Here is a 72089-nt window from a genome sequence, read left to right as displayed (position 1 = left end):
AGGTCTCTAGTTAAATAGTGCAGTTCTGTGCTTTCTGGTGCTTAAACAAAGTCCTATGCTTGTGTTAAGGCACTTTTATATCTAGATTTTATATAGTTACATTGCAGAAATCCAAAGGGCAGGATTTTCTGCCCCTGCCCACCACCGGGATCGTCCAGTCCCACCAAAATTCAATGGATTTTTGGCTGGGCCGCCAAATCTCCTGCGATGGGTTCTGCCACAACGGTGCCAATTAATCCCAGCCAAAGTCTATATACCAATTCCCTGCTACCCTATTACCAAAAATGGATTTTACTCTGACAGCAGAATCATAAAATGCAGTATGGGTCTATGATTTAAGAACATACAAAATAGGAGCAGGAGTAGGCCATATGGTCCTTCAAGTCTGCACCGTCATTAAATATGATCATGGAAGATCCTGGGCTTCAACTCCACTTTCCCACCCACTCCCTGTATCTTTTGTTTCCCTGAGAAATCAAAGTCTGTCTAATTAAATATTAATAAATATTAAAAACGTTCAATGATGGTGCATCCACAACACTCTTGGGTAGAGAATTCCAAAGATTCACAACCTTATGAATGAAGAAATTTCTCCTCATCTCAGTCCTAAATGACTGATGCCTTATCCTGAAAATGTACTCCCTTGTTCTAGATTCCCCAGCCAGGGGAAACAATGCCTATATTTTCGCGGAGCCATGGGTATCCAGCGCAGCCCAGGTCCCACAAATTTCTGTTGAGTTCTGCCAAATTTCTCAGAATTAAAGCATTGGAACCACTCTGGAAATTTTGATACCAATCTTTTTTCACAACATTGAAGAACTCCCAATTTTTTTTCAAATAGTGCCATGTATTCTTTTACCTGAGTTAGCAGATGAAGACTTTAGTTTAACGTCTTTTTTGAAAGGCAATCCTACAGCATCAGCCTAGTATAATACTAAGTTGTCTAATGCATTTGCATTCAGTCCTTAATCTACAAAGTAAGTGCAAGATTTGATTCAAATGGAAAATAAATATTTTGAGATAGTTATTTTTGAGTAAGAAAGTAATAGCTCCTTCTCCCATTTTCAGGCAAAATAATAATATTGGCAATAACCAGCTGTAAGTAAATCAGTGACACCACTGCTAATATTGTGGAGTTTCATTGAACTACTGCAAAGTGACAGTCAACAAGTTTTGACATCATATCAGTGCGTGCCCAGGGGAGGAGAAAGTGAGGTTATATAAGAAACTGTGGGGCATGTTGTTTATGTTGTTTTCTTCTCACTGCTCTCATGATTTATTTCTGTCATCCCAGACACCCAAGGGAAAAAGCAACAAACTTGATCTGGTCTATTACTGTTATCTGTCAAATCACCAAGCCTGGAGGCTTCAACTTTTCTGTTTCTGAATGCCTGCTTATTGTTGTCATTATTGCAGAGAACAATTAGCGCAAAATATGACAAAATAATAAGGACGTGTCGTAACACACAGAATTGTCATAGAAAATGAGAGAAAACTTAAAAAGAATCTACTTCCCAGAATATTGGAACAGAAGTGTTAACCAGATCTCAGTACAATAATGCCTGTTACTGAATTACCATCTTATGAGGAACTTTCTTACATCAAGAGGCTTTTACTAGAAACAATGCTGACCATTTCACTACCCCCAGGAATATTACTTCACATGTAGCAGTGTCCAGTGTTCAAATATTATTTCAAGACTTGATTCAAAGTAAGATCATTACTTCTTGAGATCTTTGAAATGATTATTGTTTTGTGAGTTAAAGTAACACTGATTGATTTAACTGCTTTGGTTTTTAACTTTATCCTTGTTAAGTATATTGACAAACCTGATTTGTATTTGATTATCAGTTGGAGAACTGTTTTAACTGTATCTATCAATTACAAGCTAGATTACTTATTCCACAAGAATTTTCTGCTCCCACCAGCAGGAATTGTGGCAGGCAGGGGCACTAAATTTGGCATGATGAAAAAAGTCAGTTTCACACCAGCAAAAATTAGTTTGGAATTTTGTTCTCCTGACTTTGATGGCAGGTTAAAGGTTGGTCGAGTTTCCCACTGATCTATATCGGGAACTGTTATGGCCCAGCAGATGATGTGTGCCAGGCAGATCAAATCCATGAGGGGAGCGTGATCACACAGCCACAATGATTTTGCTATTTTTATTTTATTTAAAGATGCATGCCCTGATTACATTGGTAATAAGTCCACCAAGACTGTAGAGGTTTTTTATAAAACTAAATTTAACGTTTATTAACAAAAGAAAAGATTTCAAGCACATACATAGGGTCTGCAAGTCACTGCTATAATAACTCCTAAAATTCTTAATTAATCTGGCTTTAATTTTTGCAGTTCCTGAACTCATGAGGCAACTTTATATGAACCTCTGAAGCAGCTCTCAGAGATACCTTGCCCAACCACCAAGTTCTTAGAGCCAGAGGCTTCACTGATGATGTTACTCCACAGAGAATGGCCAAGCACTGTAATGAGATGTTTCGCAAGACCCATAGACCTGAGGCAGATGATTGGAAATCTGGGAGGAGGGGCGGCTCATCTGCGACACCTGACTAACCACAGAGCATATCATCAGATAGAAGAGGCATTCACTAGAGGAGAAGTTGACAGTAACAAATTCTATTTACACAAAATCTTTGCAAAATCTTTACAAATTGTGAACACCCATGCCACCTTTGTGCTCTTAGTATTTCTTAATTTCTCTTACCCTACTGCTATGTCTTGGTGTTTCCCCGACATCCACAGCAGAGGTCGAGGCAGCCTGCTGACTGCTTTGCCCTGTTGTCTGTGATGACCTTGGTGGGTGTCCTCTGGAGGGCCAAGGCCAGGAGGGCCTAGGCCTGCTTTGAGTCTCCTGCTGGAGGGCAGGCGCACCCTCCTTGGCCTGTAAAGCTGCAGCTGATGGGGTCACAGGCAGAGGGGATTGGGAGCAGCTGGACAGTCTCCGATTCACCTGTGTGGATGGCTCCAGGGTGTCCAGCTGACTTTCCTCCTCCCCTTGGGGGCCTAAGGGCCCCTGCCTGGCTCCTTGAGGAGAAGGGGTACCTGGAGTGAGGTCGAGGTGCCCCATCCCCCTCTCGCCTAGCCACTGATGGATCCCACCATTCCCAGGGTGATGGCATGCAGGTCCTGGAGCAGATCAGGCACCAAGTTCTGGACCAAGGCCTCCATGCTGGCATGTCGGCGCAATGACATCAGACTGAATGCGGATGGACTCCTCCATCACCTGTTCTAACCTGGTGACGGCCTCTGACCATCCTGCCTTATAAGCTCATGTCTGTCTTTGCAGCTCCAACTTCTCTGTAAGGGCCAAGTCCACAGGCTCATCACCAGACTCGGACTCAGCAGGAGCCTGGCCTCCAGCCGTCCTCCAAGCGCTGGTGAACTTGGATGTTCCTACCTCCGCCTGCTGTGGAACAGAATCTGTGCTGTGTTCATCAGATGGTGATCCTGAGACTGCTCTAAAACTTGGTCCTGCTGAGATGTGCGTTCCTGCACTGGTGGAGAGTGCAGATGAGCACTGTGACAGCTCTATCTCTACTGGATCCTCAGAATCCTCATCCGAGATGGTCTGGGGGCTGGGGCTGATGGGCTGCCCTCTTCTTCTTCCTGCTGATGCCTGTTAAAGAGAGAAGAGATAATGAGTAATTGACTGGTTAATGACCAACATTGCAAAGCACTCACAGTTTCCGAGGAACTGTTAATGGGTCCTCACTGGCTTGGGATACACCGATCTTACCCTCAGCGCATGCACTGTACTGGTCCTCAACAGTCAGCTCTGCTGCTGCTCTTCAAATCTAGTGAGTGGCCTGAGCTCAGACATCCCATCTCCGGTCTGGGATCTCTCTGTGTTAGTGTGGGCAATCTTCTCCTGCATAAAGACAAATGGACAGACTGTGAGCAAGATGGATGCCAAAGGAGATGATAAGCATGCCTGCCTTCTGTGAGTGCTGAATGGACATCTATAAGTGTTGAGGAGGCGAGCTGTACTGGCAGTGAGAAGAGATGAAAATATCACAGTGTGTGTGAGAGAGCCACTCTCACTCTGTGATGACAGTATGTGAGATCCCTGTGGACTGTAACCTTGCAAATGCCTGATGGGCTTGTGAGAGTATAAGAGTGAAGAGAATGTGGACTTACCCTGGCAGAGCGGATGTGATCATTTATCCTCTTCCTGCACTGGGTGATGGTCCTCCTCTGGGGTGCGTTAGCACTGACTGAACGTGCAACCTGCTCTTAAGCCAGTGTGGTGAGGTTGCTGGACCTCCAGCTCCCATCATGGGGGTAAAGTCCAATCCTCCATTGCCTGGAGGAGTGCCCCTAGTGCGGTGTTACTAAACTTCAGAGCAGTGTGCATTGTTCTCTTAGGGGCCATTCTACTAGTCGGCACAACAAATCCTGAGCTGCAGAAAGTGATGTGCGCAGTTTAAAAATGGTGCCTGGAAATGTGAACCGAAGGGATAATGGTGGGGTGGATGAATCCCAATGTCAAGATACAACGTGCATCACATTCATGCATATTTAATGAACTGAAAAGTGGACAATCTGGCACACAGATCCACCATGATGGCTGCCGGGTTCCAAGCCACCTTCCCCGCCTGCCACCTTACTTAGTCTCCGGAGCGGACAATTCCACCCTTAGTGTTGGCAGGTTGTTCAAATGTGGAATATGGAAGGCATTAGAGCCAAGCCTATTCTGTTCTCTTCCAGGATCACACTTTCAAACATGAGTCTTGGGTCTAGTTAGGTGTGGAAAAGCCAGTGGACACCACTATCACCATCCTCCCTGCCCTTGAACAGGAAAAGTGAAGCCAGTTATGACCCTGCCATAATCCCAGAGATCATCTCCTTCAGCACAGAATGAGAAATGAATCTGGGACCTTCTATTATTGCATCAGGCAATGCCTTCATCTATTAAGTTGTTGGGAAGCTGACAAATGTCACCTTTCCAAAAGAGGTTGGAAATCTCCAGAAGGAATTGAATGAACTTTTAAATAAGGGCTTACAACTACACTCTTCTAAACACTGGACACAGTGGGTCATTTGAACTGTGACTTTCCTGTGTCTTGTTCCAAACTCTTACCTAAATTGAGAAATTATTAATTCATAGTGAATATGTGGATGTTATGGATGGCCACGATGTGAAAATGGAAAGTTTTAAGCTTTGGTTGTACGGAAAAATATTTCTTTTCACCGAGGTGAAAGACAAGTGTGGTCTGCACAGTACCATCAAATGTTGTTGGTTGAGGAATAAACTTTGACCAGGACACCAGGGAGAACTGTTCTATTTTTCTTTGAATCCATGGGATCTTTTGCATCCACCTAAAAAAACAGGCTGAACCTTGATTAAGCATCTCATGTGAAATACAACACCTCAAATAGTGCAGCACTCAAGTTTTAGCCTAGATTGTATGCTCAAGAGTAGATGAGTGTATCAGGTAAATAGAAATGTAGTAAAGTTGGAAAATTTGTACTTTGCAGGAGAAAGTGAAGATTACAAGAGGGCAAGAAGGCACATACATTCTTTCTTTGGGCATCAAATCTATTATAGTTGAATGCAGCTAAATTGTTCTTTGGTTTAACACAAGGAGGTGAAGGAATGTGTAGAATAACTATAGAAAATGAACCAAATATGGAGGAATAAAAGATATGCGTGTTTATTCAGACATTAGAGTCATTTGAACTGGCTATTTATACACATAACAAATAAGAAGGAATATTATGGGTTTTTTTTAATGACATTAATATAATCCTGCTGAGTTTCACCACAAAAAGAAAAGACAATTGAATTTTTATCGTTGTTGCATTTCTTACTGTGTTTGCTCTGGAGTATGTTGCCAGTTGTTATGGTGGGTGCTTTCTGCAAGCCTTTGTTAGGGCCAGGGTGTGGGAGAACTGCTGAATTCTCATCCCCTTCCCAACTGTCTATAATCAGTGAATTTTTGAGAGGAAGATGTTTGTGTGTATTTTTAACACCTGAGTGTGTGGGTGATTTGAATAACCGGCAGCAGGCTTTTCTTGGGTTTTACAAGTTATCAAAAAAGAATAGCTTATACTTAACATGGTTGTCTTGCTTTTGTAAGAAGTATGTTGCAGGACTGATGGAAGGTTTTCTTCACACCTGAAGTGCAGTTTAGGTGTGTTCAACACTTAAAGTCATTTGCAGAAGCTTTTTGCAAGATTTTCTCGAAGTGATGGACTTTCTGTAGATCATAAAGTCCATTTCATGTGGCCTCATTACCAGCAGTTTGGTCAGCTGCTTTGTGGATCCAAAATGGCACAAGCTTGAAGATCTTATAATTTACAGCCGTCAGATCTTTCTCAGGCATAGATGTTACTTCTGCTTTTTATTGCTGTAAAAGCAGGCCTTATTAAAGATACCTCTGGAAGATGGCTGCTGTCACATGGTCAGTACAGTGCTCCTTGTTCATTACCAAATATGGTTTCTAAAAGTCAAAACCCACATTCCATCTCTGTGTTGACTCTATGCAGCAGATTGGTTTAATCAAAAAACAGTTAAACTTTATTAGAGACATTTACATTGTCCCCGCAGTACATCACATGACCCATGATTGACAGGAAGGAGTGACAATACATCTAGTTACCACATTCCCTCCTCTTTGGTTGTTTTACAATTACTCTTCACAGAAAAACATTTAAACAATCCAACAACCATATATACAATTTCAGGTAATTATAAATCAAGTCTCTGAGGTGCTGTTCTTATACAGTTAGAGCGACATAGCTCTACCACTGAAGGTTCCTGACAGGATTGACAGGATCTGGAGTTGCACGTGAGGTACATCATTGGAACTAGGCAATTCAGGATTTGGCAATTCTTCTGAAACATCTGGAATGTCTGTTCTAGGTCGATCACACACATCAGAAGTCGATGTTTTAACGTTAATCACAAGTTGATCAATTAATTGTTGGACTGTCTCCCTGGCACGGATGTGATCTATGTGCTTACGGACAATCCTAACTCCCACTTGTACTTGGAAAGACCAGTCTCTGAAACAATGGCTTCCAGAGCTCAGCAGTGTCCACTGCTGAAATCCTGCACGTATACTTGTCACCTACACTATGCGAGCTTTACTGTGTATGTCATGGATAAATTTCTGATTACTTTGATTCTGCACTGCCTTCCTCTCTAAATTCAGAAACACCAAGTGTAAACATGTACGCAGATGTTATTTCATTTAATAACTCTGATGGTGTTGAACCAGTGCTAAAATGTGGCATTGGACAATAACTTAAGAGAAACTAGCAACTTTTTCATACCAGAAAGTTTGTACTGCCCTCTCAGCTGGACCATTTGATGAGGGATGCCAAGGAGCTGACTTTGTATGGCGGATTCCATTCAGATCGATAAATTTCTGAAACTGGGTGCTGATAAAGTCTGTACCATTATCAGATAGGACAATTTCAGGTAGGCCATATACGCCGAAACAGTGATGTAGCTTCTCAATAGTTGCATTTGACTTTGGCGATTTAACTTCGTACACATCCATCCATTTTGAATGTGCATCTACAATTAACAAGAACATAGTACCTAATAAAGGTCCTACATAATTGATATGTAGTCAAACCCAGGATAAACCAGGCCATTCCCACAGATACAGGGGAGCTGAAACAGGTAACTTCTGTTCTTGTTGATAGTGGAGACAATGGTTGACCATGTTTTCAATGTCGCTGTCAATACTTGGTCACATTACATAGCTTCAAGCAAGCATTTTCATCTTTGAAGTGCCTGGATGTGGATGTGGTCTGTACTGTGGATCTCTGTCAAGGGTAGCTCTCTACCATGTGATGGTATGACAACTCTTGATCCCTACAACACAATTCCATGTTTCTGACATGGAATGGTCTCAATTCTTCAGGTTCAAGCGAGTTTGGCTATCCTTGCAAAACAAAGCTTCTGACTTTCAACAATATTTGACCTCTATTCATCCAATTTCTGATCTGTTTTGCATACTCAAGCGAAGAATCTAAGAAATTCAATGATAGCGCTAATCCTTGTGGAACGGGAGTATTTACAATGCTATCTGGTAACGGGAGACGACTGAGCGCATCTGCATTTGCAATGTGTAGGTCAGTACGGTACATAAAAGTATATTCATACGCAGATAATGTCAGGGCCCAGCATTATATTCTTGCTGATGCTATTGCAGAATGGCCTTAACCTCACTGAATAATCCCACTAATGGTTTATGGTCCGACACAATGGTAAAATGTTGTCCATGTAGGTATTGGTGACACTTTTTTACACTGAATACTACAGGTAATCCTTCTTTTTCTAATTGAAAATAGCCCTTTTCGACTTGGGAGAGGGTTCGCGAGACATAGCCAATGGGCCTTTCTGATCTATTTCCATTTTATGTTATAACACAGCTCCTAAACCATAAGGTGAGGCATCACATGTTAACAGCAGCTCTTTTGATGGGTTATAGTGTACCAATAATTTATTTGCTTTCATAAAGGCTTCTTCCTGTTGTGAACCCCATGACCAACAGTGGTTCATTTTTTAGCAGCGAGTGTAATGGTGCCAAAACAGTTGATAGGTTGTGTAAGAATCGACTATAGAAGTTAATCATACCCAGGAAAGACTTACGTTCTGTTGCATTTGATGGTGATGGTGCATCTTTTAGTGCCTGAACTTTATCTCCTACCAGGTGCAAATCCATGGCATCCACTCTGTGACCTAAATAAGTGACTTCTGGCGCTTGAAATGTCCAATTTTCCTTCTTTAACCATATGCCGGCTTCCATGAACCCTCTTAATACCTCCTCCAGATTGGCTGTGTTCAGTCTCTGTTGACCCAGTGATCATCCAAATATACAATCCCTTGTGGAAGTCCTTGCAAAAAACTCGCCATTGTTCTCTGGAAAATAGCGCATGCTGATGAGACTCCCAAGGATAGACGAGTGTACAGAGAGAGATCCTTGTGTGTGTTAATAGTCACGTATTCTCTCGATGTACTATCCAGTTCTAATCATTGGTAGGCATGGCTCATAGCCAATTTCGTATAGGACTTGCCTCCAGCCAGCTTGGCATATAAGTCATCTATCCAAGGAATGGGGTACTTATCTAGTTTTGCTGCCTTATTTACAGTCAATTTATAGTCTCCATAGATGTGTATGGTGTGGTCAGACTTAACCACTGGAACTGGGTAAAGTCCACTCTGAGAATTGGACTGTTTGGACGATGCCTGGATTTTCTAACCTGCCCATTGTGCATCCACCTTTTCTTTCAATGTATAAGGCACAGGCCTGGCCTTAAAGAAATGTGGTATTGCCTGAGGGTCAACATGTATCTTGGTCTACATGCCTTTTAACTTCCCTAATTCATCCTGAAAAGCCATGTTGTACTTCTTTAGAAGTTCTGAGATTCCATCCGATTTTAGGTGAAATGTCCCAGAACAGTCGAGTTTGATCTTCTGTAGCCAATCCCTACCTAAAAGACTTGGCCCCTCTCCTTACACTATTATTACAGACAGTTGGGCTGTCTGTCACTTGTAAGAGACTGGAACAGTAGCAATGCCCTTTACTCGAATAAATTCTCTCATGTAAGTTCTTAATTTAGCAGTTGACCACTCCAAGTTTATTGGCCATCTTCCTTCATTAAGGTACCTGAAAGGCACCATGGTTGAGGCACCAGTGTCCGCTTTCATTGTCAGCAGCTCCTCATTCACTAGTACTGTCACCATAATTGGCTCAGTCTTCACAGCAGTCACATTACATATGGAGTAAATGTCAGGAGCAGCAGCTTCAGCCTTTGCTGTACCTGTTATTTCTGTCATGTTTGCTGTTTTGTAGACTGCTTCAACTTTGTCTGGCATTGCCTAACCATGTGACCTTCTCATGACTGTAATGACATTTTGCCTCTTTGAATTTACAGGTATGTGCTCAGTGGTCACCTCCACATCGATAGCAATTTTGTCTTGAAACTGATGATGAAGTGTTTCTGTTAGGCTTCTTGATATTCCTCACAGTGGCCCTTGAATCGCCGTTTAATTCTGCAGGTCTGGCTTTCATACCACGCTCAGCGGCTGGTTCCCGCCCAACATGATGCAAGGTGCCATTATCCATGTGTTGCAAAGCCTGTGAGACTCTCGCAATACTTTCCGAGTGAGGGAGGTTTCTAGGGCATGTTTAAAATTGGTATCAACCTCGGCAAGCAACCGGCACTGAATTGACTCCACATTCCAATTGGTCCCGCAGCATATCATTTAAAACATCCCCAAAGTCGTAGTATCCTGTTAACTGCTTGGGGTTCACTACATAGATTGCAATGGACTCTCTTCAGTTCTCTTGAACTGAATTTAAAGCGCTGCATTTTCACAGATGGCTTCGGCTGGAAGTGTGTTCTCACTAGGTCCATTAATTCGTGATATGGCAATGAATTGGGCGCGCTCGGGGCAGTCAGGTTACGAATCAAGTTATATGTTTTACTGTCGCATACACTTAAGAGGATCGCTTGCTGCTTTTCTTCAGTGGTTATTTCATTTGCTATAATGTAAAATCCGAGTTGCTCAACGTACAGGCTCTAATCTTCATTATTAGCATCATATGGATCGATTCTTCCATACAGCGGCATGGCTGGTGAGTAGTTTTTTAAAATTCGACTTACAGTAACTGGTAAGGTGCAGAGCCAAAGTTGATTTTATTTTCATTGCCAAATCTGATGACTCTATGGGCAGAATCTTCTGTTCAGCGAGTGGGGGTGGCATCAGGCATGTGTCCCGGCATCACCCCACGTCATTTAGATTTTCAGTTTGGTGGACACGCAGCCGATTTGGCTGCATGCCCAGTGAACTGTCAAAGGCCTAGTAAGGCCATTAAAAAAGTAATCAACATGATTAACGGACCTGCCCATCCAACCTTAAGGTTGACGGGCAGGCCGGGAGCCCAGGCGGGCTTCTAAAAAAACATGAAACCTCATCCACAGGCAGGATGAGGTTTTATGAAGGTATTAAAATTATTATGAAATGTTTAAATATTGACATATGACAGTGGCATATGAGTGGACATATCAGTAATTTTTTTCCCCTCCTTTACTGAACCTTTCAAACCTGAGCTGATCTCCTTGAGGCAGCACTTTGCCTCAGGGAGATCTGGGCATTCTATCATGTGCATGTGCGAAAGAGCATACTCCTGGCTCTTGGAATCACCCCACCGCCATCAACAAACCCCCGCCCCCCCCGCCCCCCGCCCGCACAGGGGCAGGGGTAGTGCTCCCTGGCGAACGTCATGTGGAGCGGGCCTTAATTGGCCCGCCCACATAAAATGGCGGTGCGCCCCCAATTGGGGACGCCAATCGGGAACCTACCCACTCCCACAAAACCCGACGGGGGGACGATCCTGCCCTATGGAGCAGACTGGTTTCATCAAGAAACAATTAAACTTTATTTCAGAGACATTTTCAGTGCTTGCACACTCGAACAGGTCTCTCATCAGAAAAGCCCCACCCCATGGTTGCCCTTGCTAAGAGCTCACTGGTCGAACTCCCTGCAGCACATCACATGACCCATGATTGACAGGAGGGAGTGACTATACATCCAGTTAGCACAATCTCCATTGTTCTTTCTGTGATTAAGTAATTGATTAGCTCATTGACAGACAACAGAACTTCCACTACTTCATCAACAGTGTGATGACTTTCAGGAGATGTGTAGTTAACATTTTTAAGTGAAATATATGTTTGTCTGTCTTTAGGACATAGCAAGACAATGAGTAAATTCCTGGATTAGTTCTTTGAACACACAGACCAGGTCAGCTGATCTTTGATCATCCTGTCGGAGCACATTGTCCATTTTAAAAGATAAAATCAATTCAAAGATTCCACATTGAATAAAGTTCACACTTAAACAGTTATGAATATGACATGCCTTTAATAGACACAACACCTTCAAGAGGAAGCTGGATTAATTCTTGACTGGGGCAGAGATCAGATCATATTGGGGTAAGTGGCTTTACAGATAACATTTGATCCATGAGATTGCCTGGAATGGTTTTGATCACCTGAGGGAGTGAGAAATTTTCCAGGCTGTTTTATTTCTTATTGGCCCTGGGTTTCTTCCCTCTTTTCTCAGATCTTCCAAGAAATTGCATGGCCCTGGAGTTGGGAGGATTAAATATTGACCAGGACACCAGGGAGAACTTCCCTATCTCTCTTTGAATATTACCTTGGGTTAAATGTCTCATGTGAAATACATCACCCCAGACAGTGCAGCACTCCCTCAGTGCTGCACTGGAGTTTTAGCCTAGATTATATGCTCAAAAGTAGATGGTGGCTTAGGTAAATAGAAATGTTGTGAATTATGATGGGATGATCAATCATCATGATGTGGGGCAAGCCTGATGAACCAGGGGGCCTTTTCCTGACATCAATTTCATATATTTATATGAGGAAGAAGAAGGAGGGAGGGACAAAGTGGAGGCTAAAGTTATGAGAAGGATTGTCTAGAAAATAACAAGCTTTTCCCTGCATCCTTTCCGGAGTGTTATTGACATGCTAAAAGAGTTCCTACAGATATGAAAGGAATGGCAAAGTGTTAGGCAAAGTTGAGCTGCTTCAGGAATTGCCTGGCAGAAAAAAGAAATCAAGTTCACGAAGGTAACTTTGCAGTGGAGAAAATGTAAGAGTTTTGATCAAGTCCTAATGATCTACAGGGGGAACAAACTAATCCTTGTACCAATTTCTGGGAGTAGTATTTCACATCTCAAGGACTGAAAGCATCCAACAATGTAGAGTTGTATGGTTTTACCGGCATCTTTGGCAGAAACCGAAAACAATCATTGGGCCATTTTCACATATAATTGAAGGTTGTACTGCAGTCTGCTAAATTGGTTGATGTTCAACAAGGCTTATGCTGGTCTACTCTACTCAGGAATCCACAGTGGTCACAGCTGCTAAACAAGAAAGTATGCTTTTTTTCAAAGTTTGATGTAAAGCCAGGCAAAGCACTCTTGCTCCACAGTCTTACCTTAAATTATTTCCCTGGAAATGGGTGATCTGCTTCATGAGCCCAAGGCCTCATTTCTGATAAGTCTTTGATTGGGACGTGGGCTGTTTGTGCATTGGCTATGTACCAGATAATTGGCCACAATTGACTGTTTAAATTGTTGACACAGGAACAGACATTAAATGTTGGCCATCAAAGACGATAACTGTAAAAATGGAAAGATATTAAATAAAATATTGCTATGAATGTGGAGAAAATTAAGATGCAGCTTGTGTGCTTTGTGGCTTTTTGATCTGAGAGAGGCTGAACAATGCAGATTGAATTCATTTTGGGATAATCAATAAGGTTAGATAATGAACAGAAGATGTTACTGGTATAGAAAGGGTACCGAGTGCAACTGAGCCCCTGAATTGCTGGAATAGGGTCAGATGGCAGGCCATCAACTGCAGCACAGCCAGCCAGCGAGCTAATGAACATGAAAATTACATGGTCCCCAAAAGAAATATTCCACAAGGTTAAAAAATCTTTCCATATTCAGAGAAAGCATAAGGAAACAATAATAAATAGTCCCATTGCATGCCATATGTACCACTCTATAATATGTGCAAATATCTTGTACAGATTGTGTTTTATATATAGCGCATGCAGTTCCTATAATATTGCTGTACACTATGTAATTTCTTCATATAACATAAACATCAATTACTTTCATTGAGACTTGGGTTTGTTTCATTGTGTCCAAGAATCCTTTGTAATATAAACAATTTGAAATATTTCCATGCATCTGCATATTTTTTGTGATTATTTGCACATTGCAAATGTAGCAATGCTGACACAGGATGTTAGAAAATGGATATTTGTAAAATATTACAGGTTTTTCCTATTACAGATATGATGTAACAGAGAAATCATACATGTTTGAAAATAGTTTCCAACTGATGAATATTGTTCTGAACTGAACAACTCTGTGTGCTTGTGTCTGTCTTGAAATAAGACTGATCAGGCAGTAAAATGCATATAGATCTACTGACATTCTTGAAGACTTCTAGTTTAAATATTTATTCAGTGCCCAGTATTCAATTATTTTATATTTTAATTGACAATACGCCATTCCCTGTTTGAAAGGGCAGACGTGTGACCGACTCCCAAAGCTGTTCTGTAACTGGCCACTAGGAGGTATGTGAGTGCTAACTGGAGAGATTTTATCTGTGCTTATTTTGATATGTCAATGATGATAGCATTGGGGGAAAGAAAACATTTTCCTATTCCAACATCAAGCAATCCTAGATCAAGTGTTGCAAATATTAGGGAAAGCTCTCTCTTCTCTGCCCCAAAGATATGCTATTTTCCATTCCCAACCACCTTTGTTGCATATCTCAATGGGTAGAATTTTTCCTATGGCAGATGGGCTGTTCAGGAGCGGAAGCAGGCAGACACAGAGCTGATCGCTGCTCGCGATCGGCTCCTGCCGCCATTTTATTCAGGCGGGCCAACTAAGGCTCGATCAGCATGAACCGCGGCTCCCGCGGACAGCTGGAAGGGGCGGGCGGGACTCCAATGACCGCTGGGTCCAATGCTGACCCGGCGGCCTGTTTAAAAACGACGCAGGCAGCCTTCCAAAGGCTGCCAACGATGTCGCACAGAAGGGTTCCTGAAAGCCCTCTCGGGGAGCAGGCCAGGCAGGAGGGCAGGTTAGGTGGGGCAGCGTGCCCTGAGATTTTCAGATGAGTGCCTCGCTGCCCTCCTCGAGGAGGTGGCAGCGTGGCGCGACATCATAGTGCCTAGGGACTGGAGGAGGAGGCCTCCCCACATGACAAAACGTGTCTGGGAGGAGGTGGCAGAAAGGGTCAGCTCCCACGATGTGGTGAGACGCATTTAGGTTCAGTGTCGCAAGCAGTCCAACAACCTCTTGTAATCAGGAAGGGTGAGTCCCATGTCGGCATGGGTCACTTATCACAGCAGTTAGGTTGGCTTCCAGGGCGAGCCCTGCCCCCACCAACTTGGAATTTTGTTATTGCATTCATTCATTCACGGCATGTGGCCTTCGCTGGGTGGGCCAGCATTTATTGCCCATGTCTAGTTGTCCCTGAGAGGGTGGTGCTGAGCTGGCTTCTGTGTCCGCTGCATGTGGTACACTTACACCAGGTGCTGTTATTGGAGTGAGCTCCAGGACCTGGACTTAGGTACAGTGCTGGAACGCTAAAATATTTCAAAGTCAGGATGCTGACCTACTTGGAGGGGAACTTCCAGTGGCGGGGCAGCCATCTATCTGCTGCTCTTATCCTTCTAGGTGGTAGTGCTCCTTGCTTTGGAAGGTCATACAGTGTGAATGGCAAATGTGATGGAGGCAGCATCTGGACAAGTGGGTCAGCCCTGGCTGCTTGGAGTGAGTGTACAGCGGCTCCAGGGTCACGAATTGGATGAGCCCTGCAATGTTTCACTCAGGTGGGGGCGGCAGGGCTGCAATGGTAATCCAGGTACAGGGTGCACTAATCAATGCTCCTCTCTCCTTTTCAGGAGAAGACCACATACAATAATGCAGAGTGGATGTGGACTGGCAGAGAGCAGGCTCACCTACTCATACTCACCAGATACCAGCAGGAGGCTCTCGAGCTGAAGAGGCGCAATGTGCCCAGGTCTACCGGCAGCGGTGAGGCTGGAGTGCCAGTGGGAGGTAAGACTACCGTGCACTGAGGTCAGTCAGTGCAAACATTGCACTGTTGACTGGATATTGATTTCAGCATCCAATATGCGTTGCCCATTGATTATGGAAGGAGGAGTGCATCCTAATCTGGGGGCCAGGCATGCACATTAATGGTATTACGACTTCAACTAATCAAATGTCCCTGTTCTTCCTTTCAGCCTTTTGGGACCACACCTGGACTCAGGAGGCACAGGAACCACCACTGACCCCTGAGGGCCCAGAAGATATAAATGCACCAGCGTCACATCATCTCAGCCAGGCAGGCACCAGCGTAGATACCAGCACCTCGGGTAGGGATAAGATCGTCGGCTAGTGTCCTGGGGCACAGCGGTGAGGGCGCTTCACAATTACTTGAGGTGCTGGCGGAGGCAGAGAGTGCCCATGATCTCCGTGATGGACGAGTCCATGTGGAGCATGAACAATGCAATGACTCTCATGGCCGAGTGCACTGCCTCCTCCATGGAGAGAGTGGCGAATCTTATGGAGAGGCTCCTCCAGGAGAACAATCAGATCTTCCTGGGGATGCACTCGGACCTGCAAGCCCTCTCAGTGGCACTGACCTCAGGTGGTCACTAACAGTGTGGGAGATGAATTGGGCACCCAGTATTCCAGCTAGGTGCCCATCCATCAATGGTGAACAGGGAGGTCCAAAGTGACCTCACATTGGTGCACGAACTGCCTGTCATCTCTGCGGGCTCTTCTCAGGGCTCTCCAGATGAGAGCAGCAGTTCCTCCGTCCCTCTGCCAGTGATCGTGGTATCCGATGAGGCTGCGGCGACTGGAGAGATGCCAACCATGCCTCTGGCCGCTCCCTCCCAGGTGGGGCCAGCACAGGCTCCACAGGCCAGAGGACACCTGCCAAGGTCATCAAGGCCAACAGGACAGCAGAGTGATCAGGCTGTCTCCAATGCCGGTGCCAGCAATGGGGGAGCACCCAGATGTAGCACCCGCAAACATAAGCGTAAATCACCTTAGGCACACCACGGGCTTATCTCTGGTGGTTTTCTTCTGACCCCCATTTCGGTTGTTTTTTAGTAGGTGCGCCGTTCAACACCTTTTTATGCACTTTCATTTCTGTATGCAAGTATGAAATCATTAAATATTTTAGTTATGTACAAGCCTCTGGGTGCTTCATTACTTCTGCAGGTGTATGGGAACCCATGATGTTATGAGTGAGTTGTTTGTCATTGAGCTTTATTGACAAGTCACATAGTTAATGTTCTTAACCAGGCAGATATTGTTCTCAGGTATCGAGTATAGAGCCTGCAGCCCTGGCATGTGTTGGAGGTCCATTTTTGGTGGGCTAGCCGAGGGATCATTGGATCAAAGCCTCCCGGGTGTCCTTGCCTCCCTGGAGGTTGCTCGGGTCAGTGTCTACCCCTCAGCATTTTTCTGAGCACGTTCGTCCTCGGACTCACTACTGGACTCATCGTCTGCAGCCAGAGCATCTGCGTCTACATCTTCTGCCTCCACTGAGTCCCCCTTTTCCAGTGCCAGATTGTGGAGAGTGCAGCATGCAACCACTATTAGCGACACATGATCTGGGGGGTATTGCAGTGCATCCCCTGATAGTCCAGGCATCAGAAGCACATCTTGAGAAGACCGATGGCTCTCTCCACCACAGCCCTTGTGGTGCCCTGGCTCCTAATGTACCGCTGCTCAGCTTCTGTTCTTGGATGTCAGAGAGGCATCATGAGCCACCTTCTGAGGGGATAGCTCTTGTCACCCAGCAGCCATCCATCAAGTCAGGCTGGAGCACTGAAGAGCCCCGGCACCTGGGAATGTCTAAGGATGTAGGTGTTGTGGGAGCTGCTTGGGTCCCTTGCATAGACTTGTAGAATCAGCATCCTGTGATCACTCACTATCTGCACGTTCATGGAGTGAAAGCCCTTCCTGTTAATGAAGGCACCGGGCTCACCTGCTGGCGCCTTGACGGCCATGTGTGTACAGTCTATTGCACCTTGGACGCGGGGGAAGCCAGCAATGGCCGCTCTGCCTGGCTGGCCTCGTCCCAGCGGTAGTGAATGAAGGTCAATGCACACCTAACCAGAGCATCTGTCACCAGCTTGACACATCAGCTTGTGTGGACAATTGATTGGGAGGCTCTCAAAGATTACCCACTGACCCCTGGAAAGAGCCGGAGGCATAGAAGTTGAGGGCAGCTGTGACCTTCAGCACCAACGCATGAGGTGTCCACCCACACAGTTGAAGCTGATCTGAGGGCCGATCATATGACAGATGGAGGTCACTGTCTTCCTTGAGAGACGGAGCCTCCTTCGGCATTGCACCTCAGACATATTGAGGTAGCTGCATCGCTGTCTGTAACCCTGGCAGCAGGATAGTGGCATCTTCTATGACTGCTTCCACCTTGGACTTCCTGTTGGCCCTGCAGCCCTTGTGCCTGCGCCTGGCCTCTCAAAGGTGGTTCCCCTGGACTCCTCTCCCTTCTGGCCCTCACTTCCACTTCTGAGGAGGTGCTTCCAGTGGAGAGCATCATCCCCATTCCCAGGGTAAGAGAAGGCTGCCTGAAACCAGCAAGGCCCCAAGAATGATGTTTCCTCTAGAGTCCTGACCTGAAGCCTGTTATTCCTGTACAAGCAGCTCTGAAGAGATTTGAAGTTCTCTGTTCACACAGGCAAGTAGCAATAAGTTTCTAAAGTAACTAGTAAACTAACAACTCACATTTGCGAGCCCACTCACCCCTCTTAACCCATCCATGGATGAGGTTTTTAAAAATGTGGCCTACCCATGCGACGCTCTGAAAATCACGTGGTAAGAAAAATTCCTGTCTGTTACTGCCTCAAGGGCCTTAAGTGGCCCATTAATTAATGGTGGGCACATCTCGGAAGTCATAGAGCCCACCCTTCAAAATATCACAATGGCGCGCAGTGACGTTGGGACGCACATCCGATGTCATCACATGTCATTTTGTAAGTCGGCTTGTCAGGCCCGTCCCCGCACGCCAACCGGAAGATTCTGCCCAATGTTGCATCATGCTATATTAAGGGTGGCTTTGTGCTGTGAACCCACATCCATTATGAACACAGTTGAGGCTACCCAAATACAGTTTAGGTAAGACCCTTACAGTAGGAGTTTTTCTCCCTTCACCTTGGGCTGGATTCATTTGTCAGAGTTCTCATAGTAATTTGTTTTGCACAGTATTCCTTTACTAAATTCTTCTCTGGACCAATTATTTTACATTAGATGTGAATATCACCATTATTTACATAGCAGCAAAATAAACCCATCACTGTGCCTGATCTCAAAACTTTTTCTATGTCTGTCCCTCCCCGCTTTCCCCAAAAACACAAATCCGGGTGAATTTCTATTTCATAATTGGCCGAATTTACCCGCTAAGATTATCAACAGAAGGAATTCACCCCACGTTGCCTCTTAACCCATTTGTACTGTTTCCTTCACCTGGTGACTTAATACCTAACTCTGCCATCCTTTTGGATGAAATACTTCTATCTGAATTCTCTGTTTGCTTCTATTTTCTAAATTGTAAATTGTGAACCCCAATTTTTGAACCCTTTGTCTGAAATTTTACTTAATCCCGTTTGCAATTTGGAAAATTTCTATTAGGTCCTCTCAGTGTATCCTATTTTCTATTGCAAATAAATACAAATTCTTACAGCTAATTTTCTTAAGGTTCTTTTATCCATAATCTCCTCTGTTGTAAAACCATCAAATAGTCCTATTTGGCCTATAGGCCCCAGTGATTGAGGAAGGAGATGGTGTGAAACATTGGCAGTGCTATTTGTGGTGAGGGCAGCCATTGCCATCTGGGGGCTTCTCCATGAACCATGGAGTGTCCATAAAGAGGATTCCCCTCTCAAAACCCGCCGGGAGGCTGCCAGGTTTCACCCAGTGGTCTCCCCACCTGGCAATGGGCCCTCCCAGACTCTGGCAAAATGCCCACAGGGGTGGGAAGTGGCCCTCAACTGGCCACTTAAAGTGACATTATTGGTCTCCTGGTGGACAGATGATTTGCCAACATTCCTGCCATTGGCAAAATGGCATGATGGCGGGAAGACACAAGGCAACACCCCCCACCACCCCCCCCCCCCCCCACCCCTTCCACCACCGACACATTCCCACACTATTTTTCCAGCCTTCCTGCCTCACAGCCTGTGATCAAAGGGCTCGGAAAATTTCTACTATAGCCTCAGCTCAACCCCACACACTTAGTAAGCTTCACCTCACTTCTTGAATTCACTACAAGCTATTCAACGATGTCAGGCTTTTTTTTAGGTGGATGTCACTAGCTGGCCAGCATTTATTGCCCATCACTAATTGCCATTGTTCACACAACATTTAAGAGCCAACAACATTGCTGTGGGTCTGGAGTCACATGTAGGCCAGACCAGATAAAGACGGCAAGACATCAGTGAACCAGATGGGTTTTTAGGACAATTGGCAATGGTTTTGTGGTTATCCTCAGACTTCCAATTCCAGATTTTTACTGAGACAGGTTTGAATCCCACCATCTGCCATGGTGGGATTCAAACCTGGGTCCCCAGAGCATTACCCTGGGCCTCTGGAATACCAGTAGCACTCTGCCACCGCCTCCCACTTTTACATCAGACTCATTGGGTGGTATTTAATGGAGGCAATGAGGGTCTCATCTTCAGCTAGAGAGCCAGCAAAAGCCTCACATCACCTCATTTCATGAAGGTACACCTCATTAAGTGTTAATCAGACACTTAGCTGGGCAGCAGTGGGCCTTCCCGGTGATCAAGGACCAGGGGGCAGATGTCCTACCAGCCAATAACTGCCATCCAGTCAGAATCACAGAATCACAAAGTGCAGAAGAGGTCCTTCGGCCCATCAAGTCTGCACTGACACGTGAGAAACACCTGACCTACCTACCTAATCCCATTTACCAGCATTTGGCCCATAGCTTTGAATGTTATGTTGTGCCAAGTGCTCATCCAAGTACTTTTTAAAGGATGTGAGGCAACCCGCCTCCACCACCCTCCCTGGCAGCGCATTCCAGACAGTCATCACCCTCTGGGTGAAAAAGTTTTTCCTCACATCCCCCCTAAACCTCCTGCCCCTCACCTTGAACTTATGTCCCCTTGTGACTGACCCTTCAACTAAGGGGAACAGCTGGTCCCTATCCATCCTGTCCATGCCCCTCATAATCTTGTACACCTGGATCAGGTCACCCCTCAGTCTTCTCTGCTCCAACAAAAACAACTCAAGTCTATCCAGAGATAAAAACAAAAAGCTGCAGATGCTGGAAATCCAAAACAAAAACAGAATTACTTGGAAAAACTCAGCAGGTCTGGCAGCATCGGCGGAGAAGAACAAAGTTGACGTTTCGAGTCCTCATGATCCTTCAACAGAACTGAGTAAAAATAGGAGCGGGGTGAATTTCACCCCTCTCCTATTTTTACTCAGTTCTGTTGAAGGGTCATGAGGACTCGAAACGTCAACTTTGTTCTTCTCCGCCGATGTTGCCAGACCTGCTGAGTTTTTCCAGGTAATTCTGTTTTTGCCAAGTCTGTCCAGCCTCTCTTCATAACTTAAATGTTTCATCCCAGGCAACATCCTGGTGAATCTCCTCTGCACCACCTCCAATGCAATCACATTCTTCCTATAATGTGGCAACCAGAACTGCACACAGTACTCCAGCTGTGGCCTCACCAAGGTTCTATACAACTCCAACATGATCTCCTTACTTTTTTAATCTATGCTTCGATTGATAAAGGCAAGTGTCCCATATGGCTTTTTCACCACCTCACTAACATGCCCCTCCGCCTTCAGAGTTCTATGGACAAACACGCCAATGTCCCTTTGCTCCTCAGAACTTTCTAGTGTCATGCCATTCAATGAATACTTCCTTGTCAAATTACTCCTTCCAAAGTGTATCACCTCACACTTTTCAGGGTTAAATTCCATCTGCCACTTATCTGCTCATTTGACCACCCCATCTATTTCTTCCTGTAGCCCAAGACACTCAACCTCACTGTTAACCACCCGGCCAATCTTTGTGTCATCCACAAACTTACTAATCCTACCCCCCACATTATCATCTATGTCGTTTATATAAATGATGAATAATAGGGGACCCAGCACAGATCCCTGTGGTACGCCGCTGGACACGGGCTTCCAGTCACTAAAGCATCCTTCTGTCATCACCCTCTGTCTCCTACAACTAAGCCAATCTTGAATCCACCTTATCAAATTACCCTGTAACCTATGTGCATTTGCCTTCTTTATAAGTCTCCCATGTGGGACCTTGTCAAAGGCTTTGCTGAAATCCATATAAGCTACATCAACTGCACCACCCTCATCTACAACCTGGTCACCTCCTCAAAAAATTCAATCAAATTTGTTAGGCATGACCTCCTCTGACAAAGCCATGCTGACTATCCCTGATCAAACCTTGCCTCTCCAAGTGGAGATAGATTTTCTCCTTCGGAATTTTCTCCAATAGTTTCACTACCACTGATGTGAGATCCACTGGCCTATAGTTCCCTGGCTTCTCTCCACAACCCTTCTTAAATAGCAGAACCATATTAGCTGTTCTCCAGTCCTCTGGCACCTCCCCTGTGGCCAGAGAGGAATAAAAATTTGGGTTAGAGCCCCTGCGATCTCCTCCCTTGCCTCCCTCAGCAGTCTGGGACACAAAACATCCGGACCTGGAGATTTGTCCACTTTTAAGCCTGCCAACACCTCCAGTACCTTGTCATTCCCTATATCAAGTTGCTTAAGAACCTTGCAGTCTCTCTCACCGAGTTCGATACCTTCGTCCTCATTCTCTTGGGTGAAGACAGATGTGAAGTATTCGTTCAACACTCTACCAATGTCCTCTGGCTCAGTCAGGTCTTCACTGTTTGTCGGCACATCAGGGAGGCTACACACACCCAAGGCCTCAAATCACCATGGACCCAGGACACATGGGAGAGATGGCAGGAGAGGGTTCGTGGATGGCGGGTGTAAGGGACTCAGCAGCTATGACAGGGAGGTGGCTTTCAGTGCACTCCTCCCTTCTTGATGCTGGGACCCTCATTCAGGTACTGAGTGCCTAACAATGAGGGACATCCCCAGGTTCCCACAAGATAAAACACCAGAGTTTGCTTTTTGGGCTCCCCATATGGCAACCCCCACCCACCGCTGAGTGAATACCAGCAGTGGCGTGATGAGGCCCTTAATTGGGCATTAATTGCAGTTGAGCAGGAAAGTCATCCATGGGCCTTCCCACCACAGGCTTAATTGGGGCAGTGGCAGAAGATGGCAGGGTCCCTACCCACCACTCTCTTGCCCAATTACATGGCACCCCACCACCAAATTCACCATGGAGGAGGGCATTAAATTCCATCCCTCGACACATTTTCATCTCTCTTACAGCACCTAACCAGCAGGAGACAAGCAAAGCTGTCATCTTGCTTTCCCCACTCTCCTTCCCTAACCCCAATCCCACCCATGTGCTTTTACCCTTTCACATAGCCAAAAACTGTCACCTGGTAAAGACTGTTGTCAGGAGTGTGAAGTCGAAGAGGAACAAGAGACTGATGATTATGAAACACCCTCACTCGATTTCACAATCACAGCCTTGGCTCAGATTCTGGCATTGCGTCTACTTTAGAGGGTAGCACCGAGCCAGGGTGCAGGGCAATGAGTCATGGGCAATGTTCCCTCTAAACCGGCACATGCCGCACATGTTGGCTTCTTTAAGTTAGTGTACAGCATGAGTGTACAGCCATACATGAAGCTATAAAGGGCGTGCACATTTAAACAAATTGCCACACTTGAAACAAAACATTTGAGGGTATGTTGGTCACAGAGACCAGGGCTGTGGGAAAGGGATAGTGCAGGTGCAACTACACAGAAGGCAATGTTGCACACATGTTCTGCTGAAGAGATCATCGATGGGGCAACATATAGAAAACATTGGTGGCCATGCACATAGAAATTCTTAGTGCATTGGCAGGTCTGCAGAAAGCCTTATGTCACTATCAAGGACCATTGAGGAGTCCAGCTCTAACTTGGCACAGGGCTTTGTCCAGAGCTTGGAGTCCATCCTTTCCATTGTGGAAGTGATGGTAAACTTCATGAAACATTTGCACCACTAACCATGAAGCAACGTCTGGTAGCCGATGTTTCAGTTTCCATTGCAGCACAAGCAGAAACTGCCTGGTGTCCAAGTACTGCATAAGAAGCTCAGGCTGAGGAAGTCTCAGCTGGTAACTGTACAAGCTCAGATTGCTGCCATCACGGCTGTGGATACCAATGCTCAAAGAGGCTTTCGCAGCAGTACAGCAATCAGTGCTCCAGCAGAGCGTGGAGCACAGAGTGGTCATGAGAGCGTGCTTCGTTAACAAAGTGATAAAGTCAGAAATTTGGGGATTTTCTGGTAAGTATTTCTCAAGCTGACATTAGTATAAGATTTAGACTTTGACTTAAAATTTGAAAAACTGTAAAATAAACTATAAGTTGGTTGAGATATCTAGCTAACAGAAACTACCTGTCAGTGGCTGTCAAACCAGCTTGGAAGTGATTGTCTGAATAGGTGTTAATTATTGTAGAAGAAAGCTGAATTAACAGTTGTAACTTGGGCATGAGTGAAATGCTTTATATTTGTTTTTATTCATTCATGAGATGTGGGCATCTCTGGCTAGGGCAGCATTTCTTCCCCATCCCTAATTGCCCTTGAGAAGGTGGTGGTGAGCTGCCTTCTTGAATTGCTGCAGTTCATGTGATGTAGGTGCTGTTAGGGAGGGAGTTCCAAGATTTTCACCCAGTGACAGTGAAGGAACGGCGATATATTTCCAAGTCAGGATGGTGTGTGTTTTCAAGGGAAACTTCCAGGTGGCGGTGTTTCCATGTGTCTGCTGCCCTTGTCCTTCCAGATGGTAGCATTTTGGGTTTGGAAGGTGTTGCCTAAGGAGCCTTGGTGAGTTTCTGCAGTGCATCTTGTGGATGGTACACACTGCTGTCACTGTGCATTGATAGTGGAGGGAGTGAATGTTTGTGGATGGGGTTCCAATCAAGTGGGCTGCTTTGTCCTGGGTGGTGTCAAGCATCTTGGGTGTTGTTGGAGCTGCACTCATCCAGGCAAATGGAGAATACTCCATCACACTCCTGATTTGTGCCTTGTAGTTGGTGAAGAGGCCTTGGGGAGTCAGGAGGTGAGTTACTTGCTGCAGGATTGCTAGCCTCTGACCTGCTCTTTTAGCCACAATACTTATATGGCTAGTCCAGTTCACTTTCTGGTCAGTGGTAACTCCCAGGATGTTGATAGAGGGGATTTCAGCGATGGTAATACCATTGAATGTCAAGGGGTGATGGTTAGATTCTCTCTTGTTGGAGATGGTCATTGCCTGACACTTGTGCGGCACGAATGTTGCTTGGCACTTGTCATCCCATACCTGGATATTGTCCAGGTCTTGCTGCATTTGGACATGGACTGCTTTAGTATTGGAAGATTTGTGAAACATTGTGTAATCATCAGCGAACACCCCCACTTCAGATTTTATGATGGAGGGAAGGTCATTGATGAAGCAACTAAAGATGGTTGGGCTGAGGATACTATCTGGAAGAACTCCTGCAGTGATGTCCTGGAACTGAGATGATTGACCTCCAACAGCCACAACCATCTTATTTTGTGCTAGGTACGACTCCAACCAGCAGAGATGTTTCCCCTGATTTGCATTGAGTGCAGTTTTGCTAGGGCTCCTTGATGCCACACTCAGTCAAATGCTGCCTTGATGTCAAGGACGGTCATTCTCACCTCACATCTGGAGTTCAGCTTTTTTGTCCATGTTTGAACCAAAGCTGTAATGTCAGGAGCTGAGTGATCCTGATGGAAACCAAACCTAGCATCAGGAAGCACGTTGTATCTAAGCAAATGCCACTTGATAGCACTGTTGATGACCCATTCCTTCACTTTATTGATGATCAGGAACTGACTGATGGGGCGGTAATTTGCCAGGGTGGATTTGTCCTTCTTTTTGTGAATGGGACATGCCCGCACAATTTTCCACATTGCCAGGCTGATGCCAATGTTGTAGCTGTACTGGAACAACTTGGCTTGGGGTGCCGCAAATTCGAGGACACAAGTCTTCAGTACTAATGTTGGAATACTGTCAGGGCCCATAGCCTTTGCCTTCAGCTGTTTCGTGATATTGGCTAAAGACTGGCACTTGTGATGCTGGGGACTTACAGAGGAGGCCGATTTGGATTATCCATTCGGCACTTCTGGCTGAAGATTGTTGCAAATGTTTCAGCTTTATCTTCTGCACTGATATGCTGGGCTCGCTGATCATTGAGGATGGGGATATTTGTGGAGCTTCCTCCTCCAGTGAGTTAATTGTGCACCACCATTCACAACTGGATGTGTCAGGACTGCAGAGCTTATATCTGATCTATTGGTTCTGGGATCGCTTATGCTGTTTGGCATGCAAGTAGTCCTGAATTGTAGCTTCAGCAGGTTGGCACCTTATTTTTAGGTATGCCCGGTGCTGCTCCTGGCATACCTCTCTGCACTCTTCATTGAAACAGGGTTGATCCCCTGGCTTGGTGGTAGAGTGGGAGATATGCCAGGCCATGAGGTTACAGATTGTGATTGAGTACAATGCTGCTACTATTGATGGCCCACAGGGCCTCATGGATGTCCAAGCTTGAGTTGCTGGATCTGTTCGAAATCTATCCCACTTGGCACAATGGTAGTGCCACACAACACAATGGAGAATATCCTCAACATGAAGACGGGGCTTCATCTCCACAAGGACTTTGCAGTGGTCACTCCTGCTCATGCTGTCTTGGACAGATGTATCTGCAGTAGGCAGGTTAGTGAGGGTGATGTCAAGTATGTTCTTCTCTCTTGTTGGTTCCCTCACCACTGCCGCAGACCCAGTCTAACAGCTTTGTCCTTTAGGACTTGACCAGCTTAGGCAGTAGTGGTGCTACCGAGCCACTCTTGGTGATGGACATTGAATTCCCCCACCCAGAATATATTCTGCACCCTCAGTGCATCCTCAAAGTGGTGTTCCACATGGAGGAGTACTGATTCATCATCTGAGGGGGGACGGTAGGTGGCAATCATCAGGAGATTTTCTTGCCCAGTTTTGACCTGTTGCCATGGGACTTCTTGGGGTTCAGAGTCAATTTGAGGACTCCCAGGGCAACTCCCTCCTGACTGTATACCATTGTGCCATGACATCTGCTGGATCTATCCTGCTTGCGGAACAGGACATACCCAGGGATGGTGTTGGTGGTGCCTGGGACATTGTGTGCAAGGTACTATTCCGTGAGTATAACTATGTCAGGTTGTTGCTTGGCTAGCCTGTGAGACAGCTTTCCCAATTTTGGCACAAGCAGCCCCCCGCTCCGCCACCCTGATGCTAGTAATGAGGACTTTGCAGGGTTGACAGAGCTGAGTTTGTCATTGTTGCTTCTAGTACCTGGGTCAATGCCGGGCGGTCTGCCCAGGTTCATTTCTGATGGTCTTCGTAAAGGTTGATATAACTGAGTGGCTTGCTAGGCCATTTCAGAGGGCAGTTAAGAATCAACCACATTGCTGTGGGTCTGGAGTCACATGTAGGCCAGACCAGGTAAGGACAGCAGGTAAAGATATTAACGAACCAGATGAGTTTCTACAACAATTGACAATGGTTTCATGGTCATTATTAAACTTTTAGCTCCAGATTTTGCACCATCTGCTGTGGGAAGATTTGAACCTGAGTCCTCAGAGCATTACCCTGAGGCTCTCGATTGCTAGTCCAATGACATTATCACTATGCCACCACCTTTCTTTATATAAGTAAACAGTATTTGCTACTGCATAGTCTGGAACACAGACTTGTTACCAAAGAGTGCGTCATTAACAGAGTGCCAAAATTGGAAATTTTGTGCAAGTGGGAATTTGGATGAGGGTGTTGTTCTTTTATTCTTTTTGTTTTCTTCCAGTAGCTGTATTTCTTTTGTCTCTAAGCTAGAAAGCTATAATTTAAGAGGTCACTTGCAGGTCCCCTAACAGTAGCTACACTGTAGGGTAGACCATACAGGAAGAAATAATGGGAGCATGGAAGAAAGGTACTGCAATAATCATGGGTGATTTTAATCTACAAAAAGATTGCATAAATCAGATTGGCAAAGCTAGCTTAGAAGTTAAGTTCATAGAGTGTATTCAGGACAGTTTCTTAGAGTAGCGTGTTCTAGTGCCAGCCAGGGAACAGGCTATTCTAAACCTGGTAATGTGCAATGAGATAGGATTAATCAATACCCTCATTGTAAAGAAGCATCTAGGTGACAGTGATCATAGCATTACAGAATTTCTCATTCAGTTTGAAGGTGAGAAGTGTGGGTCTAAGACTACTGTTTTAAATCTAAATAGAGGTAATGTTAAGGGTATGAAGGCGGAAGTCGCTAAAGTGAATTAGGGAAATAAGTTAAAAAGTAGGACAGTGTGAAACAGCGGCAGACTTTTAAGGAGATATTTAATAACTCTCAGCAAAGATATGCCCCAGTGAAAGAGAAAGACTCTATGAGAAGGATGCATCATCTGTGTCTAAATAAGGAAGTTAAGGGTAGTATCAAATTGAAAGAAACATTACAGTGCTGGAAGATTAGCGGTAGGTCAGAAGATTGGATAGATTTTAAGAACAAGCAAAGAATGACTGAAAAAAAAAAGATGGAGAAATTCTGGTATAAAAGAAAGCTAGTTAGAAATACACAAACAGATAAATGAGTTTTTTTAAGTATTTAAAAAGGAAAAGAGTAATGAAAGTTAGTGTTGACCCTCTGGACAGTAAGTCTGGGGAATTAATAATGGGGAATAAGGAAATGGCGGAAGCATTCAACAGACGTTTTGGGCTAGAGTTCCATCCTCAAGTGGGAGTCAGGAAAATTCCCAGCTTGACCTGCCTGTCTTGGGAGAAAGTGCTGGAAAGAAGGGATTTTCATTGTGCGGGGTGGATGTGGACTGCAGTCAGGCCAGCCAACCAAGGAAAGAGTTCAGAGACAGCCACAGGGAATGCTGGGTGCCAAGGTGGGCTATTTAAAAGGCCTGCCTCAGTGCTGTGAGACTTTGCCTCAATTATAATGAGAAAATTAAGACCCTCTAGTCTTCATTTCTCACATCCCCTTTCCCCAACATACTCCCCATGCCCCATGATGCCCCATGCCTCCCCCCATGCACCCCTATGGCCCCTCATGCCAAAGGATGCTCCCACCCACCATCCATGCCCCCCATGCTCCCATGCAAAGCTATGGCACTTCCATGCTCATTCACCGACTATACAATGTATGGAAGCAATGAACCCTGTAGTGAGAGTAGGTCATGTAAAAAAAGCTTTAAAGAAAACCAGTCTTTCATTGATGACTTTACATTTTCATTAAAAAACTCCTTTTTACCACAAGCTTGTGAAAATATCATTCATCCAGACACTTTAAAGCATCAATAGTTGAAACTACAAGCACTTGAAACCTACCTTCCTGAAAATCAAAACAGATCTGCAGGAGACAGTTGGGAGCTGAGGAGCACCTATAAATAAAGCCTGGGGGTTGGAGTGCAGCCTACCTTCCTAGAAGTCAGAGTGAACCTGCGGGAGACAGTTGGACATGTGACACTTTCAGCTGCTGTGAGCCAGCAGCGAAAAGAATAACTGTGACATTAAGGAAACTAGTAAGTTGATTCGTAAGTAAGTGCTTAGTGTTAGGGACAATGTGAAGCCAGCTTAGAACATGGAAGTTAAGGTAGATCTATGAGTAAAAAGAACTAAATATTTAAAATTAAAATAAAATAATTAAAATAAACTCCTAAAACACATACTTGTGTTGTTAAGCAATTTATAACTTTTAGTTTTCAGTGGTACTAGCTTTTAATAGGCCCAGTAAATTGTAACTCTTTCGAGTACAAACACGTTTCCATCTGTTCCTATTCAGATGAAGTTACATTGTTTCATAATTTGCCATTGTGAGATTTGAACTCTTGATCTTGGGGTTACAAGCCCAGTACCATAACCACTTGGCTATTAGTATACATAGTAATTATCTAAGTTAATTAAGAAAGTAATTAAATTAAATTAACTAAATAACTAAAGTAACAATGATTGGACAGGTGTCGTGTTGCAGCTGTGGAATGTGGATGATTTTGGGCACCAAGACGATCCAGGACAAACATGCCTGCAGAAAGTATAAGGCAGTTAGAGGAATTCCAGTTCAGGATTATTGACCTGGAAGCCAAACTGCAGACATTGCGCAACATAAGGGAAGGAGAGGAATACCTGGACACTTTGTTCCAGGAGATGGTCACACCTCTTAGAATATGGTTATCTGTTCTGGTCAGAAGTAAGGGACAGGAGGATGTGAGTGTGAGTGAGGCAGGTAAAGGGACTGAGGAGACAGTAGTGGAGGACCCTCAGACTTTGCATTTGTCAAACAGGTTTGAGCTGTTCACAACCTGTGTGGATGAAAGTGAGGTCTGCAAGGTGGATGAGCAGGCTAGTCATGGAAGCCATTCAAGTAGGGGGAGCAAACAGGAATGTTGCCATAGTGGGGGACAATATTGTGAGGGAGTTTGATGCAGTTCTCTGCAGCAAAGAGCGAGAGTCCAGAAGGCTGTGTTGTCTGCCTGGTGCCAGGGTTCAGGACATCTGCTCAAGGCTAGAGAGGAACTTGCAGTGGGAGGGGGAGGATCCAGTTGTCATGGTCCATGTAGGTACGAAAAACATAGGCAGGACAAGGGCGAAGGTTCTGCATAGTCCATATGAGGAGCTAGGTACCAAATTAAGAAGCAGAACCTCATAGTTAATAATCTCTGAATTATTACCTGAGCCACGTACAAATAGCATAAGGCAAATAAGATTAGCAAGATGAATGCAAGGCTCAAAGATTGGTGTGGGCAAAGTGGGTTCCGATTCGCAGGGCACAGGCATCAGTACTGGGGAAAGTTGGGGCTGTACCATTAGGATAGTCTACACCTGAACCATGCCAGGATGAGTGTTCTTGAGAATCATATAACTCGGGAAGTAGAAATGCTTTTAAACTAAATAGTCGGGAAAGGGATCAAATGTGGGAAAATGTGATATATCAAAGAACAGAGACAAGGTAAGAGAGGAAGGTATTAATATGGGAAATAATAAACAGACCATGACAGGAAGGGACAGAGAGAACAATCCTAAGTGTAAACCAACAAATAAGGGTAGAGGTTACAATAATAATAAAAGAACAAAACTTCAGACTGTGTATCTGAATGCATGCAGCATTCGAAACAAAATAAATGAACTGATAGAGATAAATATTTTTTTTATTCATTTACGAAATATGGGCATCACTGGTTAGGGCAGCATTTATTGCCCATTCCTAATTGCCCTTGAGAAGGTAGTGGTGAGCTATTCTCTTGAACCACTGTAGTCCATGTGCTGTAGGTACAACTCACAGTGCTGCTAGGGAGGGAATTCCAGAATTTTGACCCAGTGACAGTGAAGGAATGACGATATATTTCCAAGTTAGGATGGTGAGTGACTTGGATGCCCACATCTCGTAAATGTAAAAGTCCTGGGGATTTGATCTCCTCAGTCACAAGGGCATTAATGCTTCTTTAGAGATAATGAGTTTGTTGCTGCTCTAAAGGCCAAAAATTTCTTTCTAATGAGTCATAGCCAGTCATGGCTTCAATTAGTTTAAAGCTTTTGTCCAGTTTTAAGGAAAAATATTTTTCTATATTAGCCAGGATGAAATATAAATACTTCATAAAAAATTAGTTTGAGGTCTTAGCACCCCCTGACGTGACATTAACACAATAGAGAGGGAATACCTAAATTCAGGGAAGCTGGATATAGAAATGGTTTGGGTAGAGATAAGGAATGAAAAAGGCAAGAATTTGCTTGTGGGAGTGGTGTACAGGCCCCCTGCCAGTAATCACACAGTAGGACGGGGTATTAAAGAAGAAATAGTGGAGTTTGTCAGAAGGGTACAGTCATTATCATGGGGGATTTTCATCTACACATAGATTGGAATAACCAAATGAGGCAAAGCTAGCATAGATGACGAATTAACAGAACTTTATCGGAATAATTTCTTAGATCAGCACATTCTGGAGCCAACCAGGGAGCAGGCTCTACAAGACCTGGTATTGTGCAATGTGATAGGATTAATTATGTCCAATAGGATGGCCTAGATAAGTAACTTGTGCTTTTACAAATTCACTTTTAGCCAAGTTCATCACCAAGTTAGTAAATAATTCTTCCAGGTGCTGCAAATGCTCCTCCCACGTCTGACTGAAAACAATTACATCATCAATATAAACTGCACAATTGCTTAGATCCACAATTACTTTGTTTGTCCGTCTTTGAAATGTCACAGGTACAGTCTTCATACCAAATTCCATGACTTTAAACTGATATAGTCCACGTAGCATTACAAAAGCTAATATCTCCTTTGCTATCTCCGATAATGGTACCTGCCAATATCCTTTTAGCAAGTCAATGTTTGTGATAAATTCCGATTATCCCGCTTTCTCAATGTAATCTTCCAACTGTGGTATGGAATATGAAACCACTTTTGTCACCGGATTCACCTTTCGATAGTCCACACACAGTCTTTGGGCAGAACTTTCACCCCGTTGGGGTGACATTCAGAAGCGGGCGCGTGCATCCGATCAGCGCCCCCAATCGGAGGGCCACCATTTTAGGTAGGGAGGACAATTAAGGCCTGTCCTGTGTGATGTCCATCAGGGAGTGCTATGCACTCACTGTGCGGGCGGAATGGAGGGGGGATTCTCTAAGCCAAGAGTCCCCAGCTCGCCGACTGGGAAATCCTGCCCTTTGTGTTCCATCTGGTTTCAGTATCAGTACAATAGGAAAACTCCAATTACAGCAACTAGGCTCAATTATATCATTTTGAAGCATGAAATCAATTTATTTTTGTACTTTTAATAGCTTTGCCAGATTTAATCTATAAGATTGTTGCCTTATTGAACATGATATTTCAATACATACATCATGTATAGCTAAATTTGTTCTTCTCAACTTATTCACACAAATAGGTTTGTGTAACTGCAATAGCTTTTCCAAATCACTTTGACACTTGCTTGGAAGGTAATTCAATATTTCATTTAAATTTTCAAGCACTCCCTCATTATCTAATTTGATTAGAGGAAAATCAATTTCAGAGTCCTGCACTTCCACCTCTTTCTCATTATCCACCATCACTAATACCTCTTTTTTGTTCCTCTTCCCTGTCAAAGTACTTTTTAAGCATGTTTACATGACACCCCCTCTGCTTCTTTCGTCTATCTGGGGTATTTATTAAATAATTTACTTCACTCAATTTCTTTTCAATCCTATAAGGCCCACTAAATATTGCATTTAATAAATCACCTAATACTGGTAACAAAATTAGTACTTCCTCCCCAGAAACAAAACTGTGAGTTTTAGCTTTCTTATCTGCTTTTGCTTTCATCATTTGCTGTGATGTCTTTAAATGTTCCCTAGCCAACTCACATGCTCTGTTCAATCTTTCCCTGAAATTTGATATGTAATCTAGGAGAGTAGTTTCTGAATTTTGACCCATCAATTTCTCATGGATCAATTTCAGTGATCCCCTTACCTCATAACAATAAATTTGTTCAAAAGGGCTCAAACCAGTCCATGCATTCGGAGCATCTCGAATAGCAAATAACAAAAATGGAATTCATGTATCCCAATCCTGTGCATAATCCTGACAGTATACTAGTTGTCATAGTTTTTAAAGTTTGATGCCATCTTTCCAAAGCTCCTTGTGACTCTGGATGATAAGCTGTTGACTTAAACTGTTTTATCCCCAAACTGTTCATTACTTCCTTAAACAGCTGTGATATGAAATTTGACCCCTGATCTGATTGTATTTCCTTAGGTAAACCATATCTTGTAAAAATGTAATTAACTCCTCCACAATTTCCTTAGTTGTAATATTTCTTAAAGGCATCGCTTCAGGAAACCTGGTAGACACATCCATTATTGTCAATAAATATTGAATTCCACTTTTAGTCTTAGGGAAGGGTCCTACACAATCAATCATGACCCTGGTAAAAGGTTCTTCATATTGGGATTAAAGGCACTGGCTTAATCATTACTTGTGGTTTTCCTGTTATTTGACATAGAAAACAGGTTCCACAGAATTTGATTACATCCCTATGTAATTCTGGCAAAAAAAAAACCTCTGTATCTTTTCCTGTGTTTTCCTAATTCCTAAGTGTCCCCCCATTGGAATTTCATGAGCAATCCTCAGAATCTCACTTCTATACCCTAATGGGATAACAATCTGATGCACCTCCCTCCAGCTTTCATTCGCCGAGATAGAATCCGATCACTACTTTCTCATCAAAATATCTTCCGGAAGATAATAACATACTGGAACACATTTTGCTTCTGTTTCTGAGTAAGCTTTGTGATGTAACAGTTTTAATTACAAATCATTTTTCTAGTTAATTCCACTAACCTCATTGAGTTAAACACTTCAGCTGAATTGTCCTGTATTCCTTCCTCTTGAACAATGTTATCTAAATTCAGTGCTAGCTAATTGGATTTCAACACCTTCTTCTTGCCTTTGAACTGCCTGCTTATCTTGTTCAAAACAAAACAGAATTACCTGGAAAAACTCAGCAGGTCTGGCAGCATCGGCGGAGAAGAAAAGAGTGAGCCTTTGATCTCATTATAACACAATCAGGAAACAATCCAGGATGTTCTTTCTGTAACACCTCTGTTGAAAACACTTCTACAGGCTGCTCAACTCCCATAGCCATCACCCATATTTGTGATCCAGCTATATCATTACCTAGAATAAATTGAACCCCAGCAATGGGCAATTTTTCCACCACTCCAACTATAATTTCACCTGTCTTACATTTACCTCCCACAACAGAATAGATGAACCCCACTTATTATTACCTTCTCCTGCAATACTCTCTTTGAACAACAAATACCATTATCCCACAACATTAAGGATTGACTAGCCCCTGTGTCTCTTAAAATTTTAACATCTTTACCTACTCCAGCCTGTACACATGGAAAGACTTTCCCTTCACACAGAAAATCTTTAAATATTTCTGCAACCTGCTCCTCAGAATTCTCTTGAGTAAACTGTGAACACATTCCCACTTCTTTATCTTTCACTGATTCTCCCTGTTTCAACTGTACACAACCCACTGGTTTCTCTGGTGCCTGAATCTCAGAACCCATAGTACTTAAACTTCCAGAGCTTTTCTGTACCCCAACAATTCCAACAGATTTTTTCTGCAAAATCCAACACACTGACTTTGTGTGCCCCACTTTATTACAATGAAAACAGCTCAATTTTCGAATGTCACTTACACCTTCAGCACTTTCCTTTTTATTCTGAGAAAAAACTTCCTGGGAACTTCCAGCAACTCCTTCTCTTCCCTAACTACCTACTTTCCTTTCACCTTCCCACTTTTTATCCTTTTCCGATTTGAAAGGGTGACGAGAAAAGGTTTAGCTCTAAGAACTAACTCATAATCATCAGTTATCTCTGGTGCTTGTCTTACAGAATCAGCCCTCTGTTCCTCCACATGAGTTCTCACTACTGAAGGGGTTGAATCTTTAAATTCTTCCAAAAGAATTACTTCCCTAAGAGCTGCATAGGTTGTTTCTATTTTTAACGCTCGCATCCAGTTACTCAAAAATTACTTTGTTTTACTCTTTCAAGTTCAATATAAGTTTGCCCAGGCTGTTTTCTCATATTCCTAAATTTCTACCTGTATGCTTCAGGAACCAACTCATATGCACTAAAAATAGCCTTTTTCACCACATCATAATTTCTGACATTTCTTCTGATAGTGAAGCATATACCTCAAGCACCCTACTTAACAACTTAGACTGCAATAATAACGTCCAGTTTTCCTGTAGCCATTTCATCTGTTTAGCTAGCTTCTCAAATGAAATAAAGTATGCTTCAATATCATTTTCCTCAAACTTTGGAAGATCTTGTACAAATTTAAACATCTCCCCACTGGGTTCTACTCTAGGGATAAATCCGTCCTCACCTACTGGCATCTCTTTTTTAACTGCCAACATTTTCAGTGGGAATTCTCTCTCACTCTGTCTCCTCCTTCTCTATCTTCACAATTTCTAATTCCCTTTTAAAAGCCATTTCTCTGTCCTTTGCTTTTAATTCAAGCTTTTTCATTAGCATCTGAAGTCTCACTACCTCCAGCTGTGACTCACTAGTGTCAGGCTTCACTTCCAACTGTAGATGCTGTGCTATACTTTTAGCTATATCTAATTTTCTAGACCCCTCAAGTAACCCCAATTTTAACTTATCTGCCAAATTTGTTAACTTACTTTTGGTTATTTTCTCCAACCTAACCAGAGCTATCTCTTCTACTCCCAGACAAGTCTCAGCAATTGCCAAAGCCATATTGCAGTCTCACCACTTCTTAAATACCTCACCAACTCCTGAATTCAAAGTGATTCTCGTACTTGTAACCTTAAGATTCACCAATTCCAAACCAATCAAGGAATTAGAAATATTTTTATCCAGGATGAGCCCCCAAGTGTTATGAGACAGCAGTTTGATAAAGCTGAGTTATTTAAAAATCCCAGAGAGAAACTTTAAACAACTGTCATAACCTATATTTTTAAGTGTTATGTTTGTGATGCAACTCTAAATTCAGGAATCAGACCACCAACCCTTGAGAGGTTTTATATTAAACTAAATGAAACATTTTATTAATTTACACAAGTTAAATATATACACATGGCTACAAATTACTACTATCATAACTTTTAACAAATTCCCAAACTAGCCTCCATTAAGGCAACAGCAACCCATAGACTTAACTAGGCACCAGGCAAAGCATTTTCACCTTACGAATTCAGAATGTGGTTCTTTCACTTTGGTTCCTGTGGAGATAGTTGTAGGCTTACAGCTATTTTGATCTTACATTGCCGGTCCACTGCACACACAAAAACTGCTACCGGTTATATCCAGCATATCTCATTGAATGTAAATTCTCAATGTTTCACCAGCCTCTTTGAACTCCACCTCTTCTAACAATAAAACCCCTTTCATAGTACCAATTTTATTAGTATTATAAACATATTGCTTGGTCTCTGCTAGCTAGATGCCAGGTTTCACCCCACTTCCTGAAAGCTTTATTCAAAAAAAAATGCAAATGCAATCAATCTCTCTTATATTTCAAAACTTGTGCACATCAAAGCATCCAGACTAGCTAGCTTTAATCCAATTAAGACACACCCATAGACTAAACCTCTATTTTAAAATAAAAATATTTTCCAATAATATTATATACATTATAGCTTCATGACAGTACATAGATTATTAAAATGTCATAACAGGTACAGAAAATGATTAAAAAGGCTAATGGAATGCTGGCCTTTATATCTGAAGGACTAGAATACAAGAGGGTCAAAAACATGCTTCAGCTATACAAAGCATTAGTTAGACCTCATCTGGAATACTGTGAGCAGTTCTGGACACCACACTTTAGGATGGATAGACTGGCCTTGGAGGGTGTGCACCATAGATTTACCAGACTGGTACCTGGACTCCAAGGTTTAAATTATGAGAAGCAATTACACAAATGAGAGTTGTATTCCCTGGAATTTAGAAAATTAAGGGTGACTTGATCCAAGTTTTCAAGACATTAAGAGAGTCTGATTGTGGAGATAGAGAGAAACTATTCCATCTAGCTGGAGAGTCTAGGCTTAGAGGGCCTTGCTCACATCATGGACACCACATGGTAGTGGTGAGGTAGGGAGGGGGGGAATGAAGGTGTCGAGGATGTGAGGTTGGGAGAGTGGAATGAAGGTGTTATGGGGGAGGTTGGTAGGAGGGGCTAACAGGGGAAAACATTACAACTGGGGAGGTAGGTGTAAGAGGGGTAGGAGGCGAAAGTAAAGGAGTTTGGAGGTGGGAAGGAATCCAGAGAGGGGAAGGATTCAAGGGGGAGGAAGACTTTCCAAGTGTGGGGAAGTAGTCTTGAGGGGATGTCCAGGTGAACGTGCAAGGCAGGGCTCTGATGAGTCCATAACTGCCTCCTGGGGAGCGAACTGAGGGTGGGAATGGTACGAGGGAACAGTGAGAATTGCCAAAGGTGTGCAAAGGGAGGATGGAAGAGTAAGGGTGCAACGATATCAGTAGAAGGGACGGAGAGGGTGGTTAGTGGGCACTCTGAGGCAGACACGGATCTTGAGTGTGGGAAGGAAGGATGTTGGGGAGGTGAGTGTGAATGGTTGTCGGATTTTCGGGAATGAAGGGAACGTGCACGTTCACCCAGACACCCCTGAAAGGAAAGGGTTATGGCTGGTAGGTCATGGAGGGGAGGTGGAAGGTGATTCCAGGGGCTCGACAGTGGTGAGGGAAAGGAAATGGGTGACTGGGGGAGGGGAAAGAACGGAGGAGCACAAAATGAAACTGGAGCACGACCATACTGGCTAAATCGAAAGTGAAACGAGAGTCGTGGTGGGTGAGATCAGGTGCTGCATGGGAGTGTGATCAGTGGGTGGATGGAAATGCAGGTCAGCTCAGATGTTCAACTGAAATTGAACCCCAGCAGGCAGCATTGAAAATGTTCAGGACATCGAGGTGAGTGTGATGTGGGAAAGATCTTCGTGGGAGGACACTTGCACAAGGCTTCAAAAGGCCCTGCCACACACACACTTCTCGCTCTAGAATCACTCATGGGCCGGCTGCGTGCAGCTGAACTGCTAGTGAAGCGGGATGCAGTGGGAGGACTCGCTCCCACTCTCAATTAAGCTGAAAGACATCATTGCACTTTATTCAGTGAAAATGAATATATTTCCAGATTGTAATCTGACAAAATGTGTTCACCCAAGCAACCAACTGTGATTAAAATGTCTTCACTTTTGAGTGCCTTAGACTCCTAGTTGCTGCCCTGACATCCGCAGCAGGGGTGGAGACAGCCTGTGCAATGGTTGACCCTGTTGCCTCCGATGCCTTTGGCATGTGTCCTCTGGAGAGCCGAGGCCTTGCTTTGGCTGTCCTCCTGTGGGCCAGCTTCTCCTACTGCAGTGGGATGAGGTTGAGGGGCTCAGAGGCAAAGGGGATTTGGAGGGAGCAGACAGCATCTGAGATTCCTGAGTGGATGACCCAGGGGTGTCCAGCAGCCCCTCCACCTCCCTTCGGGTGCCCGAGAGCCCCAGCCTGACTCCTTAAGGGGAAGGAACACCTGAGGGGATGTCGAGGTGCCCCGTTTCCCTCTCACTTTGCCACTGCAGGAACTCACTCATGGCTCCGCGATAGAGTGTAGGTCTGCACACATCTCTGAGTTCTGCTGGACCAGGGTCTCCATGGCATCCACCATTCCTGCCATGGAGACCTCCATACGCACATATGTGAGCACAACTACATCAGAGAGCAGGTGGATGCACTCCTCTGACTCATGTGCCACCCTGTTGAGGGCTTCCAACAGCTCTGCGTGATGTTCCCCCGCCTTCTGCTGACTCTCCAGGATGAGTTGGAGGGTCAAATCCAGAGGTTCATCATCTGACCTGGACCTCACAGATGCCTCATCCCAAGCAGTCCTCCAAGTGCCGGGGATTTCAGCCAAACCTGCCTCCTCCTGCTGCGGTCACATGTCCATGCAGTGACCACCAGGTTGTGAACCCAAGCCTGCTCTAGATCTAGATCCAATTGAGGTGTGTGTCTCTGCGCAGGCGGAGGGAATGGGTAAGCGCTGTGACAGGTCTTCCAGGCTGCTTATTTTCAGCTCTTCAATGGAGGAGGAGTCCTCTTGGCTGGAGGCGGGGACATGGATGGAGCTGAGGGACTGGCTGGCTGAGGATGTCGGTCTCTTGGCTGAGATCCCTGTGAATCAAAGTGGATATAATTAGTGCATGGCAGCAGAGTCAAAATCAGGAGAGAGAGCACTCACATTTATGTTGAGAGAGGGATGATGGGGTGCAGGATCTTCCATGGGTGTTCACCGCTGATCTCTCCATTGCCAGAAGTTCGGCCCACATCCTCACCAGTCAGTGTGATGGCACTCTCCTCAAAGCAAGCGAGAGGCCTAATGTGGGCCACTCCACCCCCAGGCTGGAACCTCTCCCTGCTGTTGTGAGCCAGCTTCTCCTACATAAAAACAGATGGAATGTTTTTGTGGTGAGGGGAGATATGGACGGGATGAGGACGCGAGCTCCAGAGGATATGAGCCTGATGGAGATGTGAGGGTGTGTGTGAGAGTTAGTGGTGTTGTCCCTTGAGGTGTGCGATCCTTGTGGATGTGTGATGGGTTTGTGGGAGTGTGAGTTGACAGTGATGAGAAGAGTGAGTTACCCTGGCAGAATGGATGAGACCATCCATCCTGTTGCGGCACTGGGTGGCTGTCCTCTTGTCCAGGGCATTGATGCTGACCATCACTGCCACCACCTCCCATGCTGGATTATGATGTTGTTGCCCTTCCTGCGGCCAGAGCAGGGGTAGAAGACAGGTCTCCATTGCACCCAAAAGGCACTCGGCGGGCCTCCACTGCGTCTAAAAGGCACTCAAGGGATGTGTCATTAAACAAGGGGTGGAGGGCTGCAGTCATGTTACCTTTCAAGGCCATGGCTCCTGGTCTTCTATGCAGCAGTCCTGGGCTGGAAGCATTGAGAGGTATGCACTCAGCTGCACTTTAAATATGGCACCCAGCATGATGAAGTGGCCATGTGACGGCATTGAGAGCTGGCCTGCCATCGAAACGGTGTGCTTCCCAGGAATGCCTGATTATTGAGGCCAGATTGGGATGATGCAGTACAAAAACCAGCCATCATCATTGGCAGGAAAATGTTCTTTTTCCCATTCGCTACTGCACTTAGTGCAAACCTGGGATGATTCCACCCAAAACTTTACTAACCACTTTGAGCTGATAATGATAGGCTGTGGTAAGCAGTCAAGCAGTAATAATGCTATAATGATAGCACTTAGGGTTATTTCAACAAACAGCTATTGAAACTGCTAGAACAGATTTCTTTCAACTCACACACATCACACCCGTTTTTTTTGTTCCAATTGTTAAAGAATAGGCTACTTAAATAACTTCACAGCTTGACAATTTTACAGACCTTATACACCCTTTATGATCATTTATGTTTACTCTAAAAGTTTGTAATTCACACTGCAGGCTTGCTGCAGTGAAATTGGAATCTGTTTGAGCTCAGCAGTGAGTTCAAATGACCCAGCTGGGAGTGTAGGTTTCCATCATGTGTGAGTCACATCCCACTCCCTTTCCTCTTCTGGAGAAAATAGGATCTGTTGAAATGGGAGTGGGACTTCTGGATCTAAGCCTTGCTGCATTTTTTTAAAGGTCCCTGGAGTCTCCTCAGCTCCACAAAAATCTAAGCCAATGTCTTAAATTATGTGGCCATGAAAAATGGATTCGAGGTCACAATCCATGATTGAACTGTGTAATACAGGCAGCACACCTAGCTGCTAATTATGATTTCTGAATGTAGGAAGAACCATCTGCACTGTTCATTAGCTACACGCATCAGGGAGGGACCCAATATCGCAAAGCTAACCAGCACACCTTAAATGGGAGGTACATTGTAGCTGGAAGAGGTGCTGGGAGTTATTTCACAAGTGAATCTGAACTTGGGAATGGTGAGGAACAGCACAACAGGATAGAGTGCATGCTCCCAGGACACTGCACTGGAGGCCTTCCCTAATGTCCTTTAGGGAAGGAAATCTGTCATCCTTCTCCATGTAGGTCTGACCTACATGTGATTCCAGGCCCACAGCAATATGATTGACTCTGAAATGGCCTAGCAAGTCACTCAGTTGTAACAAACAGCTACAAAGTCACAAAAAAGGAATGAAACTGCATGGGCCACCGGCATCTAGGAACCAGAAACGACAACAGCAATCACAGACCTGTCAACCTGCAAAATCCTCTTTCCTAACATCTAGGGGCTAGTGCCAAAATTTGGAGAGCTGTCTCACAGACTAGTCAAGCAACAGCCTGACATAGTCATCCTCACGGAATCACACCTTACAGAAAATGTCCAAGACACCACGATCACCATACCTGGGTATGTCCTGTCCCATTGGCAGGACAGAGTCAGCAGAAGTGGCAACACAGTGGTTTTCCAGTCGGGAGGGAGTTGCCCTGGGAGCCTTCAACATCGACCCCAGACCCCATGAAATCTCATGGCATCAGGTCAAACATGGGCAAGGAAACCTGCTGATTACCATGTACTGCCTTCCCTCAGTGGTGAATAAGTGCTCCTCCATGTTGAACATCACTTGGAGGAAGCACTGAGGGTGGGAAGGACGCAGAATGTACTCTAGGTGACTTCAATGTCCATCATCAAGAGTGGCTCGGTAGCACAACTCCTGACCAAGCCGGCTGAGTCCTAAATGACATAGCTGCTAGACTGGGTCTGCGTCAGGTGGTGAGGGAACCAAGAGGGAAAAACTCACTTGACCTCATCCTCACGAACCTGCCTGCCACAGACACATCTGTCCATGACAGTATCGGTAGGAGTGACTACCGCTCAGTCATTGTGGAGATGAAGTCCCGCCTTCAATTGAGGACACCCACCATCGTGTTGTGTGGCACTACAATTTTGCTAAATAGCATAGATTTCAAACAGATCTAGCAATTCAAGACTGGGCATCTATGAGGCACTGTGGGCCATCATCAGCAACAGCAGAATTGTACTCAAACACAATCTGTAACCTCATGGTCTGGCATATCCCCCACTCTACCATTACCATCAAGCCAGGGGATCAACCCTGGTTCAATGGAGAGTGCAGGAGGGCATGCCAGGAGCAGCACCAGGCATACCTAAAACTGAGGTGTCAACTTGGTGAAACTATAACAAACAGCATAAGCAGAAAGTGATAAACAGCTAAGCAATCCCACAACCAACGGATCAGATCTAAGCTCAGCAGTCCTGTCACATCCAGTCGTGAATGGTGGTGGACAATTAAACAACTCACTGGAGGAGGAGGCTCCACAAATAACCCCATCCTCAATGATGGAGGAGCCCAGCACAGCAGTGCAAAAGATAAGGCTGAAGTATTCGCAACAATCTTCAGCCAGAATGCTGAGTGGATGATCCATCTCGTCTCCTCCTGAGGTCCCCGGCGTCACAGATGCCAGTCTTCAGCCAATTCAATTCACTCCACGTGATATCAAGAAATGGCTGAAGGCACTAGATACTGCAAAGACTATGGACCGTGAAAATATTCCGGCAATAGTACTGAAGACTTCTGCTCCAGAACTTGCCATGCCTCTAGCCAATCTGTTCCAGTACAGCTAAAGAACTGGAACCTATCCAGCTATGTGGAAAATTGCCTAGGTATGCCCTGTACACAAAAAGTAGGACAAATCCAACCTAGCCAATTACTGCCCCATCAGTCTACTCTCGACTATTGACCATATATAAAATAATTGAAGCGTCATCAACAATGCTATCAAGTGGCACTTGCTTAGCAATAACTTGCTCACTGACACTCAGTTTGGGTTCTGCCAGGGCCACTCAGCTTCTGACCTCAATACAGCCTTGGTTCAAACATGGACAAAAGAGTTGAACTCCCAAGGTGAGGTGAGTGACAGCCCTCGACATCAAGGCAGCATTTGACCAAGTGTGGCATCAAAGAACCCTAGCAAAAATGGAGTCAATGGGAATCAGGGAGAAAACTCTCTGCTGGTTACAGTCATACCTAACACAAAGGAAGATGGTTGTGGTTGTTGGAGGTCAGTCATCTCAGCTCCAGGACATCACCTCAGGAGTTCCTCCGGGCAGTATCCTCAGCCCAACCAACTTCAGCTGCTTTATCAATGACCTTCCTTTCATTTTAAGGTCAGAAGTGGGGATGTTCGCTGATGATTGCACAATGTTCAGCACGATTCACGACTCCTCAGATACTGAAGCAGTCCATGTCCAAATGCAACAAGACCTGGACAATATCCCGGCTTGGGCTAACAAGTAACAAATAACATTAGTGCCAAACAAGTGCCTGGCAATGACCATCTCCAACAAGAGAGAATCCAACAATCGCCCTTTGATGTTCAATGACATCACCATCACTGAATCCCCCACTATCAACATCCTGGGGGTTACCATTGACCAGAAACTGAACTGGACCAGCCATATAAATACTGTGGCTACAAGAGCAGATCAGAGGCTAGGAATCGTGTGACGAGTAACTCACCTCCTGACTTCCCCAAAGTCTGTCCACCATCTACAAGGCACAAGTCAGGAATGTGATGGAATACTCCCCACTTGCCTGGATGAGGGCAGCTCCTACAACACTGAAGAAGCTGGACACCATCCAGGACAAAGCAGTCCACTTGATTGGCACCACATCCACAAACATTCATTCCTTCCACAACTGACACACAGTAGCAGCAGTGTGTACCATGTACAAGATGCATTGCAGGAATTCACTAAGGCTCCTTTGACAGCACCTTCCAAACCCATGACCAGTACCAACTAGAAGAACAAGGCAAGCAGATAGATGGGAACACAGCCACCTCAAGGTCCCTCTCCAATCCCCTCACTATTCTGACTTGGCAATGTATTGCCGTTCCCTCACAGTCGCTGGGTCAAAATCCTGGAACTCCCTTCCTAACAGCACTGTGGGTGTACCTACACCACATGGACTGCAGTGGTTCAAAAAGGCAGCTCACCACCACCTTCTCAAGGGCAACCAGGGATGGACAATAAATGCTGGCCCAGGCAGCGAAGCCCACATCCTGTGAATTAATAAAAAAAGAGGTGGAAAGAAAGAAAGAGGAGGTGCAAGGGGCCAGAAGGTCCTTCACACAATCTTTAGGAGCCAGTGGGAGCTGATATCCATGAAAGTCAATGCCCAAAATCAAGCCCGTACACCTGGATGCAGTGTCAGAAGATGTTCGATTTCCTCATATGAATTATTAAGGTTAGGAGCACATCTTCCAATATCATATCCTATCAACTGTACCACCAGCCTCAGCCACTACTCAATTCACCACACCCGGATCACTCATCTACCAGCAATCTCTATCAATCAATATTCAGCCCTGCTATTCATATGCTTTACTCCACCCTCACAAACTTAGCATTGCTTCAGTCTTAAACTCACATTTCACAGCTTGCATACAATGCAGAAATTCAACCACGACAGCCAAATCACTCAAACATATTACACAACACAGACTGACACACTTTCCTCTTTCTTGCTGGTGAAGGTGGTGCACAATGTAGTGGCAGCAAAAACTGACCAGAATGGTGAGAGACGTGCCTGCATTTACCAATTTCCATGGCAGAGACAGTGCTGGCCATTATGGGAAGGAGAATCACTGAGGCTGTGCCCATCAACAGGCTGAAGCCACTAAGATAATGGTATTCTCCTTCCCACATCCCATTTCTCCCTCACCCCTCAATCTCTTCTGACTTACAAGTTGCAGATGGTGTAAACACGCAGTTCTTACTTTATCCTCTCCCCTCACTACAACACAAACTTGTCCCTCTTTCATTTCAGATATCCAGAAACTGGAACCTGCCCAGGCAATGGTGAAAGAGAAAGAAGACCATGAAGACACCACAGCATCACTCAAATTCACGGTTGCAGCCACCAGCTCAAAAAATGACACTGCGCATTGTTTAGTGGATAGCACAGAGATGGGATTTGAATGTTTTGAGACACCAAGAACATGTGCACTGCAGTCACATGCAGGGTGAAAGGGGAGCATAAGTCTCAGCTTACCAAAGGATGAAGTGCGCACAAGTTCTGCAGTAGAGGCATCTTACGAGGACTTTGATAGGTCAGGCTGCAGAAGACAACTGATGGGTGTACATACCCAAAAGCTTGGTGTATTGGGATGCTGCCAGAAAGACTGTTATATGTCAAGGAGTATGGAGAAGTCCATCACCAACATGGCATTGGACCTTGTGCAGAACCTAAAGCCTATCATCTTTATCACGGAATGAGTGACCACCTCCATCAACACAACCATGTATTGTGGAACCAACCATGATGCAGTGTATGATGGATAGCTTCCACTGCAGCATAGGCAGCAGTTACCCAATGTTCAGATTGAAGTCACGTAAGGTCAGACTGCAGCCATTATGGCTCTAGATATCACTGTTGAATAGGGCTCCCAGGGCATCACAGCAGTCCAGCAATCTGTTCTTCAGCAATTATTAGGATTGCTGATGTGCTGTATCCCCAGAGAATGGAAGTGGCTCCCATAGAGCATGAACCCGCTGTCTTCTCTCAGATGACAACATTTGTGCTCAAACCCCCACTTGATGTTGCCTGCCAGCCAGCCAGCTTAGACTGCTACCACCAATGCTGCAGTGGTGTGGTCAGAAGCTGGACCCAGAGCTGCTTAAGGATCCCTTCCAAGCTTCCAAGGCCACCTGCAACCTCCACCGTTGAAGATTAGAAGCCTTCCACCAGCTTTGCTGCAACTTCTGGGGTAGTACATCATAGGAGCACCATGGCAAGCCAAGACATTAGGAAGAGGCACTAAGGGATTGCAAAATTGTGATTAGTGTATTTTTGTATGTAATATGGCATGATTTCATTTATAAATTTGTATTGGAATGTGTATTTTGTGTTAGCTTTTATTTTTGTAGCCTCCTTTCCTCTTACCCCTCCTCCTCCTCCTCCTCCTTCTCCTCCACCTCATGCACCTGTTCTGCCGATAATTGTAGGGCACTTCCAGAGTAATCCAGGAAGCGAAATCATTGCTTCAGATGCCAGTGGTCTGCTGTAACAGATTTATTGTGGCAGCACAGCTCTCATTGTATTCCTCCTCCGCACATGTGTTGGTTGCAAACTGGTGTCATGAGCCATCAGCAGATGACACCTGTCACCCTTTGGCTTGTGTATGGGTTGACCACAGCAGAACAAACATATCAGGCTTTGATTTTCAACATAATAAAAACGAAATTGGTCATTTGGCCCCTCAAGCCTGCTCTGCCATTCAATGAGATCATGATTGATCTGATTGTGGCCTTAACTCTGCTTTCCTGCTTGCCCCACATAACCCTTGACTCTCTTGTAGATCAAAAATCTAACACATCCTTGAATATATTGATTCAGCCTACATTGCTCTTTTTGGAAGAGAATTCCAAAGATTGACAACCTTCCAAGAGAAGAAATTCCACCTCTGTCTTAAATGGGAGACCTCTTATTCCAAGACTGTGTCCCCTGGTTCTAGATTCTCCACAAGGGGAAACATCCTCTCAGTATCTACCCTGAAAGGCCCGCTCAGAATCTAATATATTTCTATAGCATCACCTCATTATTGTAAACTCCAATGAGTATCAGCCCAACCTGGTCAACCTTTCCTCATAAGACAACAGCTTCATCCTAAGAATCCAGATAGTGAACCTTCTCTGAAATGCCTCCAATGCAAGTATTTCCTTCCTTAATAAGGAGACCCAAATTTGTACAAAGTGGTCTCGGTGTGGTCTCACCAACAGTTGTAGCAGGTCTTCCCTGCTTTTATATTCCATCCCCCTTGCAATAAAGGCCAACATTCCATTTGTCTTCCTAATTACTTGCTGTATCTGCATGCTAACTTCTGTGATTCAAGGACACCCAGATCCCCAATACTGCAGCATTCTGTAGTCTCTATTTAAATAATATTTTGTTTTTCTATTCTTCCTATAAAAGTGGATAATCTCACATCACATTTTTCCACATTATACTCCATCTGCCAAACTGTACACTCAGATGGCATGTCAGTCTTCTAATGCCGCTGTAATATACTGGAATCTTTAAAAGAGAGGGTGGGGAGGGGGCGGGGGAATGAGCTGGCAATCAACACACCTCCAATTAACTGTCTGTTAAGCTCATTGAAGTGTTTGTTAACGAGATGGAGAGGGACAGAATCAAATTTTCAAAGGTTAGGACAGAAAGAATAAATAATCAAGGACACTTTAGTGCACAGCTATCCGCAGCACAGCAGGAAACCATTATTTACTGTGGCTACTGATATAAATTCTTGAATATAAAGGGATAGTCAAACTGAGATAGTCATGCGGTGGCACAAATTTGCCATCACTTGATCAGAGCAAGTACCTGATGAGTCAGCATTTTGGCACTGAACTTGCCTCCAGCCCAATTAGGGCCTTTGCAAATAAAAATTGCATTGAGGAGGTGGAGGGTCGGGATCCAGAAATGTTCTGGGCATCAGATTCCCAACACCAGATTATCAGGAGATCAGACATTGACCTTGAATGATGGTCACACACCCGCTGCCCGTTGAGGGAATGGAATGCCTCTTAGTTCAGATACATGGCAAAGTTGACACAAGGCACAAGCAAAGCAACATGCATGTAGTCATTTACACCTTGCACAATGGTGATGCCTGCAATCCTTGCAAACTTCCATGCTCACTCCACACGCTTCTCTGGCAAGGGGAAATAAGATGAATCTTTCTCTCTTTGCATAGAAAGCCTCAGTGACCTCCTTTATGCAAACTTCAAAATGTTTCTAATATCTCCATGAATAGATAAGAATAGATAGATGAAAGCAGACACATAAAAGTTCATAGCCATAGTCACCTTCACAGCATCTGGCAATACAGCTCTTACCCCGCTTAGAGGTTGGTTTTGTGCTGCAGCAGTTGGCATGTTTCAGTGATGGCCATCTTAGTGAAGTGCAGATGTCTCAAATGTTGGTCATTACCAATGTTCCATCTGTAGATCTGGCTTTCAGCTGAAAGTCCTTCTTCCCTAACTTCTCCTCCCTCTTCAAGCAACTTGTCCTGCTCTGCCTGGCCTTTGCTCATTCCCTCAATCATGCTCAATGCCAATAGCAAAATCTACTTGTCCATCCCTGTTCAGAGGCTTCGAAGTCAGGAGAAAATTACTGAAACTTTATACAACTATGGGAAACATGAAAAATGTATAGAATTACAGCAATAGTCAGAAGAAATAAATCAGCAACTAACCTGTAAATAGTTGATGATCCCTTCAAATAGCATTGGTGCAGGTTGTTCATGTTGCATAACATCATGTCCAGTTATGCAAGGTTAAGAGGTTCTTGCTCTACATGGGGTCATTAGGGGCATGCACACTTACCACTCTCACTGCTTGACACCATTACCTGCCTCCTTCCCTCAATGCAGCCTCCACCTTGTCTTGGTGCACAACCAGCCAAACAGTTTCCTCTTCATCAGGAATGTCGGGGATTGCACCAGGTGAGGTAGAACAGAGAAGACATCACGCGAATGGAGAGCAATTCCCAGGGATGGGGGATGGATTAGGTTTTATTCACAGCACATATCGGCCTTTCTCTGGTCTCCAATTGTAGATCGCACCATGAGCCATGGCTTTGCCTAATGAAATAGGCTGGTACCTCAGACAGGGGCAGTGAGGGCTGCAGCCACTTCACCCAGGGCTCTCTCTCTTTTTCCTATCCGCGACATTTACAAAGTTAGTAAAATAACTGCAGCTCAGGAATTGGGAGCAGCTCTCCAGATACTGCTCACCCAGGATCTTCCCCACTTTTAAAAAAGAAACTAGGTCAAGGAAGATGCTGAAGTAATTTAATTAGACTCTAGAGATAATATAGATTATGTTTGCTTCAAGTAACATGGGGCAGGTGAAACTGTGCTTTTCTGAAAACTTCCTCTGTCCAGATTTATTTTGTTGTAGATTGCCAGCAATGAGACATTAGGCTGGGATAAACCGACTTTTGGTCTCCCAGGAAATCAAGTGATATGAGGAGTAGTTGGGAAAATGGATTTGAAGCCCAAGATCAGCCATGATTGTATTGAATAGCGGAGCAGGCTCAGCAGAGTGCATGTGGCATATGGTCTACCACTACTCCTATTTCTTATGTTCTTGTGTTTAATGTGGCATCTGGCACACACTTCCCCTCTGCAGTGTGAGCTTGTGCCACAGATGACAAAATGATACATTAAGGAGCCTTGTAGTGCCCAAGAATGGGCATAAGTGAGCCCAATTTCACAACACCATCAACTGGTTCTTCAACGCTGAGGGAATGCTATAAGGAGCAAGTTAATAGAAATGCTAGTTCATAATTTCTCTGTCCTTTGAGGGTTTCATAGGAAAAGGCTAACTTGTTCACTCAGGTATACAACATGTCATAGAAAGGGGTTTGAGTTGTGTAATTTGTTATAAATGGGATGCATTAATGTAAAGACCATTTGGAAAGCCAAGATTTTGGGCATCTAGAATTCCCCAGACACGGATGAGGGGTCACAAAGATATCTGGTGGTTTAATATTCTTTTGCAAAGATGTCCAGTTTAGCTATTAGCAGTTAATTAAAGGTTTATTTATCCAGGATGGTGAAAAGAACAATCTAAAGTAACTTGCCCTACAGGAGAAAAAGTAGACTTTGAAGTATAGAGCATGGTAAACCTCAGAACTACCTGATGCAGGATAGCAAAGTAAAGATGTTGTGTACTAAGAGGAAGAAAGTAAAGAAGAGAAGAGTGAACCATATTTTGCATTTAAGCTCAGGGGAATAGCAGGCAATTGCTTTTCTGCTTCTAAGGGAGACAGATAGTCATTACAGGCCATTAGTCAGTGCAGTAATGCAGCAGTCAGACTCACTAATATCTTCCACATCCTCTACCACTGCTGACACTCTGCTCTAATAGCTTTTCCTTCTGCTCTGGGTGCTCTTTGCAAGTAGTCTACCAGGAGAGAAAAACAGGAGAGTTGCAGGGATGGAAATCTGTGAAATTCAAAATTGCAATATATTCATTCCTCCAATTTTTTGCTGAATTGTGGAAAGTTGGAAGAAAAATCTATTTATAATTTGAGTACAGAGCAATAACATCACTAGCCTTTTTATGATCATACATACGATGTTTTTTGTGAAGAAAACTTAATTTTGATAGTGAGGTAAACACATTTTTAAAATTAAATTTTGCTTATTTTTATATTTACACTTACAATCACGCAAGAAATAGAAGAGATTTTAACCTGGCCAATCAATGGGAACAGGATGGGTGGGTACTTAAAATTACTACATGATACTTACCACCTTGGTGTCAAAGCATTCTGATGCCAGTTGCCATTTTAACCACAGGTTTCAGATTGGGCTGAAATGGTTATCAGCAGAAGGCATAATATTGTTAGCTCTCCAGAAATTAAAGATTGATCTCCCAGATTCTGCTGCAAGCAACCAGGATAAAAATCACAGGGATATTAAAACCAAGTTGTGTCTTTTTCAATTTCTATGAACACTTTTGTTTATTAGTCATAAAAATAACAGAGATGGAGATAAAAAAATTGCTTGAAAGGTCACCCAATAAAGCAAAGAAAACTTCATTTGCTTTCCAGTTAGCTGTGGTAAGGTGAGCTCCTACTAGTTGAACATGTCAGGTGACCAATGGTCGGAGTGGGGAGTGTGTGATGGATGAAAGCTGGAGGTCATGTGGTGAAATCTCCAGGCGAAGTCCCATCAGAATCGGCAACCCTAAGCAGAGGCCTCATGATTTGCTGGAAGTTGGGATCCATTAAAATAGTTAGGACCAAATGCCATTTTAACACAAAATCTCAGCTCTCAAGCTGCTTGTAAAGGCTAGCAAGATTGGTCTCCCAAAGCTACTGAAACCATATTTAAAGGGTCAACCAAATGCAGATAATTGAGCCACAGAAGCTCAGGCACTCTATCTGTGGATAGAGAAACAGGGTTAACGAGCTGAATGTTCACCACGGAGGCAAGATACAGGAGCCAGTTTGTTTTGGGGTTAGAAACCTGCCTCTGGTGAGAGACTAATTAAAGTTAAGACTTTTGCATAGGTAAGCCCTTAGTTGGTGCATAGATGGGTTTCCTGTCCACTTAGGGCCAATGGGAGATGAGTCAGATGAAGTGTCGATTGAATACTGGAGGTTGAATGGGAGAGGAGGGAGCTCTTCTTCTGAGAGGGTGGCAGGAAGAAGTCACTTTATTTTGCAGCAGGGGCACTTCTCTTTTCAGCATTAGCTCCCTCCACCTCCTCTTCCTACTCCCTTCTCACCTTCCTTCCTCTGAATCAGCTGTCTTCTTTCAGGCACTCACCATCCTCAAGGTCCACACCTCTCTGGAGATCCATGTTATGAAGAGTGCAGCAGTTCATTGTAATGACAAAAGTCCTTGGAAAAGGGTATTGAAGGGCAGAACCTGACTGGTCCAGGCACCAGAATCACATCTTCAGAAGCCTGATGGCCTGCTCAGTTGTCCTCCTAGTGAGCAGATGGATTTGTTGGTATCATCTCTGTGCCCCTATGCCTTTATCTGGGGAACCCGAGATGGACAAATAGCCATGCTTTTAATGCTAGGATTCATTCCCATACTTTGCGGGCTGGAGCGAAGATCTGGGGCAGTGTGGACTGGTTGGGGATGAAGGAGTCATGGTAGCTGCCAGGAAAGCAAGTTCATTGATGGAGAAAGTTCTTTTTGTGGTTGCAGACCAGTTGAAGGAATGAAGAAAGTGAAAGTCCTTTCTCTTGATAATCAACACTGGGCCCAAAATTTTACAGTCGTGCCACCAATGTCAGCTGCAGCCTCCCTTCTGGGCAGGTGGCTACCCAACTGTTCATGATAGCCTTGCTCCATGCTCTTCTGCATCCCCTCCCCCGATGCTAGATGCTGATCACAATCTCGAACCAGGCCCTTGTTGCACAATCTCCCTGTGAGTTGTGCAGAACCAAGGGCACCCTCTTACCATGCCAAGTCCCCCTTTGTCCTTCTAACCCTTTTACGGGGCTGACGTGATGTCATGGGGCAGCCATGACTGGTTCCCCATTCTTTACCCGCCTCCCTTCAGCTGATCTGTTTCTGAAGGTTCATTTAGCCCTTTAAAACCCTTTAAAAATTTCATTCAGTCTTGACAAACTCTTAATGAGCTTTAAAACTACGTTAATTGTCTTCAATTTGGAGGAGGATGTGACTCCTGTCCTCCCATCCCCAACCTGGTGAACATTGCTGACACCGGGAAAGACGCCCTGTAACTAATACACCATATAGTGTGATTGTTCCATGGAGAGCCGACATGGACTTGATGGGCCAAATAGCCTCTTTCTGTGCAGTGAATTACTCTATGGGTGAAATTTCCCTCCCCCCCCACTTAGCACCAAGTGCGGAAGCGGGCATGGAAAACAAGACTTTCCCGCAGCAGCATAACGGGTTTTTGCACCGTATCATTCGGTTCCCACCTCATTAATTATGTTTGCACAAGAAACACGCCAGGTCACTGGTGGGTAGCCTCTGATTCACCTGCCCCGCATCATTTCACTGATTCCTCACTCCAGGCATCACATTTAAACGGCACCCATGAACAGCTTTCTCAATCTCTCCAGTCCAGGGCTACTACAGATACCACAGATGGCCCAAAAAGGGAAGACGACACCAGCCCCCAAGTTCAGTGACGCCCTCCTCAAACACCTGCTGGATACCGTGGAGGCCCGCCGTCATGTCCTCTAACCCCGTGGTGGCCTCTGGCTTGAGAGGCAGTGGCAGCAGTGGTCAGTGCTAACATTGCTCACAAGAGATCAGCCACGCAGTGCAGAAAGAGGACAAATGATCTCATCCGTGCTGCCAGACTAAGTCAACCATCTTATCACTCTCAACTCACACTCATAAGCACATCACACATTCACAGGCCTCTCACTCACTGTCAGCTCAAGAGACATCAATACTGACTCTCACACATACCTTTACATCTCCATCTGCCCTCTTCTCTTCCGGAGATCATTTGTTCATACCAGCCATGGCTCCACTCATCACCCACACATGCCAGGCATCCTTATCATCAGCCCTGGCACATGTCTTGCTCAGATTCTCTCCAATTGTCTTTGTGAAGGACAAGATCACACACAGTATTGGGAGAGGTCCCAGACCAGGGCTGGAGTGTTGGAACTCAAGATTCTCACTCCCTTTGAAAATTGCACCATTGATCTGGCTGCACAGGACATGGACCGTGCCTGCAGTGACGGTGAGGTTGTTGGCAAACACTCACGTGTGGAAAACAAAAACAGAATTACCTGGAAAAACTCAGCAGGTCTGGCAGCATCGGCGGAGAAGAAAAGAGTTGACATTTCGAGTCCTCATGACCCTCCGACAGAACTTGAGTTCGAGTCCAAGAAAGAGCTGAAATATAAGCTGGTTTAAGGTGTGTGTGTGGGGGGCGGAGAGATAGAGAGACAGAGAGGTGGAGGGGGGTGGTGTGGTTGTAGGGACAAACAAGCAGTGATAGAAGCAGATCATCAAAAGATGTCAACGACAATAGTACAATAGAACACATCGGTGTTAAAGTTAAAGTTGGTGATATTATCTAAACGAATGTGCTAATTAAGAATGGATGGTAGGGCACTCAAGGTATAGCTCTAGTGGGTTTTTTTTTATAATGGAAATAGGTGGGAAAAGGAAAATCTTTATAATTTATTGGAAAAAAAAAGGAAGGGGGAAACAGAAAGGGGGTGGGGATGGGGGAGGGAGCTCACGACCTAAAGTTGTTGAATTCAATATTCAGTCCGGAAGGCTGGAAAGTCCCGAGTCGGAAGATGAGGTGTTGTTCCTCCAGTTTGCGTTGGGCTTCACTGGAACAATGCAGCTAGCCAAGGACAGACATGTGGGCAAGAGAGCAGGGTGGAGTGTTAAAATGGCAAGCGACAGGGAGGTTTGGGTCATTCTTGCGGACAGACCGCAGGTGTTCTGCAAAGCAGTCGCCCAGTTTACGTTTGGTCTCTCCAATGTAGAGGAGACCACATTGGGAGCAACGAATGCAGTAGACTAAGTTGGGGGAAATGCAAGTGAAATGCTGCTTCACTTGAAAGGAGTGTTTGGGTCCTTGGACGGTGAGGAGAGAGGAAGTGAAGGGGCAGGTGTTGCATCTTTTGCGTGGGCATGGGGTTGTGCCATAGGAGGGGGTTGAGGAGTAGGGGGTGATGGAGGAGTGGACCAGGAGGGAGCGATCCCTACGGAATGCTGATAAGGGGGGTGAAGGGAAGATGTGTTTGGTGGTGGCATCATGCTGGAGTTGGCGGAAATGGCGGAGGATGATCCTTTGAATGCGGAGGCTGGTGGGGTGATAAGTGAGGACAAGGGGGACCCTATCATGTTTCTGGGAGGGAGGAGAAGGCGTGAGGGCGGATGCGCGGAAGATGGGCCGGACATGGTTGAGGGCCCTGTCAACGACCGTGGGTGGAAAACCTCGGTTAAGGAAGAAGGAGGACATGTCAGAGGAACTGTTTTTGAATGTAGCATCATCGGAACAGATGTGACGGAGGCGAAGGAACTGAGAGAATGGGATGGAGTCCTTACAGGAAGCGGGGTGTGAGGAGCTGTAGTCGAGATAGCTGTGGGAGTCGGTGGGTTTGTAATGGATATTGGTGGACAGTCTACCACCAGAGATTGAGACAGAGAGGTCAAAGAAGGGAAGGGAAGTGTCAGAGATGGACCACGTGAAAATGATGGAGGGGTGGAGATTGGAAGCAAAATTAATAAATTTTTCCAAGTCCTGACGAGAGCATGAAGCGGCACCGAAGTAATCATCGATGTATCGGAGAAAGAGTTGTGGAAGGGGGCCGGAGTAGGACTGCAACAAGGAATGTTCCACATACCCCATAAAGAGACAGGCATAGCTGGGGCCCATGCGGGTACCCATAGCCACACCTTTTATTTGGAGGAAGTGAGATGAGTTGAAGGAGAAATTGTTCAGCGTGAGAACAAGTTCAGCCAGACGGAGGAGAGTAGTTGTGGATGGGGATTGTTCGGGCCTCTCTTCGAGGAAGAAGCTAAGGGCCCTCAGACCATCCTGGTGGGGGATGGAGGTGTAGAGGGATTGGACGTCCATGGTGAAGAGGAAGCGGTAGGGGCCAGGGAACTGGAAATTGTTGATGTGACGTAAGGTGTCAGAGGAATCACGGATGTAGGTGGGAAGGGACTGGACAAGGGGAGAGAGAAGGGAGTCAAGATAACGAGAAATGAGTTCTGTGGGGCAGGAGCAAGCTGAGACGATCGGTCTACCGGGGCAAAGGCTGAGCATCAACTCGCAGACACTTCCTCCTACCTCTCCCTGGACCATGACCCCACCACTGAACATCAAGCCACTGTTTCCAGGACTGTCACTGACCTCATCTCCTCTGGGGATCTCCCTCCCACAGCTTCCAACCTGATAGTCGCCCAACCTCGGACGGCCCGCTTCTATCTCCTACCCAAAATCCACAAACACAACTGCCCCGGTAGACCGATCGTCTCAGCTTGCTCCTGCCCCACAGAACTCATTTCTCATTATCTTGACTCCCTTCTCTCTCCCCTTGTCCAGTCCCTTCCCACCTACATCCGTGATTCCTCTGACACCTTACGTCACATCAACAATTTCCAGTTCCCTGGCCCCTGCCGCTTCCTCTTCACCATGGACGTCCAATCCCTCTACACCTCCATCCCCCACAAGGATGGTCTGAGGGCCCTTAGCTTCTTCCTCGAACAGAGGCCCGAACAATCCCCATCCACAACTACTCTCCTCCATCTGGCTGAACTTGTTCTCACGCTGAACAATTTCTCCTTCAACTCATCTCACTTCCTCCAAATAAAAGGTGTGGCTATGGGTACCCGCATGGGCCCCAGCTATGCCTGTCTCTTTATGGGGTATGTGGAACATTCCTTGTTGCAGTCCTACTCCGGCCCCCTTCCACAACTCTTTCTCCGTTACATCGATGATTACTTCGGTGCCGCTTCATGCTCTCGTCAGGACTTGGAAAAATTTATTAATTTTGCTTCCAATCTCCACCCCTCCATCATTTTCACGTGGTCCATCTCTGACACTTCCCTTCCCTTCTTTGACCTCTCTGTCTCAATCTCTGGTGGTAGACTGTCCACCAATATCCATTACAAACCCACCGACTCCCACAGCTATCTCGACTACAGCTCCTCACACCCCGCTTCCTGTAAGGACTCCATCCCATTCTCTCAGTTCCTTCGCCTCCGTCGCATCTGTTCCGATGATGCTACATTCAAAAACAGTTCCTCTGACATGTCCTCCTTCTTCCTTAACCGAGGTTTTCCACCCACGGTCGTTGACAGGGCCCTCAACCATGTCCGGCCCATCTCCCGTGCATCCGCCCTCACGCCTTCTCCTCCCTCCCAGAAACATGATAGGGTCCCCCTTGTCCCCACTTATCACCACACCAGCCTCCGCATTCAAAGGATCATCCTCTGCCATTTCCGCCAACTCCAGCATGATGCCACCACCAAACACATCTTCCCTTCACCCCCCTTATCGGCATTCCGTAGGGATCGCTCCCTCCGGGACACCCTGGTCCACTCCTCCATCACCCCCTACTCCTCAACCCCCTCCTATGGCACAACCCCATGCCCACGCAAAAGATGCAACACCTGCCCCTTCACTTCCTCTCTCCTCACCGTCCAAGGACCCAAACACTCCTTTCAAGTGAAGCAGCATTTCACTTGCATTTCCCCCAACTTAGTCTACTGCATTCGTTGCTCCCAATGTGGTCTCCTCTACATTGGAGAGACCAAACGTAAACTGGGCGACCGCTTTGCAGAACACCTGCGGTCTGTCCGCAAGAATGACCCAAACCTCCCTGTCGCTTGCCATTTTAACACTCCACCCTGCTCTCTTGCCCACATGTCTGTCCTTGGCTTGCTGCATTGTTCCAGTGAAGCCCAATGCAAACTGGAGGAACAACACCTCATCTTCCGACTCGGGACTTTCCAGCCTTCCGGACTGAATATTGAATTCAACAACTTTAGGTCGTGAGCTCCCTCCCCCATCCCCACCCCCTTTCTGTTTCCCCCTTCCTTTTTTTTTCCAATAAATTATAAAGATTTTCCTTTTCCCACCTATTTCCATTATAAAAAAAAACCCACTAGAGCTATACCTTGAGTGCCCTACCATCCATTCTTAATTAGCACATTCGTTTAGATAATATCACCAACTTTAACTTTAACACCTATGTGTTCTATTGTACTATTGTCGTTGACATCTTTTGATGATCTGCTTCTATCACTGCTTGTTTGTCCCTACAACCACACCACCCCCCTCCACCTCTCTGTCTCCCTATCTCTCCACCCCCCACACACACACCTTAAACCAGCTTATATTTCAGCTCTTTCTTGGACTCGAACTCAAGTTCTGTCGAAGGGTCATGAGGACTCGAAACGTCAACTCTTTTCTTCTCCGCCGATGCTGCCAGACCTGCTGAGTTTTTCCAGGTAATTCTGTTTTTGTTTTGGATTTCCAGCATCCGCAGTTTTTTTGCTTTTAACTCACGTGTGGATCCCGCTCCAGCTCATCCCTCACTCAACCCTTCTCTGAGTGAACTGTCCCGTTTTTTTATTCAGCTGCCATGCACTAATTATCTCTAATTTCTTTCATCAACACCTCTGCCAAGTGCCTGAGGCCCTCAACCAGCCAAACTCTTAGCTCCAGCCCCAAGGATTCCTCGTATAAGGAACCTGAGGACAGCACCTTTGAAGACCCATCACAGCACTCATCCACACCTCCACCAGCACAAAAACACACTCATTGGGGGCATCTAGTTCTAGAGCAGCCTCTGGGTCACAATCTGGTGAGCACAGCTCACAATCTGCTCCACAGCAGGTGAAAGCAGGGAAATCTAATATCACTGGCACTCGGAGGACTACTGTGGGCCCCGATTCTGAGTCTCATGACGAGCCTTAGGACTCTGTCCTTAATCAGTTGCTGGATCTGCAGCAACAATCACAGGAATATCAGGGAGGGATGTTAACCAAATTCCTCAGATTACAGCGCACGATGGAGGAATCCATCCACATTCAGACTGAGGTTATAGAGCTGGCATGCCAGCGCACCGAGGTCAACACTGGCAGAATAGCAGCCGACGTGAAGACCTTGGTGTTGGAGCTGGACTGGGATGCTGGAGAGACGCTTGAAGAAGTAGCAGCTCCTGACATCTGACACTGAGACCACCTCCTCCAGTTAGCATCTCATCTCAGCAAGGATACTTGCTACTGAGGCTTCATCATCCTTCAAAAGATCAGGACAATGGGAGCCTGATGTGTAACTATTCATTCTCAGATTGAAGTACCTGGTTGAAATGAGAGAAATAGCAACGCAGGTGTTCATGCTGGCCCATGATGGATCGCACTTGCCCAAGAGGGTACTCACTACAACTCATCATCCTCCTCGTGGAATCTGATGGGTATCTGGACCTCACACGTGTGCCTGCCTCATCTGGCCCATGTGATGGCCTCTTCCCCTGAGCATTGGCTTCCTTGACCTCATCACCCTCATACCCTTCAATGTTCTCCTCATCAGAGGAGACATACAGCTCCCCCATGTCGGCACCTAGCAAGTCCTCCCCCTTTGCAGTGCCAGGTTGTGCAGTGCACAGTAAATCATGATGATCTGTGAGAAGCTCTGGGGACTGTACTGGAGTTCTGCTCCATTAAATCTGTCCAGGCATCAGAATTACATCTTTAGGATCCCTATGGTGTGCACCACCAATGCTAACTAGAGCCATGAGCCTCATTTTACCTTCTCTATGCAGAAGTCTGCGGCTGCTGCACAGGCATCATCAGCCGGTACCATTTGTCACTGAGGAGCCAGCCCTGTATCCTGTCTGCTCCCTCAAAGATGGCCAAATTCTGTGATCTAATCAAGATGTCTGAGTTGTGGACACTTCCTGGGTGTCTGGTGCAAACCTGTAGGATCAGTTTCTTGTGGTTGTAGACCAGCTGCACATTGAGTGAGTGGTCGCCATCCCTGTTTATGTATTGCTGTGCCTATTGTCAGGGAGCTTTTATAGCAATGAGTGCAGTCTGGCACCCTGCACCTGTGGGAATCTGGAAAGCTCAACAAAGCCCAGTGCTCTGGCATCTTAACTTGTTTGATCTCTGTTGAAGTTGACGTGATTATGGGCCTTGGCAAAAAGGGTGTCTGTCTTCTTATGAATGCATTTGTGCACTGACATTTGGGAGATCCCACAGAGGTCCCTAAGACCATAAGCCCATAATAAGTAGGAGCAGAAGTAAGCTATTCAGCCCATCAAGTCTGCTCCGCCATTCAATGTGATCATGGCTGATCTGATAATCCTCAATTCCACTTTCCTGCCTTTTCCCTATAACCGTTGATTCCCTTGCTGATTAAAAATCTGTCTATTGCAGCCTTGAATATACTTAACGACCCAGCCTCTACAGTCCTCTGTCATAAATTGGTGACCCTTTAGTCTGAGATTATGCCCTCTGGTCCTAGACTCTCCCACAAGGGGAAGCAATCTCTCAGCATCCACCCTGTTAAGGCCCCTAAGAATCTTATATGTTACAATAAGGCCACCTCTCATTCTTCTAACCTCCAATGAGTACAGGCCCAATCTACTCAACCTGTCCTCATAAGAAAACCCCTCCATACCCGGGATCAACCTAGTGAACCTCCTCTGGACTGCCTCCATTGCCAGTACATCTTTCCTTAGATAAGGGGACCAAAAGTGTTCACAGTATTCATGGTGCGGTCTAATTAGTACTTGTATAGTTTTAGCAACCTTCCCAATTTTTATATTCTATTCCCTTTGAAATAAAGGCAAACATTCCATTTGCTTTCCCTGTTACCTTCTGAACTTGTATGTTAGCTTTATGTGATTTATGCACGAGGACATCCAAATCCCTCTGTGCTGCAACTTTCTGCAGTCTTTCTACATTCAAATAATATTCAGTTCCTCTATTCTTCTCACCAAAGTGCATAACCTCATATTTTCCCACATTATATTCTATCTGTCAAATTTTTGCCCACTCACTTAACTTGTCTATATCCTTCTGTAGATTCTTTTCGTCATCCTCACCACTTGCCTTCCCACCTATTTTTGTGTCATTTGCAAACTTGGCGATAGTACATTCACTTCCCTCATCCAAGTCATCAATATATATTGTAAATAATTGTGGCCCCAGTGCTGATCCCTGTGGTACTCCACAAGTTACAGATTGCCATCCCGAAAATGGCTCCCTTATCACAACTCTGTCTTCTATTAGTTAGCCAATCCTCTCTCCATGCTAATATACTACCCACAACACCATGGGTTCTTATCTTATTAAGTAGCCTTATGTGCGGTACCTTATTGAATGCCTTTTGGAAATCCAAATATATTACAACCACTTGTTCCCCTTTATGTATCCTGCTTGTTACCTCCTCAAGGAAGTCTAATAAATTTGTCAGGCATGATTTTCCCTTCATGAAGCCATACTGACTCTGCTTGGTTATATTATGTATATCTAGATGCTCTGCTATTACTTCCTTTATAATAGACTCCAACAGTTTCCCAATGACAAGTATTAAGCTAACTGGCCATAGTTATCTGTTTTTTTGTCTCGCTCCCTTTATGGATAAGGGCATTACATTGGCAGCTTTCCAATTTTCTGGGACATTTCCAGAACCTAAGCATTCTTCGAAGATTACTACCAGTGCATCCACTATCTCAGTAGCTTTAATCCTTTAATGTCCTAGCATTCAAACCATCAAGTCCAGGGAACTTATCGGCCTTTAGCCCCATTAGTTTCCCTAATACTCTTTCGCTTGTGATAGTTATTGTATTTACTTCCTACTCAACTTTTGCCCCTTGATTATTTAGTATTTTTCGAATGCTATTAGTGTCTTCTAATTGAAGGCAGATGCAGAGTGTTTATTGAACTCCGCTGTCATTTCCTGGTCCCCCGTTATTATTTTCTCAGCTTCATTCTCTAAGGGGCCTATATCTCTTTGACCTCTCTTCCTTTTTATATATTTAAAGAAGCTCTTACTGTCCATTTTTATATTACTTGCTGGTTCACCCTCAAAGTTTATTTTCTCCTTTTTTATTTATTTTTTGGTCATCTTTTGTTGGTTTTTCAAACTTTACCAATCCTGCGGCTTACCACTAATCTTTGCCACATTGTATGTTTTTTCTTTCAATTTGATACTATCCTTATCTTCCTTGCTTAACCATAGTTGGCTTATCTCCTTCCTAGAATCCTTCTTCCTCACTGGGATATATCTTTGTTATGGGTCATGAACTATTTTCTTAAACTTCTGCCATTGTTCATCAACCGTCCTTTCTGCTGAATTCCTTTCCCAGTCCACTCCAGCCAATCTGCCCTCATCTGTTTGTGATTACCCTTATTTAAGTTTATCACAGTTGTTTCCGACCCATGTTTCTCACTCTCAAACTGAAAGCTAAATTCTACCATGTTATGGTCACTGTTTCTCAGGGATCTTTTACTCTGAGATAATTTATTAAATCTGCCTTGATACACATTACCAAGTCCAAAATAGCCTGATCCCTGGTTGGGTCTACAACATGTTGTTCTAGGAAAATGTCCCAAATACATTCTATGAATTATTGCTTGTGGCTACCTCTGCCAATTTAATGTTCCCAATCTACATGAAGATTAAAGTCACTTGTGATTAATGGACTGCCTTTCTTACATGCCCTCATTATCTCCTGAGTTATTCTTTGCCCTACCTATAGCTACAGTTAGGGGGCCTATAGACTACTCCCACCAATGTCTTTTCCCCCTTGTTATTTCTTACCTCCACCCATATGGATGCAATATCTTCTAATCCAAGATCATTTTTTGCTATCATACTTATTCCATCTCATACTAACAGAGCTACCCTACCACCCTTTCCTTCCTGCCTGCCCTTTCGAGAATATTTAGTTCCCAGCTTTGATCTCCTTGTAACCATGCCTCCAGATTGGCTATAAGATCATACCCATTAAGCTCTGTGTCGTTAATTCATTTATTTTGTTCTGAATACTACATGCATTTAAGTAAAGAGCCATTAATATTGTCTTTTTACCATTTGTTCCCCCTTTGACCCTATGTGCTGCTGTTTTTATGTTTGTACACTCTGTCCCTTCCTGTCACAATCTGGGAATCATTAGCTAAATAGCTGCCCTGCAATGCTGCCATATCCTTTTGCTCTGTAAGCCGGCATATCCCTTTTCCAGAACCCTCCCTCCCCTCTATTTAGTTTAAGGCTCTCCCTATAGCCCTAGTTATTCAAATCACCAGGACATTGGCCCGTCCCACTGGAACAGTTCCTTTCTACCCCAGTACTGGTGCCAGTGCCCTATGAACTGAAACCCATTCCTCCCACACCAATCTTTGAGCCACACATTTAACTCCTTGACTTTATGCCAGTTTGCCCGTGGTTTAGTTAAATATTCCCAAGATTATTACATTAGAGGTTCTGCTGTTTAATTTAGCTCCTAACTGTTCAAATTCTTTCAGCAGAACCTCCTTTCTAGTCCTATCAATATCATTGTTACTAATATGGGCGACAACAACTGGACCCCTCCCCTCCCACTCCAAGTTCCTCTCCAGCCCTGGGGAGATGTTCTTAACCCTGGCACCGGGCAGGCAACACAGCCTTCGGGACTCACGCTCATGGCTGCAGAGAACAGCATCTGTCCCCCTAATTATACGGTCACCTACCACTACTATGCATCCATTTCTTCCCCCATACCCCCAGTCCAACTTGAATTATTCCCTGTACCATGGTGCCGTGGTCAGTTCACTCATCCTCCCTGCATTCCCCGCTCTCGTCCACACAGCTTGCAAGAACCTCATAACAGTTGGACAATTGCAGGGGCTGAGGATCCTTGAATGCTGCCCCCCGGGTCCCCATATCTGCCTCACCTGCAGTAACACCCTCCTGTCCCTGATCACAGACCAAATTTGAATTACCTAATTTGAGAGGTGTGACCACCCCCTGGAGCAAAGTGTCCAGGTAACAATGTCTACAGCTTGGACTTCAGCTCCTCAACTCAGATCTGAGGTTCCTGGGTGTCCAGTGGGCCCCACATGCTGCAGAAGCAACCCATCCTGCCATCACTATCATATTTTATTTAATTTATTACTTAATTTCTCTAGTGTCCCTGCTCTTTACACTTGAAGAATCCCCCACTCTTTACACTTTATTGTAATTTTTTTTTACACCAGTACTGATCTTATACTTAAGCTATTTTTAAGTAAAACAGAGAAACAAAAGACTTGAGACTTAAGCACAAACTAAAGACTTCACTTTTATTTTAAAGACTGGAGATATTCACAAATCAGTTGCTTTCCCTACACTTGCATCAAGTTATGGTTCATGATGTTACTCGGCCGCTGGTCTCACTGCAGGTAGGCCTCTCGATCCACACCTTTTATCCTCTCCCGCTCACCTCTCGCTCAAAATATACTATTTTGTGCCTTAGGAATAGAATAAACCTTAATCACTTACCAGATACTCACCAATTAACCAGCTTCTTCTCCTGTAGCAGAGCAAGATCAATTCCTGGAGGCTGAAAAAGTTTAGGCAAAAGCAACCAAATACCTCTTTCCCTTCCTCAGTTTAACTCCCTGAAGCGCTCTACTCCGGCACTCTACTATAAGTCACACGCTCAACTCCGGTAGTCTATTGTAAGTCGCAATCAAGTGCTAAGTCACACTAAATTGGCTACTTATATATGCCCCGAACACAAAAGGCCTTTCTGAGTCACTTAATGAGGATCCAGTTTCAGCTGGTTCTTAATTAAACTGCTTTTTCACAGGAAGCTTTGAAAAAACCCTGCTTAAGGCTGGCAACTACAGAAATTAAAGTATAGATTTGTCAACTACAAACTAAATTAGGTTTGTACAAAATAAAAATTTAGACTCTCCTACCGAACAACTGCACACACTCAGTCCTGGGTTAAACTGGGCCCTGGAAGGAGCCACTTGTGTAGAAACTCAGAGTAGCCATTGCTTTCACAGCCACCAGCAATGGATATCCTCCCAGTCCCTATGGTGCCAATTCCTGGAGAATGGGGCAAATCTGAGTCACCAGATCTCTGGACATGCGGAATTGTCGGCAACACAGGCTCTCAGTCATTTGCAGTTAGCACATGCGAGTTCTGTATATCCTGGGTCTCATGAGCCACTGACGCATAAAGTTTCTGTGAGCTTCATCCCCTGTGCCCAGAGGAGGCTCTACTGGCCCTTGGTCTTGAGGGTATTGCTCCTCCCTTTGGCAATCCAGGCATCTTGATTGCAATCTTCTCCTTCTCTCCTGCCTGTAAGCGATAATGCAAGCAGTGATAAATTCAGCCTCCATCTTCCTAATGGTCTCCTCTTTGCAGTATTAATGATAAAGAGACAAATGTCAACATTAGTCTCCAAATTCTGTCAATGACTAGTCAGTAAATATGGATTCAAGTTCTCTGTTCCTGTGTCGGAGAGTACTTGCCTCTAAAATGATGGTCAGTGCAAGGTGCATATCACCTGCCCCCACCCCGGATTTGGCCAGCTGCTTAGATGCTTGGATGTGCTGCTTTCAGCCCAGGCACTGAGAGTGTCATTCACTGCACTCTAATAATACACCCTTGGGAATAAACATGAGGGTAAATGTTCATTCAGGAAATGAGATTATTTGATGGGGGCCTGAGGCTTCTCTTCAGTGAACAGTCCAGCACCAACTTTCTAACTGGCTTCTGGAGCTTGTCCATTCGTCTGATGGCTGTGGAGTTCGTCGTTACTTTGGAGAATTTCCACACTGCAAAAAAAGGCTTAAAATAAGGAGATTCACTAGTGTTACTTTGTGGGACTAGTCTCGCAGGCATGGCCATCATTGCTTCACTTTCCTGATTCCCTGCATTGTCATTGAAAGGTTCCTAATATGTCTCAGCTGTGCCTCTCTCCTCTTTTAGAATGAAGTTCAGCTGCATGCCTATATAATCAGCACCCCCCTCCTGCACTAATGCATGCAGCTGCCCTCCTCCAGTCTGCCCCCAGAGCCCTCACCAGCAGAGCTTCTCCTCATTTTAATTTAGCACAGTGCCATTGCTGCAGGTTGGAAGATGGCGGTGCAGAACTCTCACTGCCAGACCAGCTTGCACACTCCCTGTGGGAGTATGGAAACTCCTCCCATCATCCCAGAGAAGCTTCATGTCCAGGTTTGCTTCCCTCAAAGAACCCCCCCCTGTTTCCTGTTTTCCTTGATTTCATCGTGCTTCTGCTGCATGTACCTTTGTTGGCCCCTGAACGTTTTGAAATGGATGTACCTATGGCCCATGTGGACCTCACCTATCCCCATCTTGAGGCCACTTACACTGTTCAACATATACCCTCCCCGCCGCATGCTCCCCCCACTTGTAAGTCCCAGCACAGGCCTAGACTTGCAGCTCATTCCCATGCCTCAGGCCAGTTTCCCCCGTTCCCAGTGCAGCCCTAACCCTGCAGCCCATTAAAAGCTTCCACCACCTTACCACTGGTCTGGTAGGTAGAAACCTGCCTGTGAAACCCCCTTGAAAGCGATATGGTGCTGCCTGCAAAGCCTGGCGCTGATTCCTGCGATCGCTGCATGATGCAAGGTAGGTGAACTAACCTTGAAGTGACGAGCAAAGTGCAGGTCTCCAGGTGCAGGTTGCTTATATCCTGTTGTGAAACACATTGTTCTAATTGCACACCAACATGCCCCAATAATCAAGTGTGGGGGAATGATTCTGGAGAGCAGGGCTTATAATGAGATGCAAATGTATTAAAATGAAGTTCCCAATGTGCTGTGGCAGGAAACGCAGGCCACTAATGGCAGGCGGACTGGACGATCACAAACTGGTTTCACAATGATGTGCAGCTGATTTTTGGCCCTGTCGCAATGTTTTCTGCTCCCACCCATCATGACGCCCATCAGAAAATCCAGGCCTATGACTTTATGAATCCAGGACAAAATTAACAGTCACTTAGAAAACTGTGAATTAAATAATGAAAGTCAGCATGGATTTGTTAAAGGCAAGTTTAATTAACTTGATTAAGTTTTTTGATAAAGGAACATAGAGAGTTAATGAGGATAATGCAGTTGACCCAGGTGTATATGGACCTCCAGAAGGTGCTTGACAAAGTGCTACATAAAAGGCTTATCAGCAAAGTTCAAGCTCATGAAATAAAAGGGACAGTGACAACATGGGTACAAAGTTGGCTGAATGACAGGAAACAGATTTTAATGCCCTCCCCTGTGGCGAGTTTAATGGCAAGAGTGCATTTAATCAGGTAGGAGAATGGCAGATGGGGACCCCGCCACCTTCCCACCTCCACCCAATTAAGTCCATGGTGGGAAGGCCTATAGACAATGGCCTCTTCCTGCCACCACGCGGATTAGCCCAACAACTGGTTGGGGGCTCACCATGCGGGGTTGCTTGCAGCTCCTGAGGCAACACTCAGTGCCTAATCCAGGGGCCTGGCATCAGGAAAAGGGGGCCCGCTGAGAGTGAGTCCCCTGCCCTTGTTGCCAAACCCCTTTCTTTCCACTGCAACCCCACCCCATGATTTTCCTCCCACCATTGCTCATCTGAGGCATGGAATCCAGTGACGATCCTAGGCCTCGGGCAGGTATTGTACCACCTCCCCAGTGGCACTGATGTTCAATAGTGCTTCCGGCCTCTGATTGACCAGCAGCTCTCAGCAGGTGCGACATCTGCCCCTGGGGTACTTGATCCCAGGGAAGGCCCCTGCGGTCCAATTAAGTGCCTGAGTGGCACTGAATCCAATGGCCTTCTCTAAAAGAGGTGAGTGGGGATCCCAGCAGCTCAGCAGCCACCAGATGAGACTCCTGTTGCCTCCATTAAACCCAAGCCAGAGAGTAGTGGTAAATTTATTAATTTTGCTTCCAATTCCCACCCTTCTCTCACCTTCATATGATGTTTCTTTGACACATTCCTTCCCTTCCTCTACTTCTCCATATTCATTTCTGTGGATAGATTGTCAACTAATATTCATTATAAGCCCCCTGACACCCACAGCTACCTTAACTGCATTTTCTCACACCATGGGCAGGATTTTACAGTCAGCGAGTGGGGGCGGGGCCCGCTCACCAACACGTAAAATGATGCATGGTGACATTGGGCGGAACTCCGGACGTCACCATGCCCCATTTAAATTTTCAGGAAGGCAGGAGCACAGCAAAATCAGCTGTGTGCCCGCCGACCTTTCAATAGTCAATTGAGGCTATTGACAGGTCAATTAAAGTAATTAGGGGACCTGCCTGTCCACCCTTAAGGTTGGTAGGCAGGCCAGGAGCCCCAGTGGGAAGTAGAACAAACATGAAACCTCATCCATTGGTGGGATGAGGTTTCATGTAGGGTTTTAAAAATTTTAATAAAGTTTTTTTGGAAATTATGAACATGTCCCAACTCATGTTACAGTGTCACATGAGGGTACATGCAAGGGATTTTTTTTTCTCCATTTTTAATATTTTTGAAAGTAGAGGCAATTTCTTTGAAGCTGCACTTAGCCGCAGGGAGATGAGTGCGCTCTTTCGTGCGCATGCGTGAAAGAGTGCACTCTCGATTTTAGGCATTCCTCCACACTCGCACAGGGAGTCACACTGGGTAGGTCTTAATTGGCCCGCCCACGTAAAATGGCACCGCGCCTCCGATTGATGGCACCGTTCGGAAGCGCGCCCGCCCATCAACTTCCCCCCCGATGGGGGGAAAAGTCTGCCACATGGTTCCTCCCCCTCCCCCTTTTAACAGCATAAAACCCATCACATTTCGACCTACCTTCAGTTCCAAAGAAGAGTCATTTGACTCAAAATATTAACTCTGTCTCTCCACAGATGCTGCCAGACCAGCTGAGTTTTGAAGTACCTTTTCTTTTTATTTCAGATTTTCAGCATCTGCATATCTTGCTTTTATTTGAGCAGTGGTGAACAATTGTTTTTTGGATTAGAGGAAGGTAGACATGGTGTTTCCCGAGGATCAGTATCAGGACCTTTGCTATTCTTGATCTATATTAATGACCTCGATTTGCATGTGCAAGGTTCAATTTCAAAATTTGCAGATAACATAAAATTTGGAATAATTGTGACTATGACATAGCCAGGTAGATGGAATAGGCAAATACATGGAAGATGAAATTTAATGCAGAGATGTGTGATGTGACACATTTTGGTAAGAAGAGTGAGGAGAGGCAATATAAGCTAAAGGATACAATTCTAAAGGGGGTGTAGGAACAGAGAGACCTGGGGGTATATGTGCACAATCATTGAAGCTGGCAAGGCAGATTGAGAAAGTAGTTAAAAGTTCATATGTGATCCTGAGCTTTATAAATACAAACATAAGGTGGAATCATCCAGTCCCATTGGCGCCGGGCATTATGGTGGGTGGGGAGGGGTGACAATTCAGTGTGAGGGCCAGAAATCAGTTTAACGTCGGCATGAAATCACAGCGGGACCATTCAGTGGTGTCTGCCATGGCAGAACACAAATTCCACTGGAGGCCCACGTGAACCCGATTTGTATCCCGGTGCACATCTGGACAAGTATGATGTGCAGAAGTTGGGCCTTACCTTTAGAGCCTTGCTTAGATCGTGGACATCCGAGAAGCAGAAGATACTGGAGCCCTACAGCTACTGGACCCTGGAGGAACATGTGCATCGCATGCTGGGTGCATTCTCATGGACATGGTTCTACCACAAAGCAGCTCTTGGAAGGTGGGGTGTCTCTGTTGATGCTTTGGTCTGCTTCAGAACATCACGGTCTTGGCCATGGCTGTTACTGATGATCGGTGAACTGGGACAGCAGAAGGTCTAGCTATGAGTGGAGAGGAAGGTGTACCGGATTGAGGGGTCGTGAGGTTGGGAGTGGGGGACAAAGGTGTTGGCAGAGGTGATGAGTTAGGGGGGTGGGTCAAGGTGTCGGGGGATTGAGTTTGCGAGGGGGTGATGAAAGTATCGGGGGGGTGAGGGTGGGAGGAGGGTGTAACGGGGGAGAATGCAGCAAGTAGGTGTAAGGGGGAGGAAGGTGAAAGGGAGGGAGTTCGGAGGGGGGAGCGTGTCCGGGGGACGGAGAGAGTTTGGAGGGAGGAAGGTGTCCGGTGGGCGGAGTGAGTTCGGAGGGGGGAGTGTGTCAGGGATGGAGGGACTAAGGGTGGAGAGGGGAGTAGGGTGAGGGTACTGTCCAGGTGAATGTGCAAGGGAGCGGTCTGTGGAGTCAATGACTACGTCCTGGTGAGCGAACTGAGGGTAGGCATGGTAGTATGGAATGATGAATATGAAAGGGGGCAGAGGGAGCCAGTAGAGTGGGAGGGTGAGGCTGCGTCGGCAGGAATAGAAGGGATGGCACGGGTGGTTGGTGGGGACTCGGAGGCAGACACGGGCGCTGTGGTTGGGAAGGAGAAAGTCAGGGAGGTCAATGTGAATGGGGGTGGAATTCACAGGGCGGGAGGTGACGGTGGGCAAGTGGAAGGTGATACCAGGGGATCAAAAGTGATGGGGGTAGGACATGGGTGACTGGGGGAGGGGAAAGCACGGGGAACTGACTATGGCTGTCAAAATGGAAAGTGAGCAGAGCCTCGAGTTGGATGGGCACACATGCTGCATGGGAGTGTGATCAGTGGGTGGGTGGAGATGCCGGTCAGCTCAGATGGACAACTGAAAGTGAACCCCAGCAGGCAGCATTGAAAATGCTCAGGACATAGTGATGAGTGCGATGGATGAAGACTCCGTATGTGTGGGAGAGTGCTTGCACAAATCTCCGAAAGGCCCTGCCACACACACACACACACACACACATACACACACACACACACTTCTCCCTCCAGGATCACTCGTGGTCCAGATGTGTGCAACTGAACTACTGGTGGGGGAGTGCAGTGGGAGGATTCATGAAGCCTGTCAATGAAGCTGAAATGTTACATATTATTCAGTGAAAGTGAAATGTTTTCAGATTATAAAGTAACAAAATATATTCACCCATGCAACCACTTATGATCAAAATTTCTTAACTTTTCTAGGCCTACCACTTATTTTAGGTGCTGCCCTGACATCCGCAGCAGGGGTGGAGACAGCCTATGCAGTGGTTGGCCCTGTTGCTTCTGCGGCATGCGTCCTCTGGAGAGCCGAGGCCTTGAGGGTCCTGGCTTGCTTTGGCTGTCCTCCTGCAGGCCAGCTCCTCCCTCTGCGATAACAGAAGACGAGGTTGAGGGGGTGACAGGTAAAGGAGTCTCGGATGAAGCTGACAGCCTCTGATATTCCTGAGTGGATGACCCAGGGGTCCAGTTCCGCTCCTCCTCCCTTCAGGCCCCGGCTTCACTGCTCAAGAGGAAGGAGCATCTGGAGGGATGTTGAGGTGCCCTTTTTCCTCTCACGTTGCTGCTACAGATCTGCACACATCTCCATGTTCTGCTGGACCAGGGTCTCCATGGAATCCACCATTCTTCCCATGGAGACCTCCATACACGACCATATGGGCACCACTTCGTCAGAGAGCAGGCGGACATCACATCTGCGACTCAATGTGCCACTCTGTTGAGGTTTTCCAACAACTCTGTGTGATGTTCCCCAGTCTTCTGCTGAATCTACACGATCAGTTGGAAGGCCAAATCCAGACGCTCGTCATCTGACTCTGACCTCACAAAGGCTTCCTCCCCAACAGTCCTCCAAGTGCTGGGGAGCTCGGCCAAACCTGCTTCATCCTGCTTCGGACACATGTCCATGCAGTGACCATCAGATTGTGACACTGATCCTGCTCTAGTTCTGGGTCCCACTGAGCTGTGTGTTTCTGCGCTGGTGCAGGGTGCGGGTAAGTGCTGTGATGGGTCTTCCAGGCTACTTATTTCCAGCTCTTCAATAGAGGAGGTGTCTTCTTGGCTGGAAGTGATGCTGTGCATGAAGCTGAGAGATTGGCTGGCTGAGGGTGTGGGTGTCTTGGCAGAGCTCCCTGTGAACCAAAGTAGAGATAATTAATGCATGGCAGCAGTGAAAAGCAGGAGAGAGAGCACTCACAGTTTTGTAGAGAGAGGGATGATTTGGTGCAGGATCCTCCGTAGGTGTTCACCACTGACCTCTCCATCGCTAGAGGCATGGACCACATCCTCACCATTCAGTGTGACGGCACACTCCTCAAAGTGAGTGAGGGGCCTAATGTGGGCCACTCCATCCCCATTCTGGGACCTCTCCCTACTGTTGTGAGCCAGTTTTTCCTGCAAGAAAACAGATGGAGAGAGTGTGAGCAGGACACATGGCACTGAGTGGAATGTTTGTGTGGTGAGCGGAGACATAGATGGGATGAGGACACAAGCTCCAGAGGATATGAGCTTGAGGAAGGTGTGAGGGTGTGTGAGAGAGTTACTGGTGTTGTCCCTTGAGTTGTGAGATCCCTTCTAAATTCCTTGTATTAATCTAGTAAACCTTCTCTGAACTGCTTTGAACGTATTCACATCTTTCCTTAAATAAGGAGATCAGTACTCTACACAATACTCCAGATGTGGTCTCAACAGTGTCCTGTACAACTAAAGCACATCTTCCCTGCTTTTATAATCAATTCCCCTCACAATAAACGATAACCTTATATTAGCTTTCCTAATTACCTGCTGTACCTGCATACTAACCTTTGTGATTCATGCACTAGGATACCCAGATCCCTCTGAATCTCAGAGCTCATTTAGATAATAAGTTTTTTTTATTCTTCCTGACAAAATGGAAAACTTCATATTTGTCCACATTATACTCCATTTGCCAGATCTTTGCCCACTCACTTA

This window comes from Carcharodon carcharias, chromosome 2, assembly GCF_017639515.1.
Source record: "Carcharodon carcharias isolate sCarCar2 chromosome 2, sCarCar2.pri, whole genome shotgun sequence".
NCBI lineage: Eukaryota > Metazoa > Chordata > Chondrichthyes > Lamniformes > Lamnidae > Carcharodon > Carcharodon carcharias.
The sequence above is the reverse complement of the archived record's forward strand: the minus strand, read 5'-3'. Positions refer to the sequence as shown.